This window comes from Phascolarctos cinereus, unplaced genomic scaffold (genome assembly GCF_003287225.1).
Source record: "Phascolarctos cinereus isolate Bilbo 61053 unplaced genomic scaffold, phaCin_HiC Scaffold_3;HRSCAF=262, whole genome shotgun sequence".
Lineage (NCBI taxonomy): Eukaryota > Metazoa > Chordata > Mammalia > Diprotodontia > Phascolarctidae > Phascolarctos > Phascolarctos cinereus.
In genome coordinates this window covers 2,318,248-2,380,682 of record NW_027555736.1, presented here as the reverse complement: position 1 = coordinate 2,380,682, position 62,435 = coordinate 2,318,248, and the positions used below count along the sequence as shown (strand labels likewise).

Genomic DNA, 62,435 nt, shown 5'->3' with positions numbered 1-62,435 from the left:
CTAGATCTGTGCAGGAAACGCGTTGGAAAGAAGATTGAATGGTGCCACCCGGTTTTGAAGAACTCGGCTCTTTTTGTCATTTCAACTCGACCAACCTTTATGACCTGGTCCCAGATCATGTTAGACGTGTGAAGTTTAAATTGGGGGTAGGGGGCTCAGATTCTGCCCCTGACGCTGTGGCACTGTGCTGTGGCTCTGTGGCACCAGGCAGACCTCCTGATCTCTTATTCTATCCCAAACTACTCTGTACCCCCAACTTTGACAGAACAGAGAATTTCCTCAGGTTACCTGGAGTTGCTAACACTAATCAACTCCCAGGTCTAGGCCAAAAATTAGCGTTGGGGGAGCGGAGGGGGGGTGGGGTGTGGAAAAAATCAGCTAAATAGAAAATGATGTTAACTCATCTGGAGGACTTGGGATTTGAGTGATTTACATGGAGATGTTTGGGGAGGGGTTAATCGAAGTCTGTAGGAGTGGATGAATCACTACTGACATGTGCATGACGCCTCACACCTCTTCCCCAGGGAGCTGCTTCAGTCGAGGGTAAGTGCCAGCTATTTGCCAGGTACCAGAGAGACGTACAAAAATGAAACGGCGCTTGCCCTCAGATTGCAGGCTGTCCCGCGAGGCATGTGACACGCAGGGTAACTGGATCACAGGAGTACTGACGTGTGGAGGGATCGGGAGAGCTGCCCAGGAGGTGACAGCTGAGGCAAGCCTTGCGGGCGGCTGGGAAGAACCAGTAATCTAGAGAGGTGGAGAGGGAGGGAGCCCCCAGGCACACGCACTGAGTGGAGGCGCACGGTCCTCACCGCTCCGCCAGCTTGACCGGAAGGCCATACAAAATGCCACCATTTTGTAGCATGGAGGGGAGCCAGAGGACGGGGGTGGGGCGTCCAGTCACTTCGCGGCCGCTGATGGGCTGTTGGGGGGGAGGAAGAGCCAAGAACGGGCTGACTGGTGCTTGGTAGCCTTGAAGTCTGGACCCGGGGTGGGCCGAAGGAGCAGACACAGTTTCTGTGTTGGACGTGTTGCGACGGAAGATGCAGACAGCTCCGGGAGACGGTTTGAGGCGCGTCGGTAGGCTGGGCGTTTTTGCTTGGCAGTGAACGTTAGGCCTGGCGAGAGACCTAACATCCCCGGTTAATGGGGGGGGGGGAGAGCGCCGAAGACGGATGATGAATGCAGCCAGACAGAAGTAGCGCTGGGAGTCGCCACTTCTCTGAAATCCTCGGGCTTATTGCTCGGTGTCTCTCGGCCTGTTTGCTCATCTGTAAAATGTCCAGCCTCCTTGTTGGGCTTGCTGCTTCCAGTCTTCTCTTATCATCTGCCCTACACACAGCAGCCGCATTGACAAGCCCCACATCCAACCAGACCCTGACCCTCCCCTGCTCCAAGAAGTTTCATTCTGCATTGCTTCTGGGTTCAAATGCAGAGTCCTCTGCTGGCCCTTGAAAGCCCTTAATAACCTGGTCCCAAACCACGTCTCCAGAAGGATTTCACATTACTCCCCTTCGAGCTCCCTAGAGATGACGTTCCAACTGAGCGTTTGCCTTCCCACCTCTCGGTGACCACTCTCGTTCCCGGAAAAGTTCCTTTTGAAGCTCACCTCACACTCTGCCTCTGAGAAGCCTTCCCTGATCCCCCTTTCCTCTGTTTTTAGCATTTCCCCACCAATTATTGATATAGTAATTATCATATTTTATTTGTATTTATTATATATGTATATTATAGATTTATATGCAACATATTCGTGTTGTATTTATTACGGAATTAATAAGTATCAATACTGTCACATTACAGGCACTGTGCCAAGCATTAGGAATACAAAGGCAAAGAACCCCTGCCTTCAGCCTAGCAGGGAAGAGAACTGGGGGCATCATGAGCACCCAAGCTACAGAGGAGATAAATTGCAGGGGAAGGGCACCAGCACTGAGGAGTATCTGGAACTTGAAGGAAGCCAGAGAAGCCAAGAATCAGGCACGGGAAGGGAAAGACTTCCAGGGATGGGGGGCAGCAGTGAGAGTGCCCCTGAGAGGGAAAGGGGACCAGTGGCACTGACCTGCGGGAAGAGGCCAGGTGGTGAAGGGCTCTGAAAACCAGAGGGGATTTTACATTTGGTCCTAATAACGGGGAATAGCCTCTGGAGCTTATGGGGGGGGAGGGGCATGATCCCACCTGCACCTTAGGAAGGGAGGGGGGAGAGACCTGAGGCAGGCAAACCCACCTCTGCCCCCCCTCCCCCAGCAGCTACTGACATAGTCCAGGTGTGAGGTGACAGGGACCTGCACTGCGAGAAGGGAGAGGAGCAGTGTCAGAGGAGAGGAAGGGACATCTGTTATGGAGGAGGAAACCACCTGTTCTGCCCTAACCTCTCTGCTGACCTCCAGTCTGGCATCTCCAACTGCCTTTCAGAGATCTCGAGCTGGATGTCCGTTAGACACTTTGGATTCAACCTGTCTGAAGTTGAAGCTGTTCTTGTGTCCCGAAACCCTGGCTCCTTCCAATGTCCCTATTGCTGATGAAGGCACACAAGCACTGCTAACAGGAAGCCCGGGGAGGTGATGGAAATCCTAAGAGATGATGCTGTCAAAGTGTGCTCATTATGCGGGCAAATTTGGAAAACTCCACGGTGGCCCCGGGATTGGAAAAGATCAGGTTTTGTCTCAGTCCTAACAAAGGGCAATGCCGAGGAATGTTCAGGTTACCAAACATTTGTGCTCACGTCACCCACCAGCGAGGTTAAGATTCCGCAGGCCAGCTTCAGTAAGAGGAGAACCAAGAATGGCCAGGCGAGTAGGCTGGTTTTCACAGAGGCAGAGGAACTAGAGACCAAATTGCCCCATTCGCTGATTATGGAGAAGGGGAGGGAGCTGCAGAAAACCATCTGCTTCCGCTTCATCGACTGCACTGAAGCCTTTGACTGTGCGGGTCACCATGGACTGAGACGGGAGGACCAGACCATCTTCCTTGTCTCCTGAAGAGCCTGCATGTGGGCCAAGCAGCAAAGTGAGATCCAGTCGTGGAACAGCCAGTTGGTTCAGGTTGGGGAAGAAGGAGATGAGACTGTACATTGTCCCCCTGTCTATTTAACTTCTGTGCAGAGCATATCACGTGAAATGCCAGGCAGGGTGAGTCAAAAGCCGGAATCAAGGTTGTCGGGAGAAACGCCAACAATCTCACACATACAAACAATAGCTCTCTGATGGCAGAAAGTGAAGAGGAATGAAGAAGCCTCTTGATGAGGGTGAAAGAGGACAGTGCAACAACAAAAAAAACCCCTAGACTTTGGGTGCCAAGATGGTGGCGTGAGGAAGGAGCCCTCTGAAGCCCTCCCAAATTTCTCTCCAAACACCTAGAAAACCACCTGAGAATTGGTCTAGGAGCAGGGAAGCATCTGACTAGCTCCAGGAAAGGTCTGTCTCACTGGAGTGAGGGGGAAAGAGGTCGTAGAGCAGAAGCAGCAGCCAGCCTCCCAGCAGGGGGCCTGCAGCAAGGCTCCTGGCCTGCAGCAATCCACCAATGGGGCCCCACCCTCCTGCAAACCAACAGCCCCCTAGGCAAGTGAGCAGTCAGTGCAGCTCAACAGGGCCCTACCCAGTGACCCCACCCCCAGCACAGGCCACCAGCCAGGCCTTGACCCCATTGTTGACCAGTACTGCTGACCAGTACTGAAGCCCTGCCCTGGGGCTGGCCAAGAAGCAACACCCTGCCCGTGGGACCTACTAGTAGAGAGACCCTGTTTCTATCGCAACTCAGCAGCAGGACCCCACCCCTAGAGCAGGCCAGCAGCTAAACCCCACACCCAGGGGAGGCCCCACCCCCAGTATAAGCCAGAAGGAAAGCCTCCCATCCAGAGAAAGCAAGCAGCTAAGCCCTGAAGCCCAGTGAAAGCTAGCAATGAGATCCAGAGCCCCAGCACAAAAAGCCTGGGACAGTGCAGAACCAGAACCCAACTCCAATGTAAAAACACCAAGTCACAAAAAAGGCAAGAAAAGAATGTGTGTGTGGGAGAGAGAGAGAGAGAGAGAGAGAGAGAGAGAGAGCGCTTGACTATAGAAAGTTACCATGGTGATAGAGAGGATCATGGCATAAAGTTAGAAGAGGACAGTAGTGTAAAAATGGCTACACATGAAGCCTCAAAGAAAAAATGTAATTTAGTTTCAGGCCCAAAAAGAATTCCTGGAAGAGCTTAAAAAGGATTTTAAAAAGCAAATTAGAGAAGTAGAAGAAAAATTGGAAAAGGAAAGAGTAATGCAAGAGAATCATGACAAAAAGAGTCAATAGCATAGAGAAAAGATATACAAAAATTTACCAAGGAAAATAACTCCCTAAAAAATAGAATAGGCCAAATGGAAAGGGAAGTACAAAAGCTCATCAAAGAAAATAATTCCTTAAAAGTTAGAATTGAACACATGGAAACTAATGACTATGAGACATCAAGAAATGATAAAACAAAATTTAAAAATTAAAAAGAAAATGTGAAATTTCTCATTGGAAAAATGACCTGGAAAATAGATAGGAGAGATAATATAAGAATATTGGACTATCTGAAAGCCATGGTCAAAAAAAAAGAAAGACAACATCTTTCAAGAAATTATCAAAGAAAACACCCCTGATGTATTAGAACCAGAGGGAAAAATAGAAATTGAAAGAATCCACTGATCACCACGTGGAAGAAATCTCAAAATGAAAACTCCCAGGAACATCATAGCCAAATCCAGAGATCACAGATTAAGGAGAAAGTATTGCAAGCAGCCAAAATTAGAAACAATTCAAATATCATGGAGCCATAGTCAGGATTACACAGGATTTGGCAGCTTCCACACTGAAGAACTGGAGGGCTCGGAATATGACATACCAGAAGGCAAAGGAATTAGGAATACAACCAAGAATCACCTAGCCAGCGAAATTGAATATGAACTTTCAGGGGGTGAAATGGACATTTAACAAAACAGAGAACTCTTAAGCATTTCTAATTAAAAGACCAGAGCTGAATTAAAATATGATCTCCAAATACAAGACTCAAGGGAGACATAGAAAGGTAAAAAAAGAAGCAAGAAAAAGAAAACGTAAGAAATCCAATGAGGTCAAACTGTTTATATTTCTACATTGCAAGATAACGTGTTATTCTTAAGAACTTTATTACTAATAAGAACAGTTAGGAGTATATATATATGTAGATAAAGGGTGTGGATGTAAGGTGACTTTGATGAGATGATACCCCCAAAAACAAAATGAAGGAGTGAGAAAGAAAATGGCACTGGAAGAAGGGGGGAGATGGAATGGGGTAAATTATCCCACATGAAAGAGGCATGAGGTTTAATTGACAGATTGGATGGGGGAGGGGAGGGGTGGTGAGAGAGTAAGGAGTTGAGGATGGCCTGGGTGACTGGGAGGATGGTGGTACCCTCAACAGTAATAGGAAAGTTAAGAAGAGAGGAGGGCTGCAGGAGAAAGATAATGAGTTGAGTTTTGTACGTGTACCTGTCTGTCTCTCTACGCTGACCTGGGCTGGAAAAATGACCCATTGTGGCTTTTTCTTGGATTTCTCCACCAGTATTTGGTCTGGTGCATTTTCTTTCTTTCTTTTTTCTTTCTTTTTAGTGGTATTTTATTTTTTCCAAGTATATGTAAAGACAATTTTTAACATTCTTTTTTAAATAAGATTTTCAGTTCTACATTTTTCTCCTTCTCTCCTCCCTAAGCGGTTTGATATATGTTATATATGTACAATCATGTAAAACTTATTTCCATATTAGTCATATTGTGAAAGAAGAAACAGAACAAAAGGGGGGAAGTACATAAAAAAAAATAAAGTGAAAATAATATGCTTTGATCTGCATTCAGACTCCAGTTCCTTCTCTGGATGTGGACAGCATTTTCCATCAGGAATCTTTTGGAATTGTCTCGGATCATCGTATTGCTGAAAGGAGCTAAGTCACTCACTGCTGATCATGGCACAATGTTGCTGTTACTGTGTGCAATGTTCTCCTGGTTCTCATTTTACTTTGTATCATTTCATTTATGTCTTTCCAGGTTTTTCAGAAATCTGCCTGCTCATCATTTCTTTTAGCACAATAGCATTGCATCTGGGCATCTGCTTGTTTCCAATTCATCTGGTGCATTTTCTAGATCTCTTTGGAGGGAGGGGAGGAGGGGGAAATTCACAGCTCTGCTTCCTGTTACTCTGCCATCTTGGCTCCACCTCAGGATTATGTATATAAACTTCGGGTGTCCCTCCGGGTCCTGTCTTGGTCCTGCTTCCCTTCTCCCTCTATCCTATTTTACTTGGTGATCTTATCAGCTCCCATGGATTGAATTTCCATGTCTTTACTGATGATTCACAGAGCTATAAATTTAGCCCTAACTTCTCTCCTAACCTGCAGACTAGCATCTCTAACTGGCTGTTAGACATCTTGACCTATGTCCTATGGACATTTTAAACTCATCATGTCAAATGAACTTCTTAAATTTTCTTCCGAGGCTTTCCCCTTTCTGAATTGTGCTATGGCTATTGAGGGCACAGCCATCTTTACCTAGGCTCACAACCTTGTTGCCATCCTGGACTCCCCACTCTCCCCTCCCCCCATGTCCAATCTGCTGTCCAGTACAGTACGTTCTGCTCCTCCCTTCTCTGACCCTGCCCCTACACTGGTGCACGCCTTCCTCACCTCATCATCTGGGCTATTGCAATAGCCACTGCTGGGTCTGCCTGCCTCCAGCCCATCCTTCATTCAGCTGCCTGAAGTGCAGGTTTGACCATGCCATGTCCCCACTCAGTAACCGCCTATGGCTCACTGTCATTCCAGGATCAAATATAAAATCCTCCATTTGTCATGTCATGCCTTTCCTAGCCTGGCCCCGTCCTACCATTGCTTTATACTTTATACTTTACTCTTAAGTACTCTTTGATCTAATGATCCTTGTCTCCTCGCTCTTCCCAGTGCATGGCACTCCATCTCCTAGCTTTGGGCATTTTCCATGCATGTCCCCATGCCTGGAATTCTCTCGCTCCCTATCTTCCCCTCCTGGTTGCCTTCCATTCCCACTAAAATCCTACCTTGTCCAAGGAGCTTTTCCCAAGTCCCTGTAATGTTAGTGCTTTCCTTGGAATGTGTGTGGAATATCTCCAGTTTACCCTGTGTATGTCACCTCTTCCATTAGCCCGTGGGCTCCTGCAGGGCGGAGCCCCTGGCTTTTGCCTTTCTGTGTACCCCAGCTCTCAGGATGTGCCTGTTAATTGTGCCTGCCAGCACACAGTCATGATTTTTCATTCAGCAGCACATGAAGAGGAGAGATGGGGTCCCAAGGATGAGGCTTGGCAGGGAAAACTCCACAGTATCAGGGACCCAGGGACTGGAGAGCAGACAGCAGAGAGCTGAACAGCTTCACCAAGGGCTCCAGATGGTGGACGATAGGAACGTGGAGCCACAGAAAGAATGAACCAAGGCTTGGGGACTAGTGTCATGGTGAGGATGAAGAACAGGGTTTGGGTTTGGGAGAGGTGAGATGACAAGATCACTCTCAGGTAAGTGGGTGGGGGCTAGATCAAGCATCTGACCATCTGCGAGTGGAGCTGAGGATAGTGGAAGAGGGGTCCTGACAAATGGGGGTGTTAAGGAAGTGCCAGGTGAAGGAACCGTCAATATATGATGAAGTCCTCTGCTAGAGTGCTGGAGAGAAAGACTGACCTCACTGAGGAAAAAAAGGAGGGTCCTGGCGGCTGCTCAGCAATAGCTACCAGAATTTTGATTCGATGGTAGATATGGACTGAGTGAGTCTAAAGGAAGAGGTGAAGAACTCCCCCCATGACCAGGGAGCAAGAGGTGAGAGTGAACGTGCAGCCAGCTCTGGAAAGGATGGTCATGGAGGCTGTCATTAGGAGGGAGTCAAGTCTCAGAGAGAGCCAGAAGAGGGAGGTAGACATCCAAGACAAAAGCCAGCCTGTCACTTATGGAGCATGGTGAAGGAGGGGGCATAATGAGGAGGTGGCTGGAGGGGGATGGGAAGAAGTCAGGAGAATAAGGTTGGCACAGAGACCCAATTCTGAACTACTGAATGGGGGTTGTGATTCATTGAGGAAAGGATTCAGGTGGGTTATCCACATTGCTCGGGGTTTAGCCTCAGGGTGGAGTCCTCTCAGGGTGCTGGGCAGGAGTTTGTGGCTGGAAAGCTAAAGAAGTGGGGGGAGTTGGAGGGGTCCCCCAGGCACAGGAGAAGTGGGGGGGAGTTGGAGGGGTCCCCCAGGCACAGGCTCCGGTAGAATGGCTGTATAATTAAAGTCATATTCCTTTCTGTGCCAAGGACTTTGGTGGTGAGAGCTTCCGCTTTTTGGTCTTCAGTACCTAGGGCTGAAGCCAGTGACTGACTGACCAGACGGAGGCCCTGGAGCACCTGTCTATGTTGTTGCCAGGTCCTGTCTCTCCAATACAGCTGCAGGAGCTGGTGTGGGGCTGGGGGAACTGCTATTCCTGGGCTTCCTGTGTCAGGGTGTTATGACACCATTGACAGCCCCCTGGCATGTGCTGACCTCTGTCACTTCCTCAGGGGCCTCCTGCCTGTCCCATTGGTGGATTGTCCCCTACAAGGATGGCAGAGAACTAGGGATAGAGAGAGGGCAGGTGGTCTAGTGATTTCTCAATTAGCCATCTACTTAAGAAATGCTTATGGACTGACTAAGCCTTTAAAATAGGACACAGAAGAGATAAAGGCAGACTGGTGAGCAGAGAGGTCAGATGAAGGGAAGCCAGTTAGATACCCAATGCCTTAGTTCCCTGGAAGACTGCACGGTCATGAGGGTCCTCCAGGGAACCATGCAGGGCCAGGAATGGCAGTGGGGACTAGTGGAGTTGGGAAGTTTCTGCACCAACCTGGGAACTTCAGACATGCAGCCGGAATGGTGGCAGAGCCTTGGAGGAGCTCTGGGACCAACCTGCTGGACCCAACAGACAGTAGTGGGGGTCGAGTAAGGGGCAGTGAGGGACCATGAAGGGTAAGAACACTGCGCCTTGGCCTTCACTCGTCCTGAGTGATGTGGGCTGCACGTGTCTAGAAGGCGGGGAGTCAGCTCTCTGAATTCCTTCCCCTCCGGCTTCTACCCACAGTGGTATTCTTAAGGACAGAGGACCAGGGACCCTGGGAGGGGGATGAACTACACCTGAGCCCCTGGACTTAGGTAGGAATTGCTAAGGAGGGAAGAGGCAGAGAGGAGGCGGGGCAGTACAGGGGACAGCCATGGTCCAGGTGGGATTCCCTAAAACGAAGATCAGCAATGCTGGTTGAGCCTCCCATATGGAAATGTGTGTGGTTCATTGACTCCCCCGACTCACCTTGGACCCCCAGGCCATGCTCCACATCTTGCCACGTCCCTCCGCAGCTTCCATCCCTCCCTGATGGCGATCAGTCATTACCATGACTGCCTGAAGGGGCAAGACAATCCCTGGGACTCCCCAGATCCAAAGTTTTCTTGTTCTCCCCCAGGAGAACATCTTTCACATGTGTGCCCAGTGGCTAGCCCAATGCCTGGCACGCAGTAGGTCCTTAATGCCTTGTCATTCATTCAAAATCAATTTCTCAAAAACCTCAGGGAGGACACAGGGCAGTGGTCACTGTTAGAGCATCACAGAATTTTGGTCATCCAGTTGGGACTGTCAGATGTGGACTTTGATTCTGGAGAGATCCTCACTTACCTTTCTGGCCATAGATTGCTAAGATGGGCGGTGATACAGGGACTGGATGGACAGGCTCACTAGGTACTGGCTGTAGGCTGGGGGGATGTCAGCGGTGAGGTCAGGACTCCCGTCTTCCAGACCCTAGGCCCGGTGCTCTCTAGCTCCCTGCCCCCTCCAAGACAGGGCCCTCGCCGAGGTCAGTGCTGCTAGGTGTCTCTTGACAGCCATCTGCCCTGCTCTGCAAAGGTCACAGACTAAGGGTGTTAGACATCACAGATGCCGTCAGAATCAGGCGATGTGCTAATTTGGCCGAAATGCTTTTATTGTTTGTTACAAGAAATAGTTTGCTGGGCAGGAGAGGGAACTGCTCAGTAGTAAAGGGGATATAAAGACAAAAAATCCTTCATTTTTTTAAGGTGTTTGGGCACATGGCAATTGCTGTCAACTTCGCTTAATTATCAGCAAGGTGGCTGAAGAGGGGGCTGGCCACAGAACTGGACCTGCTTTTTGAACCCCTCTTCCTTATCTTAGCAAGGAGGGCTGAGTCTCTGAGCTAAACCCTCTGTGGGGACTGGGCTGCCTGACTCAGGGGTGCTTGGTTTGGCTCGGTAGCACGACTGAAGAAGGGAGCTGAGAAGGGTGATAACTAGCGTGGGCCATGTTTCTGCACGTGAAGAAGGAGCTGAGGGCAGAAAAGGAGAGATTTTCCTTTTCAAATTAGAAGGTTGCATTTATTTCAGTCTAGATGTAGGGGGGTAGGGAGAAACGTCAGGGACAAATATAAACAAATGTTGAGTGTGTCCAGCACAGCAAAGACATGGCCTCCTTTCAGAAAAATATTTGCCCCAAGGGAAACAGAAGATGTGAGCCTCTCGCGGGCTCACAAAACTCTGGTAAACCGGACCTAACACGGGCATCTTGGAAGGATTTGGCAAACAAAGAATTATTCCCCTTCTGGTTTCAGTCGCTGAAGTAGACACAGGGCAGGGTGAAGGAGCACAGCTTGGGCTAGCACAGAGCACGGAGAATGGAGCAGACCTAGCAGGGGCAGCCATGTGGCCCTACCAGGAAACCCATCAGGTTCTGGGGCAAGGGACTGAATGAGACTTCAAACATCGGTGTTGGGTGGTCTGCCCCAAGCTGAGCAGACTGCCCCAAGGGCGTCCGTCCTCTTCTCCCTTTTGCCCAGGAAGACCACCCAGCAGAACAGAGGGAAGTCTTCACCAAGGGGCTGCTCCAGCCAGGGCAAATGGGCAAAGGGGCATTTCTGAGACCACGTGTGGCAGGTCTACAGCATTTTGGACAGGTCCCTAAACACAATGCTTTTAATAATGAACACGATTCACTTGTTCAAAGGAATAGCCACTGTTTAGGGGAACTTGGAAGCTTTGGGATTTCATGGAAGTCCAGGAAGCCTCAGGATTGGGATAGGAAAGGTTGTCATCAGAGAACTCGAGGGCTAAGCCTACAAAGAGGAGAGGTGAATCAGTCTGACCTGCTCCTACGCTGGTGCCCAGGGTATGGATACAGGCATCTATCCTCCCATTCTACTGAACTAGGAACACGACATTTACACAACAAATGAACACAAGTCAACATCTCAGATGGATGAACGGACTTCCTCTGGTAACCACTCTGCATGCTCAGAGACAGCAGCCTGCTGCTCGGCGAAACTCCCGGCCACCTGCCCTAGAAGGTGCTGGTGGAGGTGGTGAGCCGTCTTCCGATGTAGATCCTGAGGGAACAGGAAAGGACAGTTAGAGCCTGGCAGTCGATGACTGAATTAGGGGTTTGAGAAGACCCTGGAAATCGGTGATTTCCTGCTTCTCAAGCGCTGGCCTCCTCTCAAAGTACCCGGAGGGTGTGATGTCCAGGGCAGACATGATCACCTCTTTTTGTTTTTATTGATTTATTTTTGCGTGGGCCAACTGGGGTTAAGTGACTTGCGCAGGATCACACAGCTAGTGAGTGTTATGTGTCTGAGGCTGGATTTGAACTTGGGTCCTCCTGACTCTATCCACTGCATATCCTAGCTGCCCCATCATCTCTTTTTAGAGAGCAGAAAAGTGGCATGCCACTGAATCACGTTTCTGAGACTCCCAGCCCTTCCAGTTCTGGAAGATCTCGTGTCCGGGCCTGGAGCTCTTTCCTTTCCGTCCCCTGACACCCTAGAGCAGCCCTGGGCACACTTAACACCAACAGTCTGGTAAATCCCTCTTCAAAGTCTGCAGAGACACATTTTCTTGTTCTTTCAAACCACATCAGTCTGGTTCAGAAGCTATAAGACCAGTCAGGGATCACTGACGTTAACAGGAGCTTGACTTGAAACCATGATGAAAGCCCAGGCGGTGGGCTCTGGGAAGCTGCTTGTGGGTGAGGTGAGGGAGCCACAGAATCTCAAGCACCTTCAGACAAGCCTGAGGTACAGCACACGTCCACTGAGATGCCAAACGGGGCTACTGATGGCTCCCCATTTCCCCCATCTAACTCCCAGCCCCCTGATCTCTGGCCAGATTACTGCAGCTGCCTCTCCACAAGGGCCCTTCCTTCAAGTTCAGGCACAGGGCTACCTGGGTCATTCTCCTGCTCAATCCCAAGATGTAAACACCTCCCTCACCCATCTTTGCAGCCTCACTGAGCACAGGCTGCAATCCAGCCAAACTGTCCTACCCCTGGTTCCTCCATGTCTCTGAGCCAGCCATGCTCCATTGCAGGCATGCACTCCCTCCTCAATTCCACCGCAGACTCGCCACCCTTTCCGGATCCTTAGTCCCCCACTTCTGTTCCTTGACATTTACTTTGTATGCATTCTTACAAAGGTGGTGTTTCCTGTACTGCACAAGCTGGGGTGGTTTCATTTGGGGCATCTCAGCCTTGAGGACGTGGCAGCAGTGTGATGGGCAGCCCATCCCCCTCGGAAAGAATCCATGGTGGTGGGGAGATTTCCCTCACGCCCAGACTAATCTGACTCTTAGTTTCTACCTGCTGCCAAGGGTCTGCTCAGGGATCCCTTTTCTGTACAACAGCCCTAGAACATCCCTGAAGGCTCCTCCACCCCACCATCTCTCCCTCTCCACTGAGTCTCTTCTTTAGATGAACCTTCCCTAATTTCCTCACCTCTCCACACTGGCTGCCATCTTCTGGTTAATGTCCTCCCTGAGATATGGCCCCCGGACCTGAACTCAGTGCTGCAGATGTAGGCAGGCCAGCCAAAAGGCAGAGGACAGAGAGGCTTTACGGGTGAGGGGCTCCCCTAAAAGGAGCATATACCTGCCTCAGCTTTCTGGCTCCAGCTCAGCTGGTGGCTCACGCTGAGTGTGCAATGCTCTGAAACCCCCAGCTTCTGTCAGAAGGTCTGGTTTCTGGTTTCCACTCTCCCTGCTCCCCCCACCCAACCTGTACAGTCTTGGCATTGGTGACGTAAGGCCCTAAGTCCTATTCAATTTCATCTTTCCAGCCTGGCTTGACTGACATCCAGGGGACCACATGTCCCTCCCAATTCAGTCACCTGCAGATTTGGTGAGGACACTATCTATGCTTTTACTCAAGTCAGGAAAATAGCCCCAATGTGTGCTTAGCACAGGGCCTGACACACAGTAGGTACTTCATCTTTACTGACTGACAATCCTCTGCAAGCTTTCAAAAGGACCCCCACATTTTAATGACCATTCTTTGGGTTTATCCATTGAGCCATGCTTCAGCAATACTCTCGTAAAACTCAAATAGAAAGGCAGGCTGCATACTAAGAAAACCACAAATTAGCATCATCTATGTTGTACAGTATTTTTCTTTACTTTGTTAAGCATTTCCCAGTGACACTAATCTGGTGCAGGCCACATGTGGTCCAGCTCACTGCTCCACCCCATCCACCAGAATGGCAAAAGACCTTTGTCCAAGGCTTCCCAGGCAAACTGTCTGCCAGGTGAATAAACCTGTCAAAAACAGCAATGACCGTTTTGGCTGATGCCAGACTTGGTCACCGCGGATCAGCTTTCTAGAGGGTCACGACTTCCCTCTTCACATTTACCTTCCAGAACAGCGAGGGCAAGCGCATGGCCATTAAGCCACACAAGGAGCTCCATGGCGGGACGCGGCCAGTGGGAGGCATACTGACCTAGACACCGCATAGTAACATTATGTGTGTCCTGCTTCTAAATGGTATTTTTATTTATATTCTTAAACATCCCCCAGTTATGCTTTAATCTGGTTTCTGCCCCCCTTAGGAGTGCAGGCTGCACGTCTGATGGATCTGTTCTAGAATTCTGTCAGGAAGAGAAGTTTCTATCTAGAGGGGCAGATGGTTTTGTCCCAAGTTGTCTTCTGGAGTCCTGTGTGGCTGTCACAGTGCTGAAAAACGTGTGTCTCCACAGCATTGCTGTTACAGTATAAAGCATCCTCGTTATTCTGCTCGCTTCAGTGCACACCTGTCAGTCACCAAGGAGCACCTACTAAGTGCCTAGTGTGTGCCAGACCCTGTGCCAAGTGCCAGGGAAAAAAAGTGGGCACAAGCCAGTCTCTGCCCCGAGGAGCTTACACTGCAGTGGGTGACAATGAGCAAACAAACGTGTACAAACCAGCTGGGAGCAGGAGCAATGGGAAAGGACGAACGTAGGGACGGCCCTAAGAGGGGTTGGGAAAGACCGCCTATGGAAGATGGGATCTGCAGGAAACCAAGGGGCATCATGAGTATTTACGCAGCGCTTACTATGCACCAGGTTCTGTGCTTCACACAGCCTCACCACAGCCCTAGCAGGCATTTTACAGATGAGGAAAGTGAGGCAAAGAGCTGAAATGACTTGCCCAGGGTGACACAGTAAGTGTCTGAGATGAGATGTGAACTCAGGCCTTCCTGACTCCCAGTCCAGCACTCATAGATGGAGCATTCCAGAAATGGGGATCAGCCAAAAAAACTGCCCAGAGCCGGGAGATGGGGTGTCTTCTTTCCCTGAAACTCCCAGATGGCAGGTCATCAGCAGAGACTTGGGGGAAGCCAGGAGAGTTGTTGGGGACAAGAAGGGCATGTCCCAGGTATGGAGGATTCTACCTTTGAAACATCTCTCTGACTCCAGGCTTCCTGCCTTGCCCAGCTGAACCCCCCCCCCCCTTAGCAGCCCCTCCCTGCTAGTGCCTTTCCTCAGCCACTGTCTCCACAGTATGCGTGCAGAGCTGGTTTGCATCTTGTCTCCTTTCCGCTGGGAGCTCACTGATGGCAGCGACTGGGTCTTGGCCCAGAGCTCAGCACTGTTACATGTGGGCAGACACACGTAACAGATGCTTGTTCACCGCTCTAGACCAGTGTAGCCCCAGACTTACGAGACGCAGACAGAGGAGATTCAGGAACAGTCCATTTCCCACAAGACGCGGGTTTTGAAGGTCAAGATTTCCAAAACGCTTCTGTAATTACTAGATGAAAAAATGACTGCATTCCATTGTTACTTCCCCTGCCAAGTTTGGTGTAGATCAGATGGCCACCCAGGCCTTTTCTTCCTCTAAAATTCTGTGATTTTGTGATTCCATAAATATCACTAATTCTGAGCTCTCTGCCTCACTGCCCGACCTCTCTCCCACATTTTCATTTCTGTTAAGTGGAATGTTAAGTGAGGATGTCCAAGTCCCATTTTCTCTATGCATTTGTCCAGAAAACACTTTCTCTGGACACAGCAGCTCAGTTCTTGAGGCCACAAAGGCCGATGCCTTCTCCTGCCAGAGGCTCACCCGCATCCCAAGGCAGACACACCAAGACTGGAACACAAAGGCACTTACCCCAACCCAATGGCGAGGAAGTGAGAGAGCAGCAGGGATGGGAGGAAAACCTTCAAGAACTCTGCTGAGAAGATGCCCCCCTTCTTCATGACACTCGTGTTTCTCATGCTGAGAGTGGCTGAGCGCTTTGGGTGCTTAAAGAGAAACTCCCTGGGGCAAAAGGAAATGGGTGGTGAGGATGAGCGCTCCTGGAGTGAGGGCCCCTTCACCCCAACCCTCCCTCCTCTGCTCCCCCAAACCTCCCCCCTCCCTCCACCCCAGTCCCTCTTCTTCTGCTTCCCCAAAACCCCTCCCTCCACCCCCCTTCCTCCTCTGCCCCCCCAAACCCCCCTCCCTCTATTCCTCCAAACCCCCTCCCTCCTCTACTCCCCTAAACTCCCCCTCCCTCCACCCCAGTCTCCCTTCCTCTGCTTCCCCCCCTGCCCCCCACTTTTCCATCCACCATCAGTATGGCAGCACCCACACTCACTTTGGGGGGATGTTTTCGGGCCTGCTGGACCAGTCCCAGATCCAGTCTGAGTTCTTTTTCAGGATGCTCTCCACTTCTTTCCGTCTCTCCATGTAATCTTCTTCAGACTAAAACAAAGCAGAAGCTACTTGAAACCCAGGGGATGGGGGGGAGGGGCCCTTCCCCTCCAGACCCTCCCTCAGGGCAGTGGCCACATGGAGGCCCTCTATGCTGAGCTTTCTCGGCATTCAGAGCCTCATCTGCTTCCCGTGAGGTGAGGGAGGCCTTGCAGAAGGGCAACAGAGCAGCCTCCTGCTGGTGCTGGGCTGGATGTACTGATCGGCTCCTCACCAGATCACAGGAGGGCCAGTAGAGGGGATGCCCGCTGTGCAGATACAAGTGGAGCTGGATTCTGACACCCCTCCCAGCACAGAGGGTGGGGATTGGCCTTGAGGGGGGCCCTGCGTCTCTGCCCACCTGGAGCACATGCCCTGTCTTACACTGACCCTATCAGAGGATGAGAGCATGGCACCAGTAACAGACTGTGTGTGCGTGTTGTTTGTGGCCCTACAACCCAAGAGTAGTCAAAGCTGGCCACCAAGTCTGTGTGTGACTGTGCAGATTTCATGATTTTCTCCAGGGCCGCAGTGACCTTCTAGCAGAAGTCAAAGAATCACTTTAAAAATGGGGAAACTGAGACCTGGAGAGATCATAGGGCATGCCCACAGGGAATTAGGAAGCCAAGGTGGGATCTGCATCAGGTCTCCGAACTCACAAAACACACCCCTGCAGCCCAGGCAGATGAAGGAATACCCCCACGCCTTGACAGCAAGGAGCCATGCGGGCATTTCCTGCTTAGTGCTATTGATTTGTAAATAAACTTTTGTTCGTGAGCTTTGCGAATTCTCTCTCTGTACCTGACTGGTATCAATCCTAAAGTGACCTTGGGGCTTGGTCACAGCTACCCAAACACTACCCACCTGCTCACCTCCACTGCCAACAGAATCTGAGGGCCAGGGCAAAATCCTGTGCTTAGTGGGGCCCCTGTTCTCCGCATTGAGATGCCAGGTGGGACACTCCATTAGGGAAGAGCGACCCATCCCCCAGCATCTCCTCCATCAGGTGCTACCCTCGACACCCTCTGACACGCCCCCCCTTACCTGGGAGCTGTTCTTTTCTCCAATGCTGTGAGTATCTGTTTCACAAGTCCTGTTAATATCTTGGGGTGTCTGTGAACGAGGTGGGCTTGACAAAAGTAAGGGTTAGGGGCAAAGGGCAAAAATGTGCTGTTAGCATTCCTTTTTCAGAGAGCAAAGCTACAGATGAGTGATCTGACTAGTCCAAGTATGGAGACCCTTTCTGCTAAGCCAACCAGCCAGGCAGCTGGTTCTGCCCCGTCATCTGGGGCCCAACAGGACAAGTCTGATCCCCCTTCAGATAACTGAACCCGGCCCCCCTGTCCCTTTCTGTCCTTCGGATCCCCCTCATACAACATATCCTGGTCTCCTTCCTCTGCACCCCTCCAGTATATCTGTGGCCTTCCTGACCCATGGCGCCAGAACTGAACAGACCTCCCGGCGGGATGTGCGGTGAGCAGAGGGCTGTCCCCTGCCCTATTCCTGGAAGCTCAGTGTCTACAAACAAAGCCCTTTGGTTGTTCCTTCTCATTGGTGACTCCCATTAGATGTATATCCACTAAAACCTCAGTGTTTTTCAGACGACTGTTCACCCTGCCTCCTCCTACACTAACACGGAGCATTTATCCACATAGAATTCCATTTTCTCAGACTACTTCCAATGTTCTAGCTTTCATCCAGTGTTGGCTTTCCCTCCCGGCTTTCCGTTATCCATAGCCTTATTCATGGCATGGAAAAAAACATTAAGTGGCACAGATCCATGGGGCGCTCCACTGGAGACCTTCTGCCAAGCTGACAGGGAGCCACGAAGACATTCTTTGAGTCGTTCAACTCACCCAAACTGACTTTGTGGGCATTAGGCGTATACTTCAGTTGTAGGCTTAAGTTTACTTATGTTGTCTCTTGCTATAGGATGTATGATTCATCAAGGCAGAAAATGTCTCATTTTCTCTTTGGATCCCTGGTGTCTGGCACCCAGTAGGTGATTAATACATGCTTTTGGTCCATTTATTCCTGACCCCTTTCTTAGATTTTGCCTCCTGTGAACTTCTGGCTGTCCCCCAATGCAATTATTCTTTTTCCTTCATGGTAGTTTCTCCGCTTGGGGTCAGACTTAGTGGAGACATCTGGGCAGTCTTAGCTTTCTCCTGTCCTTTTGAGTTTGAAGACTTTTGGATGATATTTACAAGACACCAGGCAACTAACCCACGTTAGGTGTGCTCCATCCTTGGTCAGAATTCTATCATGCCGAGACTTAAAAACCCTGGGCCACAAGTCTATGTTCCTTTCTCAGGAGCCATCTCCATTGCGACCACTGAGAATGTCATATCATGGATACACACACCCAGCAAAGACAACAGGCATCTGTCTCTGTTGTCCTCCAGTTGGCTGACAGCTGCCTCAATGGCCCTGACCCATCACCATGGTCTTCTCTTCTTCCTCTGACTGTTACTAAAGGATCCCAGCTTCTTAGGACTTCTGGGGCTCTACATTATCATTCTTCCAAACATCAGCAGATAGATGCTTCCTTCTCAGAAGATTTGGCTCCCTCCTCTTCAAAAAGAGCCTCAAATTTGTATTTAGCTGCAAGTATAGAGTTGTCTTTTTCCTTCCCTTCTTCCCATGTGTGACAGTCTTTCTGACAAAGGTCAGGTTTCCCTTCCCCCACTTCAGATCCTTTTCCTCCCCTTGAAGCCCGGTTGTCACCATCTTTAAAGGAACATTTGAGTGCCCTGTTACGTGTGGAAATCACACCATGATCATGGGTTAAAGGAACTAGATTATGTTTATCCTGAAGAAGAAAAGATTCAGGAAAACAAGACATTTGTAAGCAAGTAGCTGAAAGCCCCTCCTAAGGAAAGTTCTTCTACTTGGACCAAATCATGGACAGGGCAAAAGAACCAAGTTATGCTCGATGTCAGAAAGAGCTCCCCCAAGGGAAGGGGGCCAACTTGGGAGGCGACAGAACCCACTGCTGGCTATGTGGTAGAAGAAATCTGGGCCAGATACCTCTGACAGTCAGAGGAGATCTCCAATTAACGGACTGCCCACAGTTCATAGGGAAATCATAAAATTCTCTTCTGAAGGCAAGAAGAGTGCCAGGGATTCAGCAAAAGTGTTCAAGAAGGTGCTTTTACACAAGACTGTAGAAATCTTCCAGTCCCATCAACTTACAGATTAAGGAAACTGAGGCCGAAAGGGAAGAAGGGCTTTGCCCAAAGTCACCTTTTCCCATGTGTCGGAGCTTGAATTGAAACTGGGTATTTTGGCTCCAAACCTGATCCCCGCCAGCCTCCTGTGACTTCCTTAGCTCCTACCAGCCCACACTGTCCCTCCTCCCAGGCCCGGCAGTGGAGTCTACTCCTGACTCTGGCCAATGAAGAAGGGAAGGGGAAGAAGCCCACCAATGGCAGCACCTCCCCCAACACACCCCTCAGGCAACAGAAGCCCACCCACGGCCAGGGGTCACCTACCTGTCACAGTGAGAGCTCTTGGAGCTGCTCCGTCCAGACTCGTGCTGCGCATCCAGAAGAATCTTTTCCATGTCGCCATTATAAGCGGAGATTGAGGCTGGCACAGCGCTATGGCCGTTGCCATTACTGCTGAAGTGCAGCTCTACCCAAGAGCCTGTGGGGACAAAGCCAGGGGCAAAGCTGAAGGACGCTGCCCAGCTGGCCCTCGCACATGCCACAAGGCAGAAGACCCACATGCAGCTAGAGCTTGGACATCGTCTCTGTGGCCTCAGCGGATCACAAAGCTACCAGAGCCTCAGTTTCCTCATCTGTAAAATGGAGATGCTACTGTGTATACATCCTGCCTCATGGGGTTGTGCTGAGGAAAGCACTCCATGTATTAACATCAAGTGTTATTGATATGGGAGTAATTAGTAACCCAGGGTTTTCTCCCAGAGCCCCAAGGGAAATGACAACAACAAATCTGGGGATTCAACAGAAGACAATTCCAGAGTCAGTGGGTTCTGGCCCTGTGCCCAGTCAGGCTCCTGTCTCCCGCCTTGCTCTGAACCTCGGTCAGCTTAGAGGCAACAGGCCCAAATCACGTCTGATTCTGCTTCTGCGGCTGCACAAGTGCCTTCCCCACTCTGGCCCCAGTGTCTTCCTCTATAGAGTGCATGGCCTCCCAGGCCTTCAGGATGCCCTGGATCCAGGGAGCTGGTCAGCTGTGCTTTGAGCTATCTGTGAAGGGCTCTCAGTCCAGAGCCTGCAATACAGCCGGCACTCAATGAATACTTATTCCCTTTGCCTCTTTGAGGCGTGGAGGTGGATGGAAGCTTTCAGTAGAGGAAGAAGCCCTGAAAGGGAAAGTATTGTCTGACATCTTGTAACTGCTTAGGAATGCGAGCCCAGATTTAGAGCCATCTCCACTCCCGATGGTCCTACGGACATTTGTGCCTGACCTGTGATAGAGCCTCCCGAGCTTGGATTGGTCCCATCAGCCACAAACGGACACACTGAATGTTGACATTGTGACGTCATTTTGGTCACCTTTTCAAATGTGCTGTAAGGGAGGATTTCTAGCCTTCCCCTAAATCCTGTTGCCCAAAGAACTAGTAGAAACAAAGCAAATGCCTGTAAATTGGGGAATGGGAACCAATGAAGAATTTAGAACACACACACACACACACACACACACACACTGCTATTATGGGGGGAAAGTCCCTAAGTTCTTGTGAGGTCTTTTCCTTAGGGGTTAATTGGATGAGAGATAGCACTCAGATATGCACAGCTTGAAGCCGGAAGTCATTGTCACCAAGCATGAACCATCCTGCTCGCCTTTCAGTGAGGCCAAGACACTGGCCTCTGCCACTTACCACTTGGGAGACCATGGGAGAATCCTTCACCTCTCTGGTCCTTGCTGTCCTCATCTAGAAAGGCAGGGCATTGGATCAGGTGGCCTAAGAGTCCCAGCAGGCTCGGACCCGAGGGCCAGACGCCTACGGGCTCAGCAAAGAGCTGGACCCTGTTTCCCCAGTGTTTCCTGCCAAGAGCAGCAGAAGCGGCCAGCACAGTAGCTGCCTCTGCCCAGAGTGAGTGGCCCTGCAAAGGGAGGGAGGCCAGGCACTTTGGGACAGCACAAGGAGCCCTTTGTCTCTAAATATGTTGTGTCTGTGAGAAAAAACCCAGCCAATGGCCCACGTCATTCAAAAAGCCTGGAAGATGGATAAGCAAACGATTATAGGCAAGATCCCCACTTGGCCCTTTATAATGCCCACACACATCCTTGAAGTCATGGCTAGTCTGAAACATTTCCCACGTTTGTCGTGCTATTCAGGAAAGGCCCAGACGTGGGGAAAACGTCCAAGGATGAGTCTGGCTTTCCAAATGAGCATCTCAGAATACAATGAGCAAGGAGGCACACACACAGACGCTCAGCAAACTGGAGCTTGGCCTCACGGGCAAGGGGCAGATTATTAAAGATGGGCACAAGGGAGGCACAGTCAGGATTTTTGCATACAGATCAACCCACCCAATTTTTCAACAAGTTTGGCAGGAGCACTGGTTCAGAGTTTAGAGGCCCTCGTACAAACTAGCCTGGTGCCTGCCTTCCTCACCTTGCACCTAGACTATGCAGTGGCCTGCTGGGGAGTCTACCTGCCCCTCGGTCCCTCCCCAAGTCTACTCATCTCTAAAATGGACCTTTCCTACAGGCAGGTCTGACTCATTCCCTCCTCTGTTAACTCCAATGGCTCCCCTATGTGCTCCACCAACAGGCCCCCTTCCAGCTTTCCAGTCTTATTACCCAGCATTCCATCCCTCAACACAACACTCTCACACACACTCACATACCACACTCACTCACTCTCATACTCACTCATACATATACACACTCTCACACATATACATACATACTCACTCATACACATATACACACACACTCTCATAACTCTCACTCACTCATATACACACACTCATACACACACACTCTCACATACACACACACACACACACACACACACACACACACACACACACTCTCTCCCTCTCAGTCCATCCCCATTAGCCTAATCACCATTCCTCACACAAAACAACCCTCGACTCCAGGCCCCAATTTCATTGGCTCTCCCTCCCTCCTCATTTCTACCTCCTGCCTTCAGGTCTCAGCTGGTCCTTCCTGGCGGCCCTCAAGGCAGCACCTTCCCTCTGCAGTGACCTCCAGTTTGCCCTCTACAGATCTCAATATCATCTCCCCATCAGACTGAGCTCCTTGAAGCTGCCGCTGCCTTTGGCTTTTTTTTTTTTTAATGCCCCATGCTCAGCACAGTTCTTGGCACACAGCAGTTATTTACTGAGCTTGCTGGCTTCACTTCTGAAGAATGCCTTTTCCCATCTTTTGATCACCCATCCATTAGATTCTAATGGGCCAATGGAGTCATGACCCACCATTTAAAAGCCCTGAATTAGAGAACAAATTCTGCATGGAAGACGATTCTGGTCCCCTCCCACAGGACATGAGGCATTCTGCGAGACAGGACAAGACAGGAAGGAGGAGGTGACTGGGAGGGAACATGGCAGAAGAGGCTCTCCTGTAGTGCACAGTTTGAAGGGTACTGTGTGGTCCCGAAGGGCAGAATGAGGAAGGCCGGGTAGAAGCTGCACAAGCCACCAACTTCAGATGGACACCTAGAAAAGCTTCCTAGGCCTGAAAGCCCTTCCCCCAGTGGAACAGCTGCTTGGGACACCTGGCTTCCTGACCATTGGAGGCTTCATGCAGAGGCTGCAGGATCCCGACTGGGGGCTTAACTAGCTACCCCAGGACGTACCTTCAAGGAAGGCTTTACATGAAGGTGGTACCCCCTTAGAAAATAAGCTCCCAGAGGACAGAACCCCCTTTGCTCTTCTTGGTCTCCTCGGTGACTGGTACAGTACAGTACTTGACACATAGCACAGGCTTCAGAAATGCTTGTTGACTAGCTGGGTTGAGGGTTTCAGGAAGGGGTTGGGCTAGGTGGTCCCTGAGATCCCTTCCAACTATAAAACATTTGTTGCATTTATTTATTTCTTGTGTCCCCCAGGAGAACAGAAGGGTCTGGAGGGCAGGGACTATTCTGGTCTTTGGAGCCCTGGTGCTGAACACACAGTCAACACTTAATAACCTGCTTTTTTTTTAATTGAACTAAGTTTTCAGAGTAAATAAACTATAAATTTAGAGCAAAAACCTGGAAACTGAGGATGCACAGAGATTGGAAACTAGCTAAACAAACTATAGTATATGAATGTAACTGAATATTATTGTGTGGTGGGAGTAAAAAGGTAGTCATTCTCACCCTCCCCTATCAACCTCTGAAAACCTAGAAAATATCACCCCAGAAATACAAAACCCTGGAACAGCTGAACTAGAAGAAAGAAGGGGGAACAGCAGTGCAGCAGCCCAGCAAATGGGTCTCCCAGAGCCTCAGCAAAAATAAGGGAAGCAGCACTAAAAAAGACCCGAAGCGGATAAGCGCCCTGCAGCATTCATCTGAACAGAGCTGAAGAAAACAACCTAGAGTCTTCCTAAAGTCCCAGCCTTGCTGATTCCAACCCAACACCAGGTAAGCTGTCAGAACCCTACAGCCTCCAACTGTCAACCAGGAGGAGATCCTGAAGCCCAGGTGGTAGAGCAGGCAAACACCAACACCTGGACCTCTGAGGGCCTCAGTGAAGGCAGGGGAACCAGTGGAAACCAGCTCAGAAAACTACCAGGTGCCTTGGCACTCTACCACAAAGGAATCTCCCAGTGCATTAGCAGAAACGAGGGAGGCAGGACTGCAAGGGGCCCCAGGCAGATAAACATCCTGCAGCACCCATCTAAAAGGAGCTGAAGAAAGCTAAAGCAAAGGAAAAGCAGGCAACCTAGAATTGCCTGAAAGTTCCAGCCTTGCTGATTCCAGCCCAACACGAGGTAAGCTGCCAAAACCCTACAGCCTTCAATTGCCAACATATGAGGCCCCAGAACACAAAGCCAGTGACCAAGACCTGGGCTCCCAACACAAGAAGCTTAGGTCAGTGCCCTCTGTTCCCCAGCAAGAGAGCTCAATCTCTTTAAAGGCCAGGGAATAAATAAACACCATGAATAAAAAGAAACGTACCATAGATTCATATTATGAGAAGAGTGAAGATCAAGACAGAAATTCTGAAGAGGACAACATTGTCAACAAACCCACACCTGCAACATCAAAAGGGAATATGAACTGGTCTGAAGCCCAAAAAAACCTTCTTAGAATAGCTCAAGAAGGATTTTAAAAGTCTAATGAGAGAGGTAGAAGAGTCCTTAAAAAATACAATTGGCCAACTGGAAAAAAAGTGCACTGAAGAAAACAAATCCCTTAAAAATACAATTGGCCAACTGAAGAAAAAAGTACAAAAACAGAAGAAAACAATCTGTTAAAACTAGAATTGGACAAATGAAAACTAATGACTCTATGAGAGAGCAAGAATCAGTCAAACAGAAACAAAAAAATGAAAAAATAGATGAAAACATAAAATACCTCATTGGTAAAACAACTGACCCAGAAAATCGATCCAGGAGAGACAATTTAAAAATCATTGAATTATCTGAAAATCATGATGAAAAAAAAAAGCCTGGACGGTATCTTTCAGGAAATCATAAAGGAAAACTGCCCAGAAGTCCTAGAACCAGAAGGTAAGATAACCATAGAAAGAATTAGACCGCTCACCACCTGAAAGAGATCCCAAATTGACAACACCAAGGAATATAATAGCAAAATTCCAGAATTACCAGATGAAAGAGAAGGTTCTGCAAGCAGCCAGAAAGAAACAATTTAAATATCACGGAACCACAGTTAGGATTACACAAGACCTTGCAGCTTCCACACTAAAAGACGTTAGGGAGTGGAATATGATAATCCCTAAGGCAAAGGAGCTTGGATTACAGCCAAGGATCAACTACCCTGCAAAAATGAGCATGATTTTTCAAGGGAGGAGATGGATATTCAACGGCATAGGGGACTTCCAAACCTTCCGGATAAAAAGATCAGAGCTCAAGAAAAAATTTGATCTTCAAGTACAAGATTCAAGAAAGACATGAAAAGGTAAATGGGACAGAAAGATACAAAATGCTGTTAATAAGGGTGGACTGTTTACATCACTACAAGGGAAGATGACACTTGTGCAACTCTTGAGAACTGTTTGTTATTACACCACGTTAAAGGAGTATACCTAAAGGGGGTGGATATAAGTTGATTTTGATGTGATGATAAAAAAAAAATCTAATCAAGTTGGTTAAATGGATCCAAGTAAGTGGATTAGTCTGATCCTAGAAAATCTACTGAGAAAGGAGAAGGCAGACAAGGGTAAATTACATCACAGGAAAAGACAGAAAATTCTATTACAGCAGAGGGAAAGAAAGGAGGGGGGTGAGCATTGTTTGAACCTTGCTCTCATCAGATTTGGCTCAAGAAGGGAATAACATAATCAGTTAGGTATAAAAATCTAACTTGCCCTATAGCCAGTAGGAGGGAAAAGGGGAAAGAAAAGAGAGGGGGGATAGAAGGGAGGGAAGAAGGAGTAAGGGCAAAGGGGAAGAAAAGGGAAAAGGATAATAGAAGGGAGGAGAGACTGAAGGAGGCAGTGGTCAAAAGCAAAACACTAGTGGCGGGGGGGAGAAAGGAAAAAGAAAAACATAAATGGGGAAAAAAAGGATAGAGAAAAAGACACAGATAGTAACCTAGGAGATGTCCCATACGGGAATTTGTTCTTTTCTGATTATGTTTTTTTTTCTTTTTAGGCAATTGGGGTTAAGTGACTTGCCCAGGGTCACACAGCTAGTAAGTGTCAAGAGTTTGGTCTAAGGCTAGATTTGAACTCAGGTCCTCCTGACTTCAGGGCTGGTGCTCTATCCACTGCGCCCCTAGCTGCCCCAAAAGAATGATCTGACCATTTTTTGGCTTTTTTTTTGTGGGTAGGCAATGGGGTTAAGTAACTTGCCCAGGATCACACAGCTAGTAAGTGTTATATGTCTGAGGCCGGATTTTAACTCAGATCCTCCTGAATCCAGGGCCAGTGCTCTATCTACTGCTTGCCACCTAGCTGCCCCCTCTTTTCTGATTATGCATGGGATAAGGGTATTTTTTTTAAATCACTGAGGGTTGGTGAAAGGAAAAGGTGGTCCTGGCTTAACCTACCCAAAAAAGAAAAAGAAAAGTGGGACATTTAATCTTTTTTTTTTAATTCATAATAGAGAACAGAAAGAAAGCTAAAAGGAAACAGATAAGCAGGCCACCTTTCAAAGTTAAATGTTGAATTAATCATCTACTTAAAGACAAAGGTCTATAAAAGATTTGCAGGCTTATCTGCATTCCTCTGTTCTCCTTCACATGTGGAAATGCTCATTTATTTGGGGTTTCTTAAGCACAAAATTTTTAAAATGAGGGCAGGCCTCAACTGCTCTCCATCTGGGATGCCATTAGCCCCACATGCAGGGCAGCTCCAGGCACTCTGGTTATCTGGGGGGGCAGGCTTTCCAGTTCTGTGGCCCCCAAGGGAAAGCCCTGGGAACAAAGCTGTGCTATGAGCAGCCTGAGGTCTCAGAAGGAGGGGCCTTCCCTTTTCTCTCAAGTATACCTGGGGCTGAGGCGACTCCCCCTCTCTGGCTCTCACCCAGTTTTCCTTCTCTCCAGAGGGGGGCAGACTAGATCACTTCCAAAGACTATGTTGACTCCAACATTCTATGATTCCCTTTCCCATCTGTAGAACAGAAACAAGGATTTTTTGCATGTTTTTGTTTTTCTCCCTTTCATATTGTTTCCCCAGAGCCACAGACGAGCTACTCCACAGAATGTAAGGGTAGGAAGGGATTTCCAGGACCAATTAGTCCAAAGGCTGCCTAACAAAGAATCCCCTGGGCTTCAGAAAAAGAATGTAATTGTCCAAGTCCTTGCCTGAAACCCTTCTGGAAGTAAGGACCCACCTCTCCTAAGATAATGCAGCCACCTTTGCCCAGCTCCACAGGTGGGAAAGTTTGATTTGACAACAAGTCTCTGGACCACTTCAACACTTGGCTCCAAGCTCTGCTCTGGGCTGAGCAGAAGAGCCCCTTCCCCTGGAAAGCACTTCAAATACCTGAAGCCAGTACTCATGGATCCCACCCCCCACTGCCATGATACCTTGTGTGAAGAATATGTCAATAAACCTCAAAGCACAATATCAGGCACAGTGAGTTACTATTTTAGTATTTGAATCATTATTATTAAGTCTGATTTTCTACAAGGAAGAGTTCATAGATGCTACTCATAGCACTGGCAGCAGGGCAGGCTGATAAACAGAATGCTGGCTTTGGAAGCAGAGCTCATCCTGGACACTGAGCACCTGGGAAAAGATTGTGGCCCTCTGGGCCCCAAGTTACCTAACTGGAAAATAGGGGACTGGACTAGATCTGACCACCAGCAACAATTTACGAACCACCTATGGTCTGCTAGATACTGTGCTAGGTGCTAAGGAGGCTAAGATAAAAGCCCCACTGTCCTGGCCCTCCAGGAACGGAAAGCTGGTTGAGGCCAACGCCAGCAGGCCCTTCCACCCCTAAGGTGAGGAGTGCTTGGGAGCCTGTCCCCAGGACACCCCATTTAGGGGCGAGAGGTCGGGAGCTGTAAGAGGAAAGGAAACCGATCCAGCATCCCTCCCTCCCCATCATGATTTATTACAAGGCAGGGGAAAGGAGAGGAACCTTCAAAACCCTGAAATCAACTGCTGGGGCTCTCTGAGCATGCTGCTCCTCAGAGAGGGAAAGGGAAGCGTCTGGACTTGGCACTGTCTAGACTTGGCTGGCCCACACTTTCTGCCCCATGAGCCAGCCAGAGGCGATCACGTTAGGATGGCGTAGGTGGAAGAGGAGCCCTGCCACGGCACAAACTTTAACTGGGCAGTTACTCCTGCCTTTGCCCAGTGAGCCAGGCTCCTACGGGGCAGCTGCCCATCCCCACAAGATGGCACCAACAGCAACTGAGCCCTGGAGGAGGCTGTGAGTGTAGGGCTGCACGTACACAGGCTGGGCGGAATGCAAGTTTCCACTCCTTTACATGTGTGTCACCAGCTTGTTCTAGGTAGAATAATGGTGGAGGGAAGCAGCCCCAGCTGAAGTCCTCCAGTAGCGAGTCCATCCTCCCACACCCCATAATACAGCAGTTTGATTCGGATGTCTACAAGCAGCAGGAAGTTAACGGAGCATTGGGAGGACCTCACTCTGTACTCCCCAAGAGTTTAAATTTAGATTTTAATGCAGAGGCAAAATGCCCAATGCAAGCCAGGTCGTAGGGAGTCTAGTTGCTAGGAAAGATGATTGAGCTAAGTAAGATTTTAAAAGCCCATTACCTCTGACAGATTTAAATTATGAGAAAATGCCAAAAAGCCACATAAATGAAGATCAAGTGAAAAGCCAACTGGAATTGGAGGGAAGTCTGATTGCTGCTGGCCCAGTCCAAACAGCAAGTGATTTGGGGCCTGAGGCCCTGGGTCCCAGCCCCAGCTTTGCCCCTTATCTGTGTGACCTGGGCAACTCAGTCAGACAGCTAGAACTAGCTGGCCCTAAGGGTCCTGGCCAGCTCTGAGGCCAGGAGCTTATGACAAGCTAAAAGGGACTTAGCAACCTTCATTTATAGGTAGACAAACTGAGGCCCAGAGGGGTTCAGGTCCTGCCCAAGACACACCTTAAGTAAAGTAGACTAGCCAGGCTTTCCCTATACTGGGCCGCCATTCCACTTGTGAGGAAGATCCCAGAAGTAGCTAGCTAGGGGGCCTCAGGTATAGAGAGCTACCCTGGGAGCCAGACACCTCCCCGGCCTTAAGGCCAGCCAGGCCCCCATCCCTCAGTGCCCTGGGCCAAAGAAAGGGTGGCCCAACCTGCACTTAGCAACTCCAAGTCCCGTCCCAAAGAAATCACATCCCAGTTTCTATCCCAAGTTCTTCCCCTAGGTGCTGTCTTATAAAGGTCAGATTTTTAAGGAATACTAATAGCTCATGCTTCCTTACAGAAGTATAGATTTGGGATTGAAGGGACTTTCAAGGTCATCCAGTGCAACCCTTTCATGGACTTGACGCTGGGTCTTCCTGACATCAGGCCAGTGCTCTAACCACTGAGCAGCCTCCATGTATATGTTGTTTGTAATTTTTTTTTAAAGTCTATCCCCAGAATCTAGCACAGTGCCCATCACAATATGGGAAATGCTAGTTGAACTGAATTGTATCTGACTGCCTTTCTATTAGACACAGTTAAATCTAATACAATAGGTCTTCTAAGTAATCTAGATATGGTGTACAAGCCACATTTGCTTTCCAAAGCCTTGGGGGGTGGGGGCAGGGAAGGGTTAGTAACTGCAGGCTAGCCCTCCCCTCTGAAGTGGAGGGGGAGGCAGGGCAGCAGTTATCCAAAGGTGCTGGGGCTGGACAAGCATTTCCACAAAGAAATGCTGGCCATCAGGGCCTAGGGGCCATATTCCTAGATTCCAGCCTCCAGGTTACAGACCAAGACCTGGTTCCCCAGAAGGGTGGCCTGTGAATCTTCATTCCTAATCTGCAGCCAATTCTGTCTCAAACCCACCGCCAAGCCACCCTTAAAGCCCAAGAGACAAAGGGGCTGCTATCACTTTTCCTGCAGCTTTTCAGAGGCCCCTTTTCCAACTTCAAGGGGACAGATTTGGGGGGACCTAGAGCCTGGGTGATGTTTTCCAAAGGCAAGCCCAGAGCAGCAGCTGAACTCTGGCCTTTCTTGGTTAATGATTGCTAAAACCCACAGAGGCTGAATGCATTAAACACACACACACACACACACACACACACACACACACACACACACACACACACACACAGAATCATTTCAAACTTCAAAAATGACAGTTTGCAATGACTGCACTACCTCCGGGTAGGAGCCAGAGAAGTTGAGCTCAACTCTTCCTACTGTCCAGTTCAAGACCAGATTTTTTCCTCCTCAATAGAGGATCTTCTGGGCCATGAATCTCCTTAGCCAAAGGATGAAAACAGGAGCCTCCTCCCATGGACTTGGGACCCCGGGAAACTCAGCCATCAAGCCCCCCCGAAGTAAAACAACATCAGCTAGGAAGCTGGAAGTGTCCTTCCCTCCCTGAGTCAGCCCTGGAGAACGTGTCCCTTACACACAGGCTTAACTTAGCAGCCCGTTTTCAGCCTCCAGGGTGACCCCCTCACTGGGGAAGTCTGGCCCAAGCAGCTCAGATCCTGGGCAATGGCCTGGCCCCGGCTCCTTCTTGGTTAAAGGTCTTATTTTGGAAAGGTCCTCACCTGGACTCTGCCCAGTCTACTCAGCCCTGAGAGTCCAAGGTGTTTCGCCTGAGCAAACTCCATTACCACAATTTGCCCGAGCCCCAGAGAGTCACTTCACAGGCTTTGACAAAGGATAATAAGTAACATTCCCATGTTCAGGTTCAGATTCTGCCGATTGACTCAATTCAAGATAGTAACAAAGTCACAGGCAGATCCGTAGGAAAAGCCTCCCTCCCTGGGGACTCACTGCCCTCTTCTCCAGAGAACCCCAAGCCGGCTCCGGTCACCTTACCCCGCCCAGCCAGCAGCAGGCCCCGAGTGCCGCTGTACCAGGGCCTGCTTCTCTTTTTCTTATTTAAAGGTAGGCACTGAGAAGAGCGCACCAAAATGAATGATTTACAGAAGTCTGGCAGGAGCTCACTGGAAGCTAAAACGGGACAGGTTCTGCTTTACTTTCCACAGTCGGTTTGTACGGGGGTGACTCCCTTGGGACCCCCGGAATGGTCATATAAGGTCCGCTGTGGGGAGATCACACCGTCTCAGCCCCCTTCATCATCCCTCATCTCTTGGGGGGCAGGGGGAGGCGGAACTTCTGAGACCAGGGAGGGGAAGAGGCTGCCTTAGCCCAGAAACCTTGGGCTGGGGGGACGGTGGAAGGAGTTGACCTTAGGATCCCAGCCTCCAGGACTGCTGAGCAGTGGGCGGGCAGACATCCACTCACCCACTCCCGGAGCCCATGCCTCCTGGGTCCCTGGACTGGCGCCTGGATCCACCTGGGCGGCCCCGCGGACCCCCGGCCCAGGCTCCAAATCCCTCGGATAGAAGACTCTCCGCCCCCCCCCCCGTCCAGAGCCCTCGGGTCCCCCTGCCCTCCAGCCGCCGGACCTGCCGCTGCCCCTCCCGGAGCAGGGGGGTAGAGGAGTGGGCAGATGGGGGGGCAGGGCTCTGGGCCCAGCCTGGCACTCACCCTGCAGGTTCTCCTCGGGCGGGGGCGGGGGCTGCCCGCTCTGCGCCATGGCCCGGGTCTGACGGTTCGGCGGGAAGCCTGGTCTGGCCGGGGCGGCCAGGGGCGGCTGCGGACTGCGGGGGCCCGCGGGGGTCGCCGCGGCAGCGTCTGCCGGTGCTGCTGCTGCAGCGGCCGCCGCTGGGCCGCGGTGACGTCGGAGGGGGCGGGCTGCAGCCGGCGTAGCCTCCGACACTGACCGTGACCCCGACACTGACTACGCCGAGCTCGCCGCGGTCTCGGCCGCACTGCTTGCTCTGGGCTAGGGGCTGCCGGGCCGGGGATTGGCAGAGCGGGGCGGGGCGGACGCGTGGAGGGGGCGGGGCCGGTCACGCGTTCTCCTCCCCCCACCCCCCGCAGCAACTGCGGCGACAACAACAACAACTTCCCCACCCCCACCCCCGCCGCGCGGGGCCGGGTTATTTTAAGCGGCCGCCCCTCCCCCAGGCCTCCCGGGAGCCGGCGGGGCTGGTCGGGGGAGGGGGAGGCAGGTGCGCTCCAGCCTCCAACCCGCGGGGCAGGGCGCAGTGTCTGAAGTTAGCCAGCCCGGCCTTGGATTCTGGAGCCGCCCTGGGGGGAGGCCTTAGACACTCGGGGGCTGCGGGAAGGGGTGTCTCGATAAACCCTGAGGGGTGCCCTTGGACTCGGGGATGGGGACTCTGATAGCACGAGGCTTGGCCCCTAGCCCTTGGAGAGCTCGCGGTCTTACTGGAGGAGGTGGCGTAGGACCTGAGCACCGATCTGCCCGAGGGCGAGCTCCACCGCGCCCCCCAGGCACGGGGGACCGGGAAATGGCCCCTCCCCCTGCTTGTTCCACTGGTCCCAGAGCAAGAGCGTGGGAAGCGAGCCCAGAATGAGATCCTCCCTTTGGCTCAGCCGGGTCTGGGGCTCTTCGAGGCGGAGGAGGAGGGAGGGGGAAGGGCTAGATCAAGCGCTTTCTCAGCTCTCAGATACACTCTGCCAGCATCTATTGGGCACCTGCTGAATGCCATAGAGGTGGGAAATGTCACGTCATGTAACTTTGCACAGACTCCCCGGTCACCTCAGGGCTCAGCTCAAATGCTCCCTCCCTCAGGAAGCCTGTCCCAGATTCCCCTAGTAGCAAATGTATTGGCCCTCTCCAGTGATTTTAAGTCCCTTTGTATCCATCACGGAGCAATGGTCCTTGAGAACCAGCTCGATTTCTGGGCTACTTTTGTGTTCAAAATGTTAAGCTAAACTCAGGTGCACAATAAATGCTTGGTGATGGATTTTGTACCTATCCTGTATTAATTTATCCTTAAACCCAAATCCTTTTGGGGCAGCTAGGTGGCGCAGTGGATAGAGCACCGGCCCTGAAGTCGGGACCTGAGTTCAAATTCGACCTCAGACCAAACACTTGACCCTTACTAGCTATGTGACACTGGGCGAGTCATTTAACCCCCATTGTCTAAAAAAGTAAATAACAACAACAACAAAAACCCAAATCCTCTGGCTCTCATCTATTGGTGATAATAGGTCCCAGGCCAAGCCCTACCTGGTCATTGTTTGGGCCCCAATTGGCCTGAGTGAAGGTAAATGGCCGGAAACCCTGAGGGTTTTCCCCTCTCTGACAGATTCCTTTGCCAAAGCAAACTAGGCTATGGTTTGCGCTGCATCTTGGGTCGTCTCCAGTTGTCCCGATCCATATTTGGGCAATGAGAAAGTGAGGCTGGTGAACCTGCACATTCCTGCTTCCCTCAAATCCAATTCACTTGCATGTCATGGCATCACCTCCACGATGTCATGGTCCTCTTTGAGAACAAAGGACAAACAACTGAATGCCAGGCCTGGGCTAGGTCCTGCCCTCCTGGGACATACAATCTTGCTGGGCTCCTTGTACCCAGAGGAAGGGCTGCCCTGAATCTTCCAGGGGATCAGGGAGGAGAAGGGTGCCCCGGGAGAGGGGACTCTTGCCCACCCCCTGTCCCAGCTCATTCTGCCGGAAGAGGAGACTCGGGAACAAAGATACGCATTGATGAGTTGCTACTCATCAGTTGTTCAGTCATGACCCCACAGACCATACTGTCCATGGGGTTTTCTTGGCAAAGATACTGGATTAAAACATACAGAGGTGAAGAGTCTCAGCAAGTAAGCGTCTGAGGCTGGATTTGATTTTGGGTCTTTCTGACTCCAGACCCAGGGCTCCATCCACTGAGCCGCCTGGCTGCCTCCACTGAGGAATCCAGTTCAATTGATGATATGAGTGTGCAAAACACTTGACTTTCACTTGTGCATTTGGGCCTCACACATACAAACCCCCTGAAAGGTAGTTGTTATCCCCATTTTACATACAGGAAGACTGAAACTGGAAAAGGTCTAGGGACTTGCTTTAGGGTCACATAACAAGTAAATGTCAAAGAAAAGTTTGAACCCTGAACTCCCGGATTAGTCTTCCCTTCACTGTGCCCCCTAAGTTGCCAATTTCCCAAAGAGGAAGCTGGGACCCTGAAACAGAAGGAAAAATTGCCCAAAGGTGTGTGGGGGGATCTAAGGCTGAGCCCCTGAATTTCAATCCATTTCCAAACCCTGCTTCTGCGCACCTCCCCCACCCAGCTGCCTCGGGTTTTGGCTGTAGCATTTGCTGCTTGGGAGATCTCCTCCTGGACCCTGTGGGGATAGCAGTGAGGGGTGAAGAGGGCAAGGTGAAATCTAAGTGGTATTGGGAAACCCCAAGTTGGCTCTTTGCCCCTGGGCCCCTGAGAAGCCTGAGTCTGGGGGAATCTGGGTCTAGCAGTTCACTTTGTAACTGTAGAATCAATCAACTAGCACTTAAGTGATTGCTGTGTACCCTTGAGTGTCCCCCCCTCCCCCCCAGCCCGGCTCTGGTACCTGTGGAGGGATCCAAGAACAAGCTGTCCCCAACTGAAGGGACTTATTTCTTGGGGGAAGCAGGAAGAGGGAGGGTCGGGGGCGGGGACGGGGGTAGGAGGCCGCCTACAAATGAAGAAAGGCTGCATACAAACCACGCATAATAATAAATGCCCCCAGGGACTGACAGCCCAACCGAATGTGGACATGGACTTTGTGAACATAAGAGCAGGGATTGCAGACTTCAAAGGGGACAGGGAGCAGGAGATGGGCATGATGGGTATGAGGGAGCAGGACCACGACCTGGGAAAGGAGCACCAGAAGACAAAGCCTGTGTTTGGAACCTTTGGGATTATGAGGGAAACCAAAGTGCTGCAATGGCCACACCCTTTGAAAAAATTGCACTGATCTGGATTGTATTATCACTCCCACGGCCTTAGGTGAAAGGGGAGGGGGGGGAGCAGGGAGATTGTGGGTGAGTAATTGCTTCTGCCTCCCTGGGTTTGAGGATGGCCACCTGGGGTCCAGCTGGGTTTTCCTTCTCATCCACTACCCTCCCCCATTCCGAATGTAGAATTCCCTTTAACAATAGCTAGCAGATGCCACCTCTAAGAAACATCCCCCACCCCAACTCTGCCAGAACCCTCAGCTCCAGCTAAACTGTCCTTCCTGTCTCCAGGCCTTTGCACTGGCTGTGCCTCCCCCTACCTCAAGCCTTATTTTACCAAGAGCTCTCTCTCCTCCCATCTTCATTTCTGCCTCACTGCTCTCATCACTCACTCCACACAGTGAAAAAAGCTCTGGGCCTGGAGTCGGTTCACATACGGATGCGTGTATGACCCTGGAATAGGTCACTTAACTTCCGTTTCTCTGAGTTTCCTCCATTGCAAAATGGGGGCAATAACAGTATCTACCTCACAGAGTCGTTGTGAAGTTCAAAGGAGATATTTCTAAAGTGCTTAGTGCCGTGCTTGCCATGTAGTAGGTGTTATATAAATGCTTATTCAGTATCAAATTGAGCTTCCTAAAAGGCAGTTCTGATTATCTCACAACTCCCCCCCCAGTTTGCCCAAGTTATCTATTATTTCCTATTAATAGAAGTTGAGGGAGGTCACCTAGAAGGTACCTCAGGTCTCTTCCAACGATGGAGCCTGTGGAAACCTGTGACAGGGGCAACTATAGAAAGCCATTGCCAGAGGAGCAGATTGACTCAAGACAAGTCGCTGCTCATCTTGAGTGAAAGAAGATCCAGGCTCTCAGTGGAGTCAAGCCTAAATGCTCCTTTTATTTCAGTGGACACATTTTAGCAGGAATCACTGTGAGTGAACCTGGCATTGCTCGGGCCCAGATGACTCATGTCAGTGGACCTCCAGTCACGTGGCAGTGGGTGCTGACTCCAGTGGCATGGATTCTAGTGTCACCCTTGCCCATTTATTTCTCCAAATCACAGGATTTTACCTAAAAGGGTGGCTTTGAGGTCTTTAGTTGGAAGCCTTTATTTAATAGCTGAAGACATGGAGGCTCAGAAAGGAACCACAGTAAGCCTGAAGTCATCTGGTTAGGAAATGTAAAAGCTAGGATTGGAACCTTTATCTGCTTCCTCCAGGGTCCCCTCTGAAAGCTTTCCTTTAATAAGAAGTCCCTTTTCCAAGGCAAAGGTATGTATGTATTTAAATCAAGGATAAAGCTGAACACTTGGACCCTAAAATGTAGGATTTCCTCATTTCTCTACTTCATTTTGACAAAAGATTTATCAAGCCCTTCTCTGTGTAAGACTCTTTTTAGTCATAGAAGAAAAGGACACACTTTATTTTATTTTTAATTTTTTTAGCTTTTGAGTTTTACATTTTTCTCCTCCTCCCTCCCCACCTCCCTTCCCAAGACAGTGCACAATCTGATACAGGCTATATATATATATATATATATATATATATATATATATATATATATATATATATATATATATACATTCCTATTAAACATATTTTCACATTAGTGATGTTATAAGTAAGAATTAGTACCAATAGGAGGAACCACCAGAAAAAGGAAACAAAAGACAACAGAAGAAAAAAAATAGCAAATAGTATGCTTCGATCTGCATTCAAATTCCATAGTTCTTTCTTGGATGTGGATAGCATTTTCCATCATGAGGCCTTTGGAGACGTCTTAGATCCTTGTATTGCTGAGAAGGGTTACGTTTATCAATATTAGTCATTGCACAACATGGTTGTTATTGTGTACAACATTCTCCTGGCTCTGCTCACTTCACTCAGCATCAGACCATACAAATCTTTTCAGGTTTTTTCTGAAGTCAGCCTGTTCATCATTTTTTATAGCACAATAGTATTCCATTACATTCATATACCATAGCTTGCTCAGCCATTCCCCCAACTGATGAGTATCCCTTCAATTTCCAATTCTTTGCCACCATAGAAAGAGCTGCTATAAATATTTTCGTACGTGTGGGAAGGACACACTTTATTAAGTTCAGGTGAGCCAAAGTTCTATGCCCAGCCTCAGTTTCCCGACCCCTTCCCAGTCATCCTTTCAAGGTAGGAATGTACCCAAACTTCTAGGAATGGAAGGCCACGTTCTACACAGGGACCTCTGTTTACCTGTTTCCAGGGAAATATTAACTTTTCTCTGAACTAAAGAGGCAGTCCTCTTACTAACCAAGTTCAATTTAATTTTAGGAGCCAGAGTTGTGAGGAAACACTCCGCATTGTCTCTCATCTCATAACCACTCTGTGCCAAGGCCAGCCAAACCATCACTGCCCTGCCCTACCCTCCATGGGGTTGGAGGTGAGGGCATTTCTTTTCACAAGGCCTTGTTCAGGGGGCCAAAAGCTTCAAAACTGAAAGTCCACCAAGAAGAAAGTTGATGCAGTCACCAGCCCTGAACCTACTTCAAGTTTATGGGCTCCAGGCAGCCAGGGCTGACCTCACTGGGCTGGGCAGGGCCTTTGCCTCTTGTACAATCTCTGGCAGGAAAATCATTTGTTTGTTCCAGAACAGGGGACTTTGAGTAATCAAGACCAGAATCAAAACAGACTCACTCAGCCACATCCATGAGCATCTTTTCTGGTCAGGTATCACATGACTCTCAGGTGCCAGCCCCTCCCCCTGAGGCTGCCATGAAGAGAAGAAAGGTCCCGAGGGAGCTGCTGTCTCTGAAGCCCCTGAAATGGTGAGGGATTCATGGAATTGTGCCTGGGACTGGGACCTAAGGGTGACTCAGACCAGGGCCTTGAGTCTGGAGTTTGACAAGTCAGGCCAGACTAATCTCATTTCCCTTTTTTTTTTTTTTAACAGGATTACTAAATGTGAAGATAAAGGGAATGGCCTGGTTGTGTAGTTTGCTTGGGTTTTAGAATCTCTCAGACTGCTCTTATGGAGCAGACGGAGAAAAGGAGAGAAATTAGAAAATAGGACAATCTAAGGAATCCTTCAGGAGGTCTCCACTGGAGTGTCCCAGGGATCTGTCCTTGGTCTTGTTCTGTTTAACACTTTTTGTCAGTGCCTTGCATGAAGGCCTTGAAGGTAGCTGGTCAGATTTACACATGATGCAGAGCTGGGATAGATAGTCCAAACAATGGATGACAGAGTAGAATCTCTCTTTTTTTGTGTGCGTGCTTATTGGTGAGGCGATTGGAGTTAAGTGACTTGCCGAAGGTCACACAGCAGAGTAGAATCTCTTAAAAAATAATATTTTAGTTTTTTCTCCATTACATGTCAAAACAATTTTTAACATTTTTTTAAAAAAGGTTTTGATTTTCAAATTCTATCCCTTTCTGAGTTGATAAGCAATCTAATCTAGTTATACATGTACAATCACATAAAACATTTCCAAATTAGTAATTTTGTACAAGAAGACTCAAACAAAAAAAAGAATGAAAAAAGAATGAAAGAAAGTGAAAACTAGACTGCTTCAGTCTGTATTCAGACATCAGTTCTTTCTCTGGAAGCAGGTAGCATGCTCCATCATGAGTCCTTTAGGATTGTCTTGGATCACTGTATTGCTAAGAATAGCTTAGTTGTACACATGTCTTCATCATACAGTATTGCTGGTACTGTGTGCAGTGTTCTCCTGGTTCTGTTCTCTTCACTTTGGATCAGTTCATGCAATTCTTTCCAGGTTTTTCTGAAATCATCTTGCTTGTCATTTTTGATAGCACAATAATATTCCATCACAAGCATATACCACAACCTGTTCAGCCATTCCCCAACTGATGGGCAATCCCTCAACTTCCAATTCTTGGCCACCACAAAAAGAGCTGCTATAAATGTTATTATACAAATAGGTTCTCCCCCCACCTTTTTTTTTTTGATTGACAGAGTAGAATATTAAAGATCTGTCCAGGCTTGAGCACTGAGTTAAATCCAATATGATGAAATTCAGTAGAAACAAAAGTCTTTCCCTTGGATTCAAAAAATCAGTTCCTCTGATATAAGACAGGGAAGGCCTGAAAAGACAACAGGTGTTCTGAAAAGGATCTGGTGTCTAAGTGGACTGCAAGCTCAGTATGAGGCAGCAGGGTGATGTAGGGGAAAAACTCAAGTGGTCCTGGGCTATATTGGCAGGGGCAGAGCTGCCAGGCTTCTGGAGGGAGCAGTGCTTCTGTTCTCTGCTTGTAGTCAGGCATCCCTTGGTATAGTCTGTGTAGCCCTGGCCGCTATGGTAGAGGAAAGGCCTCGATAAATTGAGTAGTTTCTAAGGGGGAGCAGCCAAGGCAAGAAAGGGTTTTACCTCTAAGACGTAGAGGCAGGGACTTCGTGAAGGAACTGGGCAAGTTTATCTGGAATACAAGAAAGCTAGGGGGAGGAGGGGCCTTGGTAAGTGTCCTCAAACGTTTGAAGGGCTGTCAGGAAAGGAGACATTTTGATTTGTTCTCCTTCATCCCAAAGTGCAGAACCAGGGCAGTGGGGGGAGGTGACCAGGAGGCCAATGTGGTATTAAAGTCAGGAAGAAAATGCTAATGATAAGAGTGGTCATGGAGCAGAGTGGCTGCCTGGAGGAAGGCTCCTGAGTCAGGACATTCTGATGGGCTCTCTTGGGCACAAGTTGAGCTGGGAAGCCACAAAAGTCCTCTCCAGCTCTCCCATTCTGTGATTCCAAGTCCTAGGAACCACACACTCCGTATAGGGCTCATGCCCAGAATACACAGTAACATGGATGGAACCCCCTAGAGAAGGCAAAGAGGCAGCTCTGGCACTGCCCACAGAAATGGAAGTAAATGTGCAGGCAGGGCATTAGGAGGTAGAAAGCCAAGAGAGCGATCTCAGACCGGCCACAAAGGGAAAGAGCCCCAGAGGCAATGTGGCACCCTGACTGGAGGCAGAGGATCTGTCTTCAAGTTTAGCCCTGATTCTTAGCATTTGGGGTAAATGCTTTCATACCCCCTCCCCTGCCTCAGTTTCCTCCTCTGTAAAATGGATTGAAGAGGTGGTCTTTGAGGTCCCTTCTAGCGCAGATCGGTTTGACTCCAGCAGAGGATAAAAATGCTTCTCCTCTCAGGCATGTTTTGCTTAGGAAGACTTTGTGAAAAGGACGGTCTCAGCCCTTCTCGGCAATGCAAGGATCTAAGACATCTCCAAAGGTCTTACGATGGAAAATGCTATTCACATCCAAAGAAAAAACTAATGGAGTTTGAATGTAGAAAGAAGCATACTATTTGATCTTTTTTTTTCTTTTGTTTTGTTTCTTCTTTCTTGTGGTTCCTTCTATTGGTTCCAATTCTTCCTTACAACATGACTAATCTGAAAATATGTTTAATAGGAAAGTATATGTATAACCTATATCAGATTGAGCGCTGTCTTGGAGAGGGACATGGGGAAGGAGGGGGAGAAAAATTTGAACTCAAAAGCTCATGGAAGTGATTGTTGATAAATCAAAATAAATCAATTAATAAAAAAAAAACACAAAAAAGGAGGTCTCTATGGGGTGGGGGATGGGTTGAGAAATGTATTATTCTTATTTTTAAAGCACTAATAAGCCACTTGAAAAATAATTTTGTAAAGAGCTGGTCCAGGAACTATGTTCTTAGGCTGCAGTTGAAAATGACCTAACTGAGAGCCCTAGACTCCGGCCTGTGTCCATTTAGGGTAAAGCTCCACCTCTGATGGCCTAACAAATGTGTGGTCCCCTCAAGCAAAGGGGAGGGAAGGTCTGGAAAGAGTCAGAAGTCCTGGGTGCAAATCCTGGCTCTGCTGAAGCAAGAGCTTGTGTGACCTTGGGCCAGCCCATGAGAGCCAATGGGCCCTGACTGCTCCCACAGAGCCATGAAGGACTCCCCATGGAAATCCAAGAGAGATGCAGGGTGCGCAAGTCTGGGGTGAAGGAGAAAATATTTTAAGCAACAAGAAAAAAAAAACAATTTAAATACTGCAGAGATACAATCAGCATTTCACAAGACCTAGCAGCTTCTACATTAAAAGACTGTAGGTGTAGGAACACTGTATTTTGAAGAGCAAAAGAGCTGGGGTTGCAACCAACAATAACTTACTCAGCAGAGTTGAGTATAATCCTAAATTTAAAAAATGGACATTTAATGAACTGAAAAACTTTCAGGTGTTTGTGACAAAAAGACCAGAACGAAATGGGAAATTTGATATATGAGATCCAGAAGAAATATAAGGAAAACATAAACATTAAAGACTAATTATAAGGGACTCATTGAGGTCAAATTGCTTACTTCTTATATATGAAAATGTTATCAATATTCTTTTTTCTAAATATAAATTTATTTATTTTTAGTTTTCAACATTTACTTCCACAAGATTTTGAATTCCAAATTTTCACCTCATCTTGCCCCTCCCCCACCCCAAGATGGCATGCATTCTGAATACCCCTTCCCCTAGTCTCCCCTTCTATCTCTCCCCCCCTTCTCTTATCCCCTTCCCCTTCTATTTTCCTGTAGGGCAGGATAGATTTCTGTACCCATTTCCTGTATTTCTTATTTCCCAGTTGCATGTGAAAACATTTTTTTAAACATGTGTTTTTAAAACTTTGGGTTCCAAATTTTCTCCCTTCCTCCCCCACCCACCCTCATTGAAAAGGCAAGCAACTCAATATAGGTTATACATGTGCAGTTATGCAAAACACTTCCATAGTAGACATGTTGTGAAAAACTAACTCTATTTCCCTTAATCCTATCCTGCCCCATTTATTCTATTCTTTCTTTTGACCCTGTCCCTCCTCAGAAGTATTCCTTCTGATTACCCCTTTCCCAATCTGCCCTCTCTCTATCATCCCCTGCTCTCTTGTCCCCTTCCTCCCTATTTTCCTGTAGGGTAAGACAGATTTCCATACCCAATTGATGTGTATGTTATTCCCTCCTTAAGCCAAATCCTATGAGAATAAGATTCCCTCATTCCTCTCACCTTCCCCTGTTTCCCCTCCACTGTAAGAACTTTTCTTCTTTTTTGTGAGATAATTACCCCATTCTACCTCTCCCTTTCTCTTCTCCTAGTATAATCCTCTCTCATCCCTTAATTTTATTCTCCAGATATGACCCCTTAATCTTCAACTCACCCTGTGCCCTCTATCTATCTATCTATCTATCTATCTATCTATCTATACATTCATATAATTTTTTTCCTCCAACTACCCTAATACTGACAAAGGTCTCATGAGTTATAAATATCATCTTTCCATGCAGGAATGTAAACAGTTCAACCTTAATAAGTCTCTTATGATTTCTCTTTCCTGTTTACCTCTTCATGTTCCACTTGAGTCTTGTATTTGAAAGTCAAATTTTCTATTCAGCTCTGGTCTTTTCATCAAGAATGCTTGAAAGTCCTCTATTTCACTGAATTACCATTTTTTCCCCTGAAGGATTATACTCAGTTTTGCTGGGTAGGTGATTCTTGGTTGTAATCCTTGCCCTCCAGAATATTATATTCCATGCCCTGCAGTCCTTTAATGTAGAAGCTGTTAAATCTTGTGTTATCCTGATTGTTTTTCCACATACTTGAATTGTTTCTTTCTGGCTGCTTGCAATATTTTCTCCTTGACCTGGGAACTCTGGAATTTGGCTACAATATTCCTAGGAGTTTTCCTTTGGGGATCTCTTTCAGGAGGAGATCTGTGGATTCTTTCAATTTCTATTTTGCCCTCTGGTTCTAAAATATCAGGGCAGTTTTCCTTGATAATTTCTTGAAAGATGATGTCTAGGCTCTTTTTTTGATCATGGCTTTCAGATAGTCCAATAATTTTTAAATTCTCTCTCCTGGATCTATTTTCCAGGTCAGTTGTTTTTCCAATGAGATATTTCACATTGTTTTCTAATTTTTCATTCTTTTGGATTTGTTTACTGTGTCTTGATTTCTCATAAAGTCACTATCTTCCAATTGCTCTATTCTAATTTTTAAGGAAGTATTTTCTTCAGTAAGCTTTTGGACTTCCTTTTCCATTTGGCCAATTTTGCTTTTTAGGGCATTCTTCTCCTCATTGGCTTTTTGGACCTCTTTTGCCATTTGGGTTAGGCTATTTTTTAAGGTGTTATTTTCTTCAGTATTTTTTTGGGTCTCCTTTAGCAAGCTGTTGACTTGTTTTTCATGATTTTCTTGCATCTCTCATTTCTCTTCCCAGTTTTTCCTCTACTTCTCTTACTTGCTTCTCAAAATCCCTTTTGAGCTCTTCCAAGGCATGGAACTGATTCATATTTTTCTTGGAGGCTTTGGATGTAGGAGCTTTGACTTTGTTGTCTTCTTCTGGTTGTATGTTTTGATCTTCTTTGTCACCAAAGTAAGATAATATAGTCTGACTCTTTTTGCGAGGTTTGCTCATGATCCCAGCCAATTACTTGAGTTTTAAACTCTTTGTTAAGGTAAGAGTCTGCTTCCAATGTGGAGAATGTACTGTCCCAAGCTTCGGGGTTTGTACAGCTGTTTTCAGAGATACTTCTAGGGACCTGTAAATTTTCAGTTCTTCCAAGGTGGTATGATAAGGGTCGAGGTGTTTACTCTTTTCCTGGCCTGTGCTCTGGTCTTTGAGTGACCAGCCACAAGCAGTCTTTTCTCTCTTGGAACTGTGAGGAGGGTTTCTTCTCCACCACCACTACAAGCTCCACCGTGTCAGTGCTCCTCCTCACCCTAGGACCGCCACCTAGAACTGTGACCCAGATTCAAGCACAGGCAAAGCAAGAGATTCCTGCCTCAGCACCACCAAAGAGATCCCTGCAGTCCCCCTCTGCTCAGCCACTTGATTCCCCCTCAGTCTGTGGGCCGGAAGCTCAGGATGCAGCCACCGCCCTGGCTCCAGCGCTCTGCGCTCTGGAACTGGCTGTGACCTAGCTCCTCTCTCACCACAAAAACAGACTTTTCCCACTGACCTTCTAAGTTGTCTTTGACGTTCGTGGATTGAGGAGTCTGGAAACCACCATAGCTGCCTGTGATTCAGTCCTCTGATGCCTACTCCAGGTTTGCTGCAGCCTGCTTGCCCACACCGAAGTGCACTCCTCTACCCACCTGATGCAATATGCCTTTCTGATCAACCATCCAGGCTGTCTTGGGCTGGAAATTTGTTTTACCCTTTTTGTGGGTTCTACTGCTTTAGAATTTGTTTAGAGCCATTTTTTACGGGTATTTGGAGGGGTTTGGGGAAGAGCTCAAGCAAGTCACTGCTTTCACGCAGCCATCTTGGCTTTGCCCCCCAATACTCTTAAGACTGTCATCATTACTAGGGTAGCTTGAAAGAAAGGTCCAGATTGGGTTAAGTGTGATGGAATGATTCTAAAAAACAAAATTGAGGAGGTAAAGACAAAAAGGAGCAATTATCTCATACAAATGGGGCTTAAAAGGAAGAACTCATACAAAGGAAGTAGGTAGGGATGGAGAGCTGGTAATGCTGAAGCCTTACTCTTTTTTTTCTCTTTATTTAATTTAGTATTGTATTTTCCCCAAGTTACATGTAAAAACAACTCAACATTCATTTTAAAAACTTTGATTTCCAAATTCTCTCCCTTTCTCCCTCCCCACTCCTCTCATTGAGAAGGCAAGCAATTTAATATAGGTTATACATGTGTAGTCATGCAAAACATTTCCATAATAGTCATGTTGTGAGAGAGAATATAGACCAAAAAAAAAATCCTCAAGAAAAATAAAGACAATTTAAAAAGTCTGCTTCAATCTGTATTCAGGTACCATCAGTTTTTTGTCTGGGGATAGATAGCATTATCCATCATAAATCCTTCAGAGTTGTCTTGGGTCGTTACATTGCTGAGAATAGCCAAGTCATTCACCACTGATCATCCTACATTATTGTGTTACTTTGTACACAATGCATTTCACTTTGCAACAGCTCATTTAAGTCTTTCCAGGTTTTTCTGGGAACATCCTGCTCATCATTTATTGTAGTACAATAGTATTCCATCATAATAATCATATACCACAACTTATTCAGCCATTCCTCAATTGATGGGCATCCCCTCAATTTCTAATTCTTTGCCCCCAGAAAAAAGCTTCTATAAATATTTTTATATGTATGGGTATATTTTTTTTTCCTTTCTATCTCTTTCAGTATACAGACCTAGTAGTGGTATTGATAGGTCAAAGGATATGCAGGGTTTTTTATAGCCCTTTGGGTATAGTCCCAAATTGCTCTACAGAATGGTTGAATCAATTTACAATTCCACCAACAGTGCATTAATGCCTCATTTTCCCCACATCCCCTTCAATGTTTGTCATTTACCTCTTCTGTCCTATTAGCCAATCTAATAGGTATGAGGTAATACCTCAGAATTATTTTAATTCGCATTTCTACAATCAATAGCGAGTTAGAGTATTTTTTTTCCATATGGCTATAGATAGCTTTGAAAACTGATCATATCTTTTGATCATTTATCAGTTGGGGAATGGCTCTTATTTTTATGAATTTGACTCAGTTGTCTATATGTTTAAGAAATGAGGTCTTTATCCAAGAAAATTGCTTCAACTTTTTAAATTGTTAATTTATTTATTTTTAGTTTTCAACATTCACTTCAACAAGATTTTGAGTTCCAAATTTTCTCCCTATCTCACCCCCCACCCCTTCCCCTAATCCACCCTCCCTTCTATCTCCCCCGCCCCTTCTCTTATTCCCTTCCCCTTCTATTTTCCTATAGGCCAGGATGTATTTCTATACCCCATTGCCTGTATATATTGTTGCCCAGTTGCACGTGAAGCTTCAAAATTTTTTTCACAGTTACTGACACTAATTGTATTTCCTTCCATTCTATCTTTCCCAATTATTCTATTCTTTCTCCCCTTTCACCTTGTCCTTCCTCAAAAGTGTTTTGCTTCTGACTACCTCCTCCTCCAATCTGCCCTCCCTTCTATCACCTTCCCCCGCCATTCTCTTATCCCCTTCCCCTCCTACTCTCCTGCAGGGTAAGATAGATTTCTATACTTAATTGAGTGTGTATTAATTTCCTCTTTGAGCCAATTCTGATGAGAGTAAGGTTCACTCACTCCCCCTCACCTCCCCCATCTTCCCCTCCTTTGTAAAAGATTTTTATTGCTCCTTTTATTTGAGATAATTCACCCCCATTCTACCTCTCCTTTTCTCTTTCTCCCAGTACATTCTTCTCTCACCCCTTAATTTTAATTTCTAGATAGCATCCCTTCATATTCATAAATACTGTGCCCTCTATCCATATATACTCCTTCTAACCACCCTAATGATGAGAAATGTCTTGTAAGTTACAAATATCATTTTCCTGTATAGGAATGTAAACAGTTTAACCTTATTATGTCCCTTATGATTTGCCTTTCCTTTTTACCTTTTTATGCTTCTCTTGCATCTTGTATTTGAAAGTCAAATCTTCCATTCAGCTCTGGTCTTTTCATCAAGAATGCTTGAAAGTCCTCTTTCTCATTGAAAACCAATTTTTTCCCCTGAAGGATTATACTCAGTTTTGCTGGGTACTTGATTCTTGGGTTGTAATCCTAGCTTCTTTGCCCTCCAGAATATCATATTCCAAGCCCTCTGATCCTTTAATGCAGAAGCTGCTAAATCTTGTGTTATTCTGACCGTGTTTCCACAATACTTGAATTGTTCCTTTCTGGCTGCTTGCAATATTTTCTCCTTGGCCTGGTAACTCTGAAATTTGGCTACAATATTGCTGGCAGTTTTCATTTTGGGTGATTTGTGGATTCTTTCAATTTCTATTTTACTCTCTGGTTCTAGAATGTCAGGGTAGTTTTCTTTGATAATTCTTGAAAGATGATGTCTAGGTTTTTTTTTTTTTTAATCATGGCTTTCAGGTAGTCCAATAATTTTAAAATTATGTCTCCTGGATCCATTTGCCAGGTCAGTTGTTTTTCCAGTGAGATATGTTACATTATCCTCTATTTTTTTTTTTATTCTTTTGGTTTTGTTTAATTATTTCTTAATTTCTCATAAAGTCATTAGCTTCAATTTTGCTCCATTGTTATTTTTAAGGAATTGTTTTCCTTCAGTAAGCTTTATTATCTCTTTTTACATTGGCAATTCTGCTTTTTAAGGCATTCCTCTCCTCATTGGCATTTTGGACCTCTCTTACCATTTGGCCTACTTTGTTTTTAAAGGCATTATTTTATTTAGTATTTTCTTGTGTCTCCTTTACCAAGCTGTTCACTTGTTTTTCATGATTTTCTTGCACTGCTCTCATTTCTCTTCCCAATTTTTCCTCTACTTCTCTTATTTGATTTTCAGCATCCTTTTTGAGCTCTTCCATGGCCTGAGACCAATTCATATTTTTCTTGGAGGCTTTGGATCTAGGAGCTTTGACTTTGTTGTCTTCTTCTGAGTTTGTGTTTTGATCTTCCTTGTCACCATAGTAACTTTCTATAGTCAGAGCTTATTTTTCCTATTGTTTGTTCATTTTCCCAGCCTATTATTTGACTTTTAATTCTTTGTTAAAGTAGGGCTCTTATTACAAAGTGGAGGGCACGCTGTCCCAAGCTTCAAGAGTTTTGTGCAGCTGTTTTCAGAGGTACTTCTAGGGACTTGCAAGTGTTCAGTTCTTCCAAGGTGGTATGATCTAAGGAGAGATGTTTACTACTCTCTTGACCTGTGCTCTGGTCTATGAGCATCCATAAGCACTCTTTTCTGTCCTGGAACTGTAAGGAGGGTGGCTGCTTCACTGTGGCCACAGATGCTTCTGTGCTAGTGCTCCTCCTCACCCTGGGACTACCACCAGGACTGTGACCCAGATCCAAGTATGTGCAAAGCAACAGAGTCTTTCCTCAGTGCTAACAGGAAGACCCCCCATAATCTCCTTCTGATAAGTTGTTTGACCCCCTTACCATCTGTGGGCTGAGAACTCCAGAAGCATCCACTGCCACAGGCACTGCAGATTCAGTCACTTCCAAGGCCTGCCCCTGGTTTGCTGGGGCTGAGGCTGTGCTGCCATGGCTTGTGCTGGACTGTGCTCCACTCTCACCCAGATGTGACAGACCTTTCCTGATGACCTTTTAAGTTGTCCTTGGTGTCTGTGGGCTGAGAGGTCTGGAAACAACCACAGTCATCAGTGATTTAGTCACCTTAAGGCCTGCTCTGGGTTTGTTGGACACTGTCTGTGCTGATGCAGCCTTCCCTCCTCTCCCACTCCCATGCAATGGACCTTTCCTGTGGCCTTCCAAGTTGTCTTGGGCTGGAACTTTGTTTCACTCTGTCTTTTTGTGGGTTCTGCTGCTCTAGAATTGGTTTAGAGCCATTTTTAATGGTATTTGGAGGGGTGTGGTAGAGAACTCAGGTGAGTCCCTGCCTTTGCTCCGCCATCTTGGCTCCACCTCTGCACCTTACTGTTATTGGATCTGGGTTAAAGAGGGAATCACATATACATCTAAAGGGACAAAAATCTTCTAAATGTATAAAGAAATAAGAAGGCTAGAGAAAAGAATAAGGGAGGGACTTGTAGAAGAGTGTGCAGATTAAAATTTAGGAAGACAGGGGAGAGGATAAGGTAACAGGGATAGAGTAAAAAGAGAGGCTGAGGACAATAGTGAGTAAAAAGAAGATGGAGGGAAATTCACAAATAGTAATTATAACTTTGAATGTGAATGGGATGAACTCACCTATAAAATGGAAACAGCAGAATGGATTAAAAATCAGAATCCAACACTATGTTGTTCACAAGAAACACATTTAAGACTGAGAGATACATACAGAGTTAAAATGGAGGGTTGGAGTAGAATTTATAATATTTCACCTAATGCAAAAAAAAAAGGCAGGGGTTGCAATCATGATCTCAGGCAAAGTTGTGTCTAAAATAAATCTAATTAAAAGAGATAAGCAGGGTAACTACATTTTTTTTTTTTTGCTTTTTAGGCAATTGGGTTTAAGTGACTTACCCAGGATCACACAGCTAGTAAGTGTGTCAAGTGTTTGGTCTGAGGCCAGATTTGAACTCAGGTCCTCCTGACTTCAGGGCTGGTGCTCTATCCACTGTGCCACCTAGCTGCCCTCAGAGTAATTACATTTTGATAAAAGGTATCATAGACAATGAAGCAATATCAGTGGTGAACCTATATGTAACAAATACTGTAGCATCTAAATTGTTAAAAGAAAAGCTAAATTAATTACAGGCAGAGATAGATAGTAGTAGTATAATAGTGGGAGACTTTAATCTTTCTCAGAATTAGATAAATCTAACAAAAAATTAATACATTTAGCAAAGTAGCAGGATATAAAGTAAATCCATATAAATCATCAGTAGTCATATATATCACAAACAAAACCCTGCAGAAAAAAAGATAGTAAGAGATACCTCATTTAAAATAACTCTAGACAGTACAAAATACTTGATAGTATACCTGCCAAAACTAACCCAGGAACTATATAAACAAAATTATTTTAAAAATCTTTTTATACAAATAAAATCAGATTTAAATAATTGGAGAAATATTAATTGTTCATGGGTATGCAGGGCCAATATAATAAAAATGACAACTTTACCTAAACTAATTTATATATTCAATGCTATCCCAATTACATTACTGAAAAATATTTTACTGAATTAGGAAAAATAGTGACAAAATTTATTTGCAAGAACAAAAAGTCAAGAATATCAAAGGAACTAATAAAAAAATGTAAAAGAAAGAGGTTTAGCAGTACCATATCTTAAACTATAAAGTAGCAATTATCAAAACAATCTGATTCTGGCTAAGAAATAGAAAAGTAGATCAATGGAACACAGTAGACATACAATTTACAGCAACAGATAAATATAGTAACTCTGTATTTAATAAGGGTGAAGTCTTAAGTTTTTGGGATAAGAATTCATTATTTGGTAAAAAAAAATTGTTGGGAAAACTGGAAAAGCAGAATGGCAGAAATTAAGCATAGACCAATATCTTATACCATTTACCAAGATAAGGTCAAAATGGATACATGACCTAGATATAAAGAGAGGTATTACAAAAAAATTTGAAGAACATAGAGCATATCACTTATCAGACTCATTGACAGGTGAACAATTTATGAATAAAGAAGAGATAGAGAGCAGAATGAGGTGTAAAATGGATAATTTTGATTACATTAAATTAAAAAGGTTTTGTACAAGTAAAACAAATGTAGCCAAGATCAGAACGAAAGCAGAAAATGAGGGGAAAAAATTTATGGACCGTTTCTGAGATGAAGGTCTCATATCTCAAATATATAAAGATTTTTGTAAATTCTGTAAGAATACAAGTCAATCCCAAAGCGATAAGTGGTCAAAGGATATGAACAGGCAGTTTTCCAATGAAGAAATCAAAACAATTTATAGTCATAAAAATGTTCTCAATCATTATTGATTAGAGAAATGCAAATCAAAACAGCCTTGAGATTTAATTGTCCATCAGATTTGCTAAAATGATTGAGGGGAAAGTGACAAATGTTAGAGATGGGGGGAAATTGGGACACTAATTCACTGTTGGTGAATCTGTGAGTTGATCCAACCATTTCATAGAGCAATCTGGAATTATGCCCAAAGAGTTATTAAATTGCCTATACCCTTCGACCCAGCAATAGCATTACTAGATCTATTTCCAAAGATGATTAGGGGAAAGGGAACTTATATGTTCTAAAATATTTATATCACCTCTTTTTATGGTGGCAAGGAACTGGAAATTGCAGTGATGCCCATCGATTGGGGAATGGCTGAACAAGTTGTAGTATATGATTGTGATGGAATACTACTGTGCTATAAGAAATGATAAGCTCAATGATCTTAGAAAAACATGGGAAGACTTGAATGAAATAATGGAAAATAAAATGAGCAGAACCAAGAGAACACTGTATACAGTAACAGCAGTCTTATTTTAGGAACAACTTTGAGTGACTAAGTCATTTTGACTATTATAAATACCCAAATTAACTACAGAGGGTATAAGAAGGAAGATGCTATCTGTAACAGAGAACTGATAAATAGAAATATGTATATAGAATGATTTTACATACACACACACACACATACATATACATATTTGTGTCTAATGGTAGACATCTCTAGAGTAGGGTAGGGGGACAGAAAGAAAAAGGGGAAAAAAGAAATTTACATGATAACTTCATTATATATTTAAAAGGAATACCAAGTTGTACATAATAGATTTGCAGTTTCATTGCAATCATCTTTTTTGAAATTCTACTTTGTTATGGAAATGCTTGCTTTATTTCATAAATTAAAAATAAAATAAATAAAATTTAAAAATAAAACAAGTTCAAGGTTAGTGTGGACCTGATATGGAGGTAGGATGCCAGGTTATGACTCCAGGGGTTCTAGGTGAGTTGTCCTCCATCTGTTCTCCACTTTCACAACCACTACCCCATCAGCCACACAGACACACAGAGGGGAATCCATAGGTGAAATTCTTGTCTCCTCTGAACCAAATCTAAGCTTTGTCCTCAGCTGACAGGGGACCTACAGGATAGGACCTATGGGGGACCCCTGGCCTTTACTCTTGAAGCTGCTCTCAGAGCCTTCGCTGAGAGGAGGTTTTGCTTGAGAAAAGGAGAGAGGGCACCGCATCAGAGAAAATAGCCTACACCAAGGGAGGAGTGAGGGAAGGAGGAAGGAAGGAAAGGTTGTCCTTTCTTCATTCTTGAAGAGGACAGAAATTCCATCATACGTTGGGGTCAAGTTACAGTGTATCCAACTGTGACTGGTCAGACCAATATGAGATCATAATGCTCTATCACAGGTCAGGAATAAATGGTCCATGTGAACATTTGGGGTGGAAATGGCTCATGTTTCTTCTGAGCTACTCCAATTCTGCCTTGCTTATAGAGCACAGCACCTTCTTTGATATGGGTGTGCCATGCTGAATGGCCCTGTGCCAGTATCTCCCACAGTTCTTCAGAGAGACCTTGCGAGTGTCCTTGTATTGTTTTTTCTGACCATCCTGTGAGCCTTTGCTTTTTGTGAGTTTTCCATAAAATAGTCTTTTACACAAGAGTATATTTGGCATTTGAACAACATGGCCAGCCCATCAGAATTGTGCTCTCTGCAGCAGAGTTTGAATGCTTGGCAGTTTAGTTCAAGAAAGGACCTCAGTGTCTGGTACATTATCCTGTCAGATGATCTTCATAATCTTCCTAAGATAATTCAAACAGAAGCAATTCCATTTCCTGGCATGGCGCTGGTATACTGTCCAGGTTCCACAAGAATACAACTATGAGGTCAGCACAAGGGCTCTGCAGACCTTCAGTTGGGTAGTCAGTCTAATACTTCTCTCCCACACTTTCCTTTGGAACCTCCCAAACACTGAGCTAGCTCTGGCAATGCATGTGTCCACTTCATTATCATAGAGAGAGGGAGGGAGGAAGCATGGAAGTGTGGAAAATGAGGGAGAGAAGAAAGGGAAGGAAAGGAGGGGAATGAAGGAAGCATGGATGACAGGGAAGGGAAGGAGAAAAAGAAGGAAGAAGGAAGGGTAGACAGGAGGGAGGTATGAAGGAAAGGAAGGAGGAACAAGGGAAGGCTGGAAGTGGAAGAAGGAAGGAGAGGCAGTTGTGAGTTCTAGTTTGACCTTGGGGGGTGGGGTTCAGTGCTTGTCCTCTCTTCCTTCTGTCTCCCACTTTGGCCTTGAAGGGCATCCCTGTAAGCCTCCCCTTCTCACTGGCGGATTAGGCCAGTATCTTATCTCCCAGCCTTTTTCCATACTGCTCTCTGGGCTCTGGCTAGGCCAGGACTCATGGCAGAGACCCTCTTCTCACAAAAGTGCCTCAGTAGTCCCAGGACCAGAAATGGGAAAAGATGGAGGCCACCAGGGGCATGGGTTGGAGGATAGGGAGATCAGACCAAGGTCCCGACAGATGGAACATTTCCATAGAGAGCAGAACATGTTCAAAAGGTGCTTCCCAGTAGTGACCCCTCCCATGAACCACTGGGGACTCCTCAGCAGGTGACTCATGATCCACTCTTCCCAAATTCCTGTGAGGCCAAGGATCAGAAAGCAGGCCTGTGCAGCTGTGCTGGGAGGAGACCAAGAGCTGCTCTGGCTGGGCAACTTGCTCAGGAAATATTGGTCTTGGAAGATGATCTAATAAAGAAGACGCCTGTGAGGCTCGCAGGTCAGGGGCTGGAAGGGCCTCAGAGGTCATGTGCTCCAAGCCTTCCATTTGCAGGTGAAGAAACTGAGGCCCAGACAATCTGACCAATGTGCCTGAGGTCACAGAGATGTAAACTAAAGAACTGATTTTCAACCCAGATCCTCTGATTCCACAGTGAGTGTTTCCAGGGCTCCACAGCAGCCGGATAGATGAAGTTCCTGGGTGACTGTCGCTACTGGCCCTGGAGGCCACTGCCAGGCCAGAAGCTCATCTGAAGTGCCTGCTGAGTGTATAGGGAAAAGCAGCTTTCACAGGATTGAGCCTGGCTGGGGGAGGGAAGGGGAGGAGGGGCCTGGGCTGCTCTAAGGTCTGTGCAAAGGGAGTTAGAAACTTAGCCTGTTTTGCATTTCCAGCATTGGCACATTGGGCATTCTCCAAACCTGGCACCTTTTCTCTGGCTTCAGGCCAACAGCCCTTGCAGGGGACTGTCAACATTTGCTGGCCAGAAATCCCTGTTGTCTCTTCTGGGTTCCTGGCAACCCCAGTGAGACACACAGGCAGATGACCCAGGGACCCAAACATCACAGGTTCTAGTCAATATTTTCCAAGGAGTGGGTTGGCAGGAGTAGGTAATGGCCATTGGCTCTCTCAGATTCAGTTCCATTGTCCTAGCCTCTGAGCAGGAGAGATTGCCCAAAATCTTCAGGGTTCAGTCCTTGAAGGGAAGCCACTGGTGACCTCTTGGAGGTGAGGAAGAGCTGCCTGAGCTCTGAGGAAATGTGTAGGCCTGGGTGGGGGGGGAGGAGTGGGTGGTCAACGAAACCTCCAGGCTTTTCCTCTCCCCTCTCATTACCCCATTTCCCCAACAAGGAGGGAGAGTCCATAGATCCATCCTATGGGTAGCACCTCTTACATCTTTTATAAGAACGCTCTCACAAACTCTTAATTCTAGGACTTTCCCTCTGTTCGTTATTTCCTATTTATCCTACATAGAGCTTGCTTTGTATATATTTGCTTACCTGTTGTCTCCTCCATTAGACTGCAAGTCCCTTGAGGGCAGGGACTGTCTTTTGCCCCCTTTTGTATCCTCAGCATTTAGCTCAATGCTGACACAAAGTAGGTGACTAATAAATGTTTATTGATTGGTTGGCTAATTGATTGACTCCCCTCCCCTTCCCCCCCCTCCACCTCTGGAATGCCCACCTTCCTCTCAGCCCCTCTAGAGCTCACACCTCCTTTAAGCTCCAGCTTCTAGACATTTCCCTGGCCAGGCCATACCACATCATGCCCTCCTTCCTACCCCACAGCTCTGATTGGCCTTCTTATTGGGTGACATCTACCACAAATTTCATATCTATAGAATTCCTGGGTGTTCCCAAAGGGCAGACTGAGACTGAGCCTGGAAGTAAGACAATCCTTAGCCTGTGCTCGAGGCAGGATGAAGCACCTCAGTGAAGACCTGGGATCAAGGCGACCTTGGGTGCTGGTCCTTGGAAAGAGTCCACTTGGAGCTTTTGTTGAGAATTTGGAGAGCCCGAGATCAGACCAAGAATTGTATCAGGGAACAGAAGGCAGGGCTAAGAAGAGCCCATTAAAGACCACTCCAGAGAGACAGGTCTGGGCCCCTGGCCTGGGAAGTCACATCACCTCTCACACTCAGTTTCTGCATCTGTAAAATGGGGACAATATTTGCACCTACTTTCCCAGGCTTGTTTGAGGTAGAAGACTTTGGAAAACCTTAAAGCGCTCCATAAATACTAACTCTGCATCTCCATCAGTTAGGACTATGAGAGATTGTAATGCATAATCTTCCCAGCAGGTGGTGCTACTAGCTGCGTGGCCTTACCAGGGTTTCTGGTGCCTGAAGAACAGATTCTCCCAGGCAGCAGGTTCCAGGCTCTGCAGCCCTTGCTGTCTGGCTTCTGAATTCCAGTGGAGACGTGCCTACAAGATATTAAAATATGCGTGTCTGAGAGCAAGGGAGAAATGAGGGTGGGAGTGCGGGAGGACTGGGAGGCAGGGCTGTTTCCTGGCCTTCCTTCTCACCTACCCACACTCTTCTCCTTGAAACTGGGTCCCAGTGAGCATCTCCCCAGGCCTGTACAGCCTCCACCATGCTGCCTGACCTGGCTCCCAGACTGGTCTTAGGTCTCCCACCACTGGCCTCTGGGTAGCCTGAGGCAGGAGGGAGCTTTAGCCACCACCTGCACGGAGTGTGTTCTCAGCTCTGGGCACAATGGCAGCATCTCTCCAGCCCCTGTGCCAGATGGAATGGCCAAGCAACCATCTCACACTGGCACAAATATGCAAGTAAAAGGCAAAGGGGAATAGTCGCCCAGACTCCTCACCCTATCCTTACCCTCCCACCATGAGCTCCCTCTTGGGGCTGGCACTTCCGAAGTCTTACTGACTCCATTCGCCCACAGGAAGCCTTGGGCCCCTCAGGATCCCACGGACATGTTGCAGACCCCCACTAGACTCTTAGCTGCCTCTTAGGCTACCCTAACGAGGACTATGATTTAGCCCTTTTTGTGGGAATTTGTTTCCAAACAGGCCTGAAGGAGAGTGTCCCAAGGAGGGACCTTAGTAAAATGAGTAGGACTGGCTTCTAAGGTCCCTCCCAGCTCTAAATCTATCATCCTGTAATCTCCTTAAAGTGGGGAAAGGGTCTCAGCTCCCCTACAGCACCGGAGCTGACAACACACAGAAGACAATCCCTTGTCCACAGAAAATGTGGAGCTTGTGAGGGACCTACAGGGAGGAGCCCATAAGCTGACAGAGAAATGAAAAAAATGCTTGAGCAGCTCCCCTCCAAAAGGAAAGGAGAGGTGTAGCCTGAGAAGAGTAGACTCAGAGAGGACTTTCTGAAGGATCATCTTGGGGAGGAGGTCTTAGCCTGGCTCTAAGGGTGGAAGTAGTACAGGCAGATATAGGTTGGATGTCAAGAAAAACCTCCGAACCATGAGAGCTGCCCCATGTGGAAGGGGCTTCTCAAGGGGGAATGGTCTCTCCCTCTATGGAGGTCTGCAGGCAGAAGAGAGATGGCTATTTGTGGGAGATTTTTTGGAAGGGTTTCCTGATTAGACTTCTTCAGGCAGGCAGCCAGGTAACAAGCATTTATTAAGCACCTGCTGTGTGCCAGGCACTGTGCATTCAAAGAAAGGCACAAGGCAGTCCCTGCTGCCAAGAAGCTCCCATTCTAATGGAGGAAATAGCTCTAGCAGGATAAATTGGGCATAACAAATGGAGGGAGGCATTAGAATTAAGGAGGATAAGGAGAGGCTCCCTGTAGAAGGTGGGCATTTAGCTGGGACTTGAAGGAAGCCAGGGAAGCCAGAAGGTGGGTATGAGGGGCCAGAGTTTTCCAGGCTTTAAGGACAGCCAGGGAAAATGTCTGGAGTCATGAAATGGGGGGGTCTTGTTCCAGAGGGAGGCCAGGAGGCCAGAGTCAATGGATCACAGATCACATGTGTGAGGACGGTATAAGGTGTAAGAAGCCTGGAAAGTTTGGAGGCCCAGGCTGCCAAGGGCTTTGAACGCCAAGCAGAGCATTTTGCATTTGCTCCTGGAGACAATAGGAAGCTACCAAAGTTTGTGGAGTGGGGGTGACATGGTCAGAGCTGCACTTGAGGAAAATTGCCTCAGTGACCAAATGGAGGAGGGACTAGAGCAGGGAGAGGCTACAGAGAGGCCAACTCCCTCCCCCAGCAGCTGCTGCCATGGTTCTGGTGTGAGGCGATGAGAGCCAGAGGAGAGAAGGGAGTGCCTTGGGGAGAAGTCAAGAAGGTAAACTCTTCTGGATTAGATGACTTCTGAGGTCCCGCCTCTCTAAGATGCTGCACCTGGATGAAGCTTCTGTCCACTGAGGAAGGGGCCTGCATTAGCCCCTAATTGGCACTGTGCAGTCCTGGACACCTTTCAGGGGCTGAGGCAGTTTTGGGAAGCCTAGATTCCCACAATTTGTAGGCTCCATCTGGGTACAGAAGTAATACCTGCTGGCTCCCAGGCCCCTCCCAGCCCTCGATTCTGCCCCAGACAAAGGCCTGGTGGGAAGGGGGACACCTGGGCTGCCAGTGATAGCAATGAAATTTGGCCTTCTCCTCAGAGAGAGACATGGGCCATCAATGAAACTGTGGCCTAGAACTGTCTTTCTGCAGAGGAGACTCTGGGCTATTGGTAACGCCAAAGTGAGTCTGCCTCCCGGGAGAGCTCTGAACCCCAAGGCAACCCCGCGAATCCAGAAAGGAGCCCGGCAGAGGTCCAGAAAACACAAGGATGTTAAAGGGTGGCCCCCAAACGCAGCCTTTTTGGAGGGGAGCTGCTCAAGCACTTTTTTCATTTCTCTGTCAGCTCATGGCCTCCTCCCTGTGGGTCCCTCACAAGCTCGACATTTTCTGTGGACAAGGGATTGTCTTATGTGCATTGTCAGCTCCACTGCTGTAGGGGAGCTGAGACCCTTTCCCCACTTTGGGGAGATCACAGGATGATAGATTTAGAGCTAGAAGGGACTTTAGAAGCCAGTCCTTCTCATATTACTGGTGGGAAAGTTGAGGCACAGAATGGTTAGGTGATTTGCATAGGGTCACACAGCTAGTATTTGGCAGGACTTTGAACCCAGATTGCCACGATTCCAGGTACAGTGGCTTGTCCTATATATTGTGTGGCCTCTAGGCACAAGCCAAATGGAAGCAATGCTCAGGATAATGAACTAGAGGGAGAACAGCATCTTCAGGGTTGGCTCCCAGGATTGGATCTGGTCCATGTGAACCTGGACTCTATGGAGAGCCCTGGGCCTCATTCATGAAATATTCCATCATTTTATTATTTTATTGTTCTTGATATCAGTGATTCTTTGAGATCAGCCCTCCTCCCCACTCTGCCCAGAGCCCATGGCAGTGAACACACATCCACACCTGTGGCTGCCAGCATCTCTCCTGACAGTGAGGGTGGGGTGGAGCTCATTACCCGACATTTCATTTCTGCTGTCCCACTGCCTTATAACAGGCTCATTCTTCTCATTTATCCTTTAGTAGTCACTGCACACGTCCTTCTGGTTCTCCTCATTTTTCTCTGTTCTGGTCATGCCATTTCTTATAGGGCCATGATGGGCAATGCATTCTAGTCACAGACTATAAGTTCTTCACTCTGCCCCCAGTGGATGGGCACTGATTTTGTTACTAATTGTTTTTCTTTTTAATTTTCTAATAGAAACAATCCCCTCGAAGCTCTGGTGGTGTGTGATGGTGTGTGAGGATGTGCTTGGTACCCTTCTTTCTGTCTCTGGCTTCCTTGGGGGGTGGTGTGGCAGTGAGGTCATTGGGTTAAGCTTGAACTGTGACTTCTCTTGCTTAATTCCAAATTGAGGTCCAGAAAAGAAGGAGCAATTCCAAGCTCCACCACCAGAGTGCTCCTGTCCCTGTTTCTCCCAAGGGCTCTCATGGGGGCTCTTTTGGATTTTTTCATCCTTCCGGTGAAGGGAATATGACCCCTACATATGACAAAGGGTCACAGGGTCAGAAGGTGTATGAACAGGATTTGAATTTGTCTTCCTAACTCTGAGTTCAAACCCTGCCTCAGTCCCTTGGTGCGGTGGATATAGCATTGGGCTTGGAATCAGGAAGACTCATCTTCATGAATTCAAATCTGGCCTCAGACACTAGCTGGGTTATCCTGGGCAAGTCACTTCACCCTGTTTGTAAAGTGAGCTGAAGGAAATGGCAAACCACTCCAGTATCTCTGCAAGAAAACCCCAAAGGGGATCACAGAGAGTCTAACACTGCTGAAATGACTGAACAGCAAAGAACACTAACTCCAAGTCTACCAGTCTATGCACTGAGCTACCTAGCTGCCCAAAGGGGTCTTCAGCTCCCAACCAAGCCCCCAGGTTAAGAAGCCATTCAAAAAGAGATAAGTTTTCTTTAACCAGAGAGAATGGGCTCATATGAGCAGGAAGGCCTTCACTTCTCCATGCATAAGGAGGGAGGCCCCCAATGTGCATGCTGGGGATATACTCAAACAACCAACTTGTCAAGCCCCTAGAGTGCCTGGCCCTGTGCTAGGTAGGCCCTGCAGGAGGCCTGGGGGTCACTAGTACAAAGGGAACAATCCCCACTCTCAAGGATTTCACACTTCACTGTCTCATTTGACCAAGAGGATAGGATGACCATTGGGGTTGGCTCTTGCTACTGGGCAGAGCTGTCTGGGAACAAAACCTGCTCAGGTGAAGGATCCCAGCATGTAAACTTGCCTACAGCCACTCCTTGGGCCAGTGTGGCTCTGGGCTCTGCTGACCCACTGAGCCCTTGGTACACCTCGGAGCCCTCCTTCCTTCCCAGCATCCAAGGCTGTGCAGAAGGCCAGACTCCTCCCTCGTGAAGTGCCCTGGCATCCGTGCCTTGTCTCTCCTGGCAATGATTGAAATACAGCCACTACAGAATAAGGAGGACGGAAAAGAAGGAGGAGGGAGAGAGGGAGGAGGAAGGGAGAAGGAGGAGGGAGAAGAAAAAGGGAGAGAAGGAGGGAAAAGGAGGGAGAGGAGGAAAGAGGGAGGCACGAGGACGAAGGGTGGGGAGGGGAGGGAGGACGAAGGAAAAGGAGGAGAGGGAAGGGCAGGGAAAATGAAGGAGGGGGAGGAGGAGGAGAAACAAGAAGGGGAGGAGGAAGGGGAGGAGGGAGGGAGAGGAAAGGAGAACCGGAAGATGGTGAGCTCCAAGGTGAGGAAGAGAGGGAGGGGAGGGAAGAGGGAGGAGGGAGCCAGGGCTGCTTCAGCGCTGACGCTCCCTAGGGTGCTCGCTCCCTTTCCTTTCCCCGCCCCAGCCTTCTCCTTCCTCCTTTCCCTTGGGTCCGGGAGGGTGCGCCTGCCGGGCTCTGGGCCGGGCTTGGGGATGACGCACCCGGTGCAGGGTGGCTCCTCTTGCTTGCTCGCTTACTCGCTTGGAGCCCGGCCCCTGAGAGGGAGGACGGAGTGCCGGCGCTCCTGGTGAAGCAGCAGCAGCTGCAGCGGCGCATGCAGTGAACTACGTTGCTCAGCTAGAAGGCCGCCCACTGCTCTCCCTGGGCGTGGGAGGGGGCTGGGCCGGGCCGAGGTGGGGCGGGGCAGGGGCCGAGTCGTTCCCCTTCCCCGGGCCAGCTGGAGCAGGGATGGGAGGTGGCCTCACCTGACCTGAGCTGACCGGCTTGAACGCTCCGGGACGCTCCTGGGATCTCTGTCCCCACCCACCCGCAGGGGCATGAGGGCGCCCGGCTCCCGAAGGCGGCCGGCGCAGCAGCCCTGGGCCCCCTGACCGGGCCAGGTGAGCCAGCAAGAAAGGGAGGGAGGGAGAGAGGGAAGGATGGAGGGAGAGAGGGAAGGATGGAGGGAGAGAGAGGAATGGAAGGAGAGAACGAACGGCCCCGGGCACGGCCAGGTGAGTGAGGAGAGGAGGAGAGAGAAGGGGAAGGCAAGAGGAGAGGAAAGGTAAGGGTGTATGGGGTGCTTGGGTATCCTAGAGCACAGTTTCTTCGGGCACCAGAATCCCAGAACTGCTCAGCCTCTGAAGCTGTGGGGCGGAGGCTGGGGCTGCCTGGGAGGGGCTGCAGGGCCCTGAAGGCGTCGCTCTGCCTTCTAGACACCTAGCTTCCTGCACCCCTCCATCCCTGCATCCCTCATTCCCTTCATCCTTCTATCCCTGCATCCATCCATCTTTGCATCCCTCCATCCCTGCATCCCTCATTCCCTTCATCTCTCTATCCTTTCATCCATCCATCTTTGCATCCCTCCATCCCTGCATCCCTCATTCCCTTCATCTCTCTATCCTTTCATCCATCCATCTTTGCATCCCTCCATCCCTGTATCCTTCTATCCCTGCATCCCTCCATCCCTGCTTCCCTCCCTCCATCCTTCCATCCCTGCATCCCTACATTCTTCCATCCTTCCATTTCTGCATTCCTACCTGCCCCCACCCCAATTTCTGGGCATCAGCAGTAGCTGGGCTGCCCTCACCTCCTTCTCTGGCTTGGGACTAGGGGAGGAGAGGAGGATCTGTCAGCATGTGCGGATGGGGAAGAGGAGCCTGCTTCTGAGCAGCCCGAACTGTCCCTCTGTTCCCTACCTTCATCTTTTTAGGGGTGATTGAGGTATAAGACTCACCCAAAGTGGGGCTCTGCAGAGCTCCTGCAATGCTTTGGGCTCACCTGTGGAGGCAGGGGCATCTGCCCCAGGCCAAGACTGACTGAGAATAAAGGCCCACGGAGCACATTTCATCACCAACAGTGTCCAGGCAGTATAGGAGACAGAATGGCTGCCCTCCCTTTAGTGGTTCTTCAGGAGGTTTTTTGGGGGGGAGGAGAAGGGGTGCTCACAGCCTCTGCCCTCCCTTTGCTCCACATAGCCATAGGAGGGGTGGGCTTCTGGCCTGGAATTTGGGGTCGCTTGTTCCTCTCCAGTCTCTGGGCTCTGAAGGCAGGGTTTCCAGTGTTAGTTTGCTCTGGGAATATCCCTTGTGCCGAGCTCAATGGAGATGGTTGAAGTGGTTGGGGGCTGGGAGATTAGGAGCTGGGATGGACAGGCGGAGACATTTCCTTAAAGCATGGTTGGTTGCCATTTCAAGTTCTGGCCCAAAGAGGCCTCGGAAGAGGAGCTGTGGGATAAAGGGGCTTCTTGGGGCCCTTGGCCCCTGACCAGGCCGTTCTTGCTGGTTAGGCATGGGGACACTTCACAGAAAAGAAGTGTTTGTCCCTTGCCTGACCTTGTTTCTTGTGTAGAATTTTGAGAGTTGCTGAAAATATCTGCAGCCCAGAGGTGACTCATATTTAGTTCTCATGTTCCCTGGTGTAGGGGTACATGTATGGGAAACATGTTGACATGGAGAGGACATGGATGAGGGTGGCTAGCTGTTCTCCATCTCAGTTGGGAAGAGAATGAGAAAAACAAACTAGAAATGCAGCGTAGTGTGTGTGTGTGGTGGGGGTGGGGTGGGGGGTGGATGTGCATGTGCACAGAAGGAGGGTGCTGGTTATGTGAATTTCTTAAGAATCTGGGGGAGGTTGATTACTTTGGTCAAGTTCAGTCTGAGGGCTGGGCTCAGGGGGCCTCTGCTGGCTTCTGAATAAAGACAGGTGGGGAAGGTAGAGTGTGGATCCCTCAAAGGCCATGGCACCATCCCCCATTTGTCAGAAGAGGAAGTGGAGGGCAGGCTTCCCCACAGTGAAGGCTCCTCTGCTTCCTTTGAGATGCTCCCTTAGCCCCTGGGAGGCTGTTGGTTCTGTGATGTCGAACTGCAGCTCCTGGAGTCTGATGCACTTTGGAGCATCTCTATTAATAGGCTTGATTGCTGGGAGGCGGGCATCCCCAGGCTCAGAGGGAGAGGCTTTTCTCTGCACTCTGGTGGGGGCAAGCCTGCTCACCTCCTCACAGACAGTTGAGCTGTTCCCCAAAGTCAACAAAGGAGATTCTGTGGCTCAGCACAGTTAGCTTGATTTGGGGTTTGTTCGGTAAAGTGTCATGTCACTTACAAAAAGACTCCCCCCCCCCAGCCCTGTCCTCTTGAGGAACAGTCTGAAGTTGCATCTTCTAACCCCAAACCACCCCATTATTCATCTCCACCTGTGGTCCACAACTTCCAATTCCTAGAAACCAAAGTTGGCTGTGATTGTGGGGAGTCCTTGGCCATATTTTCTCTGTGCCAGGCTTGTTGGCTTGAGACCACCTGTGGTACAGTGGGAAGACACTGGCTGTAGAGCCAGAGGGCTGGGTTCAGATTCTTCCTTTGCCAACTTGGGATGAGTCACTGGATCTCCCCAGGGTTCAATTTCCTCATCCATTAAAGAGAGGGGCTGGACTGACTGGCCTCCAAAGTCCC

At 48.0% G+C, this 62,435-nt stretch overlaps 1 protein-coding gene across 1 annotated transcript; it reads right to left on the bottom strand.

The window, feature by feature from the left end:
- Window positions 1-9,975: 9,975 nt before the first annotated feature.
- On the bottom strand, window positions 9,976-31,540 carry BNIP3 (BCL2 interacting protein 3). Its single transcript, XM_020973094.2, has 6 exons — window positions 31,239-31,540; window positions 19,496-19,649; window positions 17,046-17,130; window positions 15,907-16,013; window positions 15,438-15,587; window positions 9,976-11,409 (listed from the first exon to the last, which is right to left on the bottom strand). Exons 1-6 carry the CDS (start codon window positions 31,285-31,287, stop codon window positions 11,364-11,366), a joined length of 591 nt encoding a protein of 196 aa, XP_020828753.1. The 5' UTR covers window positions 31,288-31,540; the 3' UTR covers window positions 9,976-11,363.
- Window positions 31,541-62,435: the final 30,895 nt, after the last annotated feature.

What these genes read in the sequence shown, in the direction of transcription:
- BNIP3 (XM_020973094.2), bottom strand. Translation starts at nt 31,287, where the DNA reads ATGGCGCAGAGCGGGCAGCCCCCGCCCCCGCCCGAGGAGAACCTGCAG. An exon ending in AAGAGCTCTCACTGTGACAG is followed by an intron (nt 17,131 to 19,495) that starts GTAGGTGACCCC and finishes ACTTTTGTCAAG; the next exon opens with CCCACCTCGTTCACAGACAC. An exon ending in GAGAAAAGAACAGCTCCCAG is followed by an intron (nt 16,014 to 17,045) that starts GTAAGGGGGGGC and finishes GCTTTGTTTTAG; the next exon opens with TCTGAAGAAGATTACATGGA.